This window comes from Eptesicus fuscus, chromosome 12 (genome assembly GCF_027574615.1).
Source record: "Eptesicus fuscus isolate TK198812 chromosome 12, DD_ASM_mEF_20220401, whole genome shotgun sequence".
Taxonomy (NCBI): domain Eukaryota; kingdom Metazoa; phylum Chordata; class Mammalia; order Chiroptera; family Vespertilionidae; genus Eptesicus; species Eptesicus fuscus.
The window spans coordinates 8,925,064-8,996,983 of NC_072484.1; the positions used below are offsets into that span (position 1 = coordinate 8,925,064).

At 47.6% G+C, this 71,920-nt stretch overlaps 1 protein-coding gene across 1 annotated transcript; it reads left to right on the forward strand.

Moving 5' to 3' along the window:
* Positions 1-14,451: 14,451 nt before the first annotated feature.
* LOC103285755 (zinc finger protein 64) lies at positions 14,452-45,038 on the forward strand. Its single transcript, XM_008141187.3, has 6 exons — positions 14,452-14,599; positions 17,754-17,993; positions 31,378-31,539; positions 32,770-32,832; positions 37,054-37,305; positions 43,292-45,038. The coding sequence occupies exons 1-6, from the start codon at positions 14,554-14,556 to the stop codon at positions 44,569-44,571; spliced, it is 2,043 nt and encodes a 680-aa protein (XP_008139409.2). The 5' UTR covers positions 14,452-14,553; the 3' UTR covers positions 44,572-45,038.
* The last annotated feature ends 26,882 nt before the right edge of the window (positions 45,039-71,920 follow it).

Below are 71,920 nucleotides of genomic sequence, written 5' to 3' on the forward strand. Positions count from 1 at the left end.
GAGTTCTTGGAAATTAAAAATATGAGAGCAGGAATATAAAACTAAGTAGAAAGCTTGAAAGATACTTTTGAAGAAATATCCCAGAAAGTAGAGCAAAAAGACCAAGACATGGAATTGGAGGGAATGATAATAGGAAAAGGAGAGGACCAGTTCCCATCCCAAACACCAGGAGTTCTCGGAAGAGAACAGAGAAAACAGGGGAAGAAAAAAATCATTCAAATGTCCCAGGACTCATATCAGAGGACATCAGTGATGAGATGACAGGAATCCTCTGAGCATCCTGTGCAATGGGTGAAAACAGACCCAAACAATAAATATTACCATTAAATTTTAGGTGGCCTGGCCGGTGTGGCTCAGTTGATTGAGGGTCATCCTGTGCACCAAAAAGTCACAGGTTCGATTCCCAGTCAGGGGCACATGCCCAGGTTTAAGGCTCAATCCCCAGTAGGGGGCGTGTAGGAGGCAGATGATAGATGTTTCTCACTCTCTCTCTCTCTCTTCTCTCTCTCTCTCATCTCTCTCTCTCTCATCAATATAAACATTTTTAAAAACATTTTAGGCTACTAAAGGACTAAAGGAAAGTAGCTAAAAGCTGTTGGAAAATCCCCCACAAAGTTTTCATGTAAAAGTACAACAACCAAAACGGCATTGGACTGGTATCATCAGTAACATCGGAACCTCGAGGACAATGGAATAACGCCTTCAGGTTTCCGAGGGACCGTTACAGTGGGTTCTGCACGCACGAGCTCAGTATTTGTGACTTACCTGCTCGCCAACATTTACTTTCAGCACTGAAACCGATGCTTGCGATGCTTCCCTGCTCGTTCGGGGACAGGAGCAGAGGGGCAGGAAACGTGAGCAACACGACACTCCCAGCCGAGGGCCACCAAGGCGGCCGCGCCCGTGTCAGCTCTCAGCTGCGAAGCAAGTGTCCGCCTCACTGTCTATTTAGTGCCGCATTCTCCGCATTTTTTTTCCTGATTTTTGTTAGTCGTTTCCAACTGTTTAATACGGTCCCCACGCCCAGCGCTGAAGTGCCTGCTGCCTAGTGCTCCTAAGAGCCAGAGGCCGGGCTGAGCTGACAGGGAGCACTGGTCTGTTAGGCATAAGTAACAGTGCGGGTGGCAGAGTTCAACGCTAACGTATGGACAATATGTGTTAAATAAGGCGTCTTTAAAGAGAAACACACACAAAATAAGGCGCTGCAGTGATGGCTGGTGAAAATGTCACGACAGCAGCTGGAAGGAACCCGGCCCTGGCTTTCCTGCCGCAGGGGCTCAGTGTTCCCTCATTCGGCAGTCATGTGACTACAGAACACAACGACCGGGCATAACAATAGTCAAGTATGATTTTACTTTTTTTATTGTTGGCACTATTACAGATGTCCCCCAAATCAACTATCATTTTAACTTAGAGTGTTTTTCTTTAATAATATAGTGAGGTTTTTCCTGTCAGTGTACAGTTCTGTGAATTTTAACTCATGTACAGATTCGGGTAACCATCATCACAGTCAGCGTACAGAACATTTCCATCGCCCCAATATCCCCTCGTGTTGCCCCTTCGTAGTCAAACCCTCCTCTCCCCCTTAATGCTGGTGACCACGGATCAGTCCTCCGTCACCACTGTACTGCCCTTTAAAGAATGTCACATAAATGGAATCATCAGACAGTATGCAACCTTTGGAGACTGGCTTCTCTCACTCAACATAATGTCTTAAATATTCATTCAAGTTTTTACATGTATCAGTAGTTCATTCCTTCCCACGGCTCAGTGTAATATTCTACCAAGCCTAGAATGTTAGACACAAACCATCAATAAAGTATGAGGATATACATGTTCTCTCTTACCATGTACCCCCTTGTCCTTTATCAGGGGACTAGAGAACACCTAAAGAAAGGCTCTAAACCAAGCAGGGGAAGGTAAAAGATTTGCAAAGACAGAGGTTCTGTCCGGAGGAGAAACATGAGAAATCCCAGGACGATGGTCACGACAACATCCCAAGACAATGGCTGCTGAGCTCCCCAATCCAGCTTGAAGGCTCTTCTTCAAAAGATGGAAACCACAGAGCGATCGTGTGTTTGGATGCATTGAGAAGAGATTCCGGCAACTGGTGGTGACTCATTCAGAGGAATGAGGACACAGGAAAGGAAGCAAACAGAAAAGGAGATTTTTGTAAACTCTCATGAAAACAAAGAGTTATGCAGATTAGGAAAAGTAACCAGAATATGCTGGGACTCAGCTGCAACGAGGATTTACACAATGTAAACACTGACTATCTAAACACAATTCCTCTGGGGCCCAGGGAACAGAGGTGAGAAGACATTGCCCTTGTAGAACCATTTAACCCTGGAAATTATGTGCCTGTATAATGTAGACACAAATTAAAACTAAATTTAAAACATTAACATGAAAAAAAATGTTTCTTTCTAAATCAGGGCCAAGAGAAAAAGGAGTGAGCCGTCCCTGAGAGTGCCATCCTTGAAGCCAGAGTCATACATTCCTTTCAGTGCCCACAGCATTGAGGGTGACGCTGGGAATGGAGTGGGGACAGGCTTCCTTCTTACATGCCTCTTTCTGTGGGGGGTGGGACATCTTTCTCAGAAGCTGCAGATCCCCTGTGTGTCGTACAGAACAGGGCTTGGTCACATGTTCTGATGTGTGTGTTTTCCCAACACCTCGCAATTCCCCAACACCAGCTGGGTGTCCCACTCTGCGCAGCTCTGACGCTGCCTGCAGATAGCAGCAGATCCCACAGGCCAAGGGCTCAGTCCTACAAGACCATCCTCCCCGCCCCAACTTCAGAAGCCCATAGCAGGCCCAGGGTGTCACCTGTGGTTCTGAGGATAGCCACTGACCAGAGGTTCCATTACCCCTCACTGGGTTTGATTAATTTGCTAGAGTGTCTCACAGAGCCCAGAGAAACATGTTACTTTCTAAATTACCAATCTTACCTTATAATAGACAAATATGCAAATTGACCGCACCTTCGCTACGCCCAAGCCACGCCCACCAACCAAGCCACGCCCATCAACCACGCCCACCAGGAAACCGTTACAGGGACGCTGGGGCCGGTGGCTTTCCGGGCGCCTGCTCCCATCGCAGGGACCCGGCTGGGGTGCGGTGCGGCCGAGCCCAAGGACCGGAAAGCCGCCCGGGGTTTTCCGGGCCTTGGGCGCCAGCCGGGTGCGAGCTCCGATCGGAGCAGGGACCCGGCTGGGGTGCGGTGCGGCCGAGCCCAAGGACCGGAAAGCCGCCCGGGGCTTTCCGGGCCTTGGGCGCCAGCCGGGTGCCTGCTGCGATCGGAGCAGGGACCCGGCTGGGGTGCGGTGCGGCCGAGCCCAAGGACCGGAAAGCCGCCCGGGGCTTTCCGGGCCTTGGGCGCCAGCCGGGTGCCTGCTGCGATCGGAGCAGGGACCCGGCTGGGGTGCGGTGCGGCCGAGCCCAAGGACCGGAAAGCCGCCCGGGGCTTTCCGGGCCTTGGGCGCCAGCCGGGTGCCTGCTGCGATCGGAGCAGGGACCCGGCTGGGGTGCGGTGCGGCCGAGCCCATGGACCGGAAAGCCGCCCGGGGCTTTCCGGGCCTTGGGCGCCAGCCGGGTGCGTGCTGCGATCGGAGCAGGGACCCGGCTGGGGTGCGGTGCGGCCGAGCCCTGGGGGTCTGCTCCTGCAATCGGGTCGCAGGGACGCTGGGTGCAGCTGAGCCCAAGGCCACCGCCCAGGGCCAAGCCCGGACCCTGAAAGAAGGTAGAGGGCAGTGGCCACAGCCAAGGCCTGGGTCCCCGGTGCCGGCAGAAAACTGGTGCAGGCAGCCAGGTGAATGAAGGTCTATTGCACGAATCTTCGTGCAAACGGGCTACTAGTCTATATATATAAAAAGCCAGTGGCCATAATGACCATAATGACTGGTCCCTATGACGCCCACTATGACCAGCGAACCGGCCAATCAGGGGGTGGGCCGGCCGGCCAACCTCTTGGCCCCTCCCCGCTGCCAGCCTGCGCCTGATTGGATTCTCCCACCCCGATCAAGATCTGGCCTCCAGCTAAACGCCCCTTCCCTTCCCCCCGCACTCCCCCCCCCCAGCTAGCCCCACCCCCAATCAGCCTGCCCCACCACGATAGGCCCGCAGCCCCTCCTCCCAGCTGCCCACCCCTGATCGCACCCCCACACCCCAATAGGGAGCAGGGCTGGCTAGCCAACCTCCTGCAGCCCCTCCTCCTGGCTGGCCATGCCCCCAATGGGCCCCCAACATGCTGATCAGCTGCAGCCCCTCCCCACCCCAGTAGGAGGTGGGGCTGGCCCGCCAACCTCCTGAAGCCCCTCCCCCCACCCAGCCCCACCCCAGATCGGCCTCCCCACTACATCAGGGACAGGGCTGGCCGGCCAACCACCCATGGCCCCTCCCCCAGGCCACTGGCCCCTGATCTGCACCCCCCACCTGATTCAGGAGTGGGGCCAGATGGCCCACGGCCCACAGCCCCTCCCTATGGCCGGCCCCACCCCCAATCCTTCCCCCATTCCCAATCAGGGGTGGGGCCAGCCAGCCAATCACCCACCATCTCCTCTTCCTAACAGGCCCAGCCCCAATCTGCCCCAATTGGGGCCAGGCTGGCCGGACCCCACCCATGCACAAATTCATAGATTGGGCCTCTAGTACTATATAATAAAAGGCTAATACGCAAATCAACCGAATGGCAGAACAATTGGTCACTATGATGTTCACTGACCACCAGGAGGCAGACACTCAATGCAGGAGCTGCCCCCTGGTGGTCAGTGCGCTCCCACAGGGGGAGCGCCGCTCAGCCAGAAGCTGGGCTCATGGCTGGCAAGTGCAGAGGCGGTAGTGGGAACCTGTTTCACCTCCGCGGCAGCACTAAGGATGTCCGACTGATGGCTTAGGCCCACTCCCTGCAGGGCCTAAGCCATCAGCCGGATATCCCCCAAGGGCTACTGGACTGTGAGAAGGTGCAGGCCAGGCTGAGGGACCCTCCGAGTGCACAATTTTCATGCACTGGGCCTCTAGTCTATACCTATACTCATAAGAGGATAATATGCTAATTAGACCAGATAGACCAGACATCATTCCGGATGTACTTCCTGACAAGCTGCCTGGGGTCCCAGGTGCCTGTGGCCAGCTGGAGGAGGGAAGCCTGGGTCCTGGGTGCAGGGGCCGAGGCAGAGGCAGTTAGGGGTGATTAGGCAGGCAGGCAAGTGGTTAGGGGCGATCAAGCAGGCAGGAAGGCCAGTGGTTAGGAACCAGCAGTCCTGGATTGCAAGAGGGATGTCCAACTGCTGGGATTGGGCCTACAACGGCAGTCGGACATTCTCCAAGGAGTCCCGTTTGCAAGAGGGTGCAGGCCGGGCTGAGGGACCCCTCTCCTCTCCCCCCCCCCATGCACAAATTTCATGCACCGGGCCTCTAGTTTATTATAATAGGGTACAACTCAGGAACAGCCAGAGGGCAGGGATGCTTAGGGCAAGGCCTGTGGGAAGGGCCACAGAGCTTCTTGTTCTCCACAAATCTCCACAGGATGAGCAACCCAGAAGCTCTCTGAAGCCCACCCTCCCCCAGGCTTTTGTGGAGGTTTGGTTCATTAAATCACTGGCCATTGATGATTGAACTCAATAGTCAGCCCTTCTTCCCTTCCAGGAGCAGAGGGGTGGGGGATGGGAGGGATGGGAGAGAAGGAAGTTAATGGGGTTGATTCCCCAGGCAACCAGCCCCCATCCCTAGCATCCCTAGATTCCCTAGGGCCGTGGTCGGCAAACTGCAGCTCAAGAGCCACATTCGGCTCTTTGGCCCCTTGAGTGTGGTTCTTCCACAAAATACCATGTCCTGGGTGAGTCTATTTTGAAGAAGTGGCATTAGAAGAAGTTTAAGTTTTAAAAATTTGGCTCTCAAAAGAAATTTCAATCGTTGTACTGTTGATATTTGGTTCTGTTGACTAATGAGTTTGCCGACCACTGCCCTAGGGTCTTTCCAAAAATTACTTCGTTAGTATAACAAAAGACACCTTTATGGCTCTCAACATTTAGAAAATTCCAAGGGGTTCTAGAAGATAGTTTCTAGGACTTTGAACCTTTGTATTTTGGGGAATACTAATTTCAGTGGAAAGTGTGACCCTAACTGCTTCCAGGACATTTTAAAAATATATTTTTATTGATTTCAGAGATGAAGGGGGAGAGAGAGAGAGAGAGAAACAAAAAAACATCAATGATGAGAGTTACTGTGTGGAGAGCAGCTACAGTGTTTGGACAGGTTCAAGCCTCAGCCTAATGAGAGGGCACAGTCCTCTCATGGCCACGTGCAAGTCCCAGCTTGGAGGGCAGAGCCCTCCCAGCACAATTATAGCCAACAGCTGGAGTTGTAAGCTTGAACCGATGGTCCGAACACGTGGCCCCACGTGCCTGAGTGATGTGGGCTTGATAGAGTTCAGGTGCATGTAACTGAGTAGGATCGAAACCCACAAGAATGTTGTAAACATCTTGACCACGCCCTTACTTTGCCTCGTGGCATCTGGCTATAAAATAAAGACACGGCTCGTAGTCCGTGGCTCTGTCTCTCTCCACGAGAGAGGGCAGCGTCCCACCGAGACCCAGCCTTCATTCTCTTGTCTGTCTTTTCTAACCCTTCACCGCCCCCTCTCAGGGTCACTGAACCTGGCTGAGCTGGCACGGCACATAAGGCGCCCAACATGGGGCTGAGTATGCCATGGCCGTGCCAGCCTGCCACACATGGAGCGGCTTCCTCCTGCTCACCCCACACTGGGGATCAAACCCATAACCCAGGCATGTGCCCTGGACCGGGAATCAAACCGTAACCTCCTGGAGCCACATTGGTTGAGCTCCAGAACATTTTAATGAAATGTCTGGATTATCAGTACAATCGTGACATGGCTGCCTTCTGTATTTTCTATGAACTTGGATGGGTAAAGAGCATTTGAAAGTTTTTGCAATTCAAAAATAACCTGACGCTATTATTATGGGGAGCTGGGTGAAGGGTACATGAGAACGCTCTGTAGTATTTTTGTAACTTTTGGTGACTCTTAAACTATCTCAGAATAAAAGGGTATAAAAATATATTCCAAAAAGGTTGAAAAAAATTTTTTTTTAATTTCCACCAGTAGCTTTGGATTCCCACAAGAAGGGAAGGGCCTCCTCCGTTTCCTCTTCTATAACATGAGAACTAGATCAGTGGCTTTCAAACCACCAGTGTCACTGAGGGTGTTTCAACAGCTCAGCCAATATCTGCTTTGATTTTTATCTTATTAAAGCCATCTGAAAATTCGCAGTATTAGTCCTGACTTTTAACACTCTGAGGACACCTGCAAGTTCACTTGTACTTTCAGATTAGCTCTTTGACTTTCCAACTTTGAAACAGTGTCTCCTTTCCCATTGATGCGCTATACTTAAACCTCTTTGGAGTCAGTAGCTATACAGATTGTGACTACATTGCATTGCTTTGCTGGAAATGGATGTGGAGAGTTTGCTTTTCTTTGCTTAAATTCAAGCCTTGCATCGGTTTAGAGAAATGCAAATTAGATCTACCACAGAGCATTTTTCACCCGTCAGCTTAGATCAGAAATGTGATAGCACCTGTGAGCGAGGCTGCAGGAAACAGGTGCTCTGACGAGCCAGCCGGGAGTTCTAAGTGGCACAACCCCCTGGAACACTTCAACATGTCCAATGCATGTACTCTTTGACCTAGTAATTCTATTTTAGGAAATCATTCTACAGCTACTCTCTCTCATGTACAGATATAGGTATAGATATTCGGTGCCGCTTTGTAGTAATAAAAGAACTGGAAACAAACTGAATGTCCATTAATAGGGGTTGTTGAAGTCAATTTCAGTATATGAACATACACAATGGAAAAGTGAACTCCTCCTAAAGCAATGATGCAAATCTAGACCCATGTATAAGCAATATTTCCCATGATACATTGTTATGCAAAAAAAGCAGAATGTAAAATGTTGTTTGCATTACAGTATAATTGGGGAGGGGGTTTGACAAGAAACTGGTAATAGTTGCTGCTTCCTGGAAAGGAAACTGGGGGGGTAGGGAAGGTCGAAGAGGGACCCACTTTTCGCCATGTACCCTTTTTTAGACGGTTTGAGTACTTTCATGTTCCTGCGCTAATTGCATAAGAGTGAAAAGAATCAGGCCTGTGTATGCTTGCCTGTGTGAAATTATCTCAAGTGAATATACTGTTAAAATACAGGTGTGCCACCCTCAGTCAGGTGCCAGGCAAGTCTCAAAGCCAGCTCTCATCAATTTATCAGTTGTGCAATCACCACTTAATGCCCACCAGGCGTGTCTCTATGCTGCGTGCCTAGACCACACGCCCTGCCACCATCCCGTCCCAGGGCAGCTGGGTGTGTCCTCAGCATGTTCCCCAGGAGACGCTAAGGCACTCTCCAGGTCAGAATCACCTGCAGCGTCCAGAAAAGCAGGGCGCACCTTAGAAGCTCCACAAACCTTCCTCCAGCTGTCAGTCAGGGCCCAACCAGGAAGAGAAGCAGCCCTGAGGATTTAGGTGCATTTAATGCAGGAAACGGATGCACAGGTGGTGAAAGAGCTGGAAAGCCACATGGGAACGGTTAGGCAGCCGAGAGACTAATAACAGCGGGAAGCTCTACCACTTCCACCCAGGGAGGAGGCTGGGAAGCAAGAGAGGAGGTGGGCTTTCCAGAGCCGAGGAACCAGAGCCACATGGCGGAAACTGAGGCCAAAGCGCACCCCTCTGGGACCCGGGCCATAGCGGGGTTGGTTGCAGCCACTGTCCCCAAAATAGGGAGGGAGGGCAAGAAATACTCTGGCTTCTCCCTCCCACCCATTAGCCAAGCCCAACAGGAAGCTAGAAGCCCCAGACTCCTGGACACACACACAGGGGCTGCCCTGTGGGGTGCTGAGCAGGGAGCAAGGAATGGGTCGGAGGGCAGAGGACTCACAGCCCTCCCACCAGCTTCGTTAAATTTACAGCTAAAACCTTGGGCCACCATTTTCTGAAGCACTTTGGAGAATTTTTGAATTTGTTGAAACAAGTGCTTTTGAGACTGCAAAGCCCTGAGTTAGCCCGCCTTTGTCTAGAAAAATAAGGAAGGCTTAAGAAAAAGGAACCCTCCTGCACTGCTGGTGGGAATGCAGACTGGTGCAGCCACTGTGGAGAACAGTATGGAGTTTCCTCAAAAAGTGAAAAATGGAACTCCCATTTGACCCAGTGATCCCACTTCTAGGAATATATCCCAAGAAACCAGAAACACCAATCAGAAAGGGTATATGCACCCCTATGTTCATAGCAGCACAATTTACCGTAGCTAAGATTTGGAAACAGCCTAAGTGCCCATCAGCAGGTGAGTGGGTTAAAAAACTGTGGTACATCTACGCAATGGAATACTATGCCGCTATTAAAGAGAAGAAACTTTTAACATTTGCAACATCATCGATGGAACTGGAGAGCATTATGCTAAGCGAAATAAGCCAGTCGGAGAAAGGTAAATATCACATGATCTCACTCATATGTGGGATATAATGATCAACATAATTTGATGAACAAGAATAGATCGATCTAGAGACAAATGGTATTGGGGGGCGGATTCGAGAGCAACCAAAGGACTTATATGCATGCATATTAGCATTAACAATGGACACAGACACTGGGGTGGTGGAGGCTTGCCCAGGCTGGATGGGGGAGGGGATCCATTGGGGGAAAAGGAGACATATGTAAAACTTTAGATGATAAAAAGTTAATAAAAAATAAAAGCATACAATAAAAATATTTGAATACCAGTTACCAATTTAAATGGGATCTATAATTTTTTCTAGATTCTGTCGTCATATCACACTCTCCGCATGTTCACTAAAAAGGAAAACATGCTTTTCTGTAAAAGTCAAAGTTTGCTTTAATAGTGACCTTCCAAAGGAACCTGATACCATCTATCTGTGCACCCACCCACCTGCCCATGCAGACATCTATCCGTCCATCCATATACACATGCATGCATCCATCCGTCCCTTTTTATATACCGGGCACGTCACAGTGCTGACGTATAACACAAGGAAATAGAAGTTCCTGTCCTGAGAAATTAGATTTTAGTGGACTATGCATGTTTGCTATAGAAAACTATATTTGTTAACATGTTTGCTGTGGAACAAATTTTAATCACCTGCAATTATGAACTATTTTGTTAAGAGAAGGATATCTCTGCTCACACAACGTATGACAGTTAATCCAGTGACTGGGATCTCATTACTCTTATGATTAATATTACCAGAAGAAAAACTGTATATTCTCTTAATAATTTAAGAAAGTGTCTGGAAATCTCCTCCCAGAAATTATTTAGGCGGGGAAATACTTCTAACAGGTTGATTTTTTGGAACACCAGGCCAATCTCTGCTCTTCTACCGTTTCTGCTACTTGTCCTCAAAGATGCTTCACTGAGCTAGTCCTTCCTGGCCTTTTGACTGGAGGAAATTATTTAACGTTTGTGACACTCAGTTTCTGCATCCTTAAAACAGGGGGAAGCGTCGCCTCTCTGCTGTTCAGGCATTAAATGACATCGCACATGTGATGCCGGTAATTCCTTGGTAGAGATTTTTAGTCAAAAGAAAAGTTTAAACTATAGGGAAGGATAACTCCCTTCTTCTATTAGAAACACATGGGAAATTTTGAATAAATTCAAATACATGGAGCACAAGGGCTATGACCTAGCAAACAGATATTCAGGCTTATGACAGAAGTGTAGGGAGGCCCTGGCTGGTATGGCTCAGTGGATAGAGTGTCTGCCTGAGGACTGAAGGGTCCGGAGTTCGATTCCAGTCAGGGGCACATGATCCCCAGTGGGGGGCGTGCAGGATGCAGCCAATCGGTGATTCTTTCTCATCATTGATGTTTCTCTCCTCTCTCTCTCTCTCTCTCTCTCTCTCTCTCTCTCTCTCTCTCTCTGCCTCTTCCTCTCTGAAATCAATAAAAGTATATTTAAAGAAGAAGTGTAGGCAGGAGGGGGCAAACAGGAGAGGCCAGACTCCACACAGCCACGTGTCACTACAGGATAATCCAGGCTCAGATTTGCCAGATCTTTACACTTAAAAAAAAACTTTCCAAATCCCGATTTTTTATGAGAAATCTATCATCTTTTAAGCATTGGCAACAGATTTAAATTTATTTTAGATTCTAGATTTTGAACATGGAGTAGGATTGCCCATATGTCTGAACCCTAGAAAGGTTGCCATTTCTAAATTGTATTTCATCTATTAAATGAGAAGAGGTGAAAAACTTGAGAACAGAATAAACCATGCACATTCTAGTCAAACAAAGGCTGTTAACTTTGTAAGAAATGTCATCCTCACTGAGCAAGTCAATCTGGAAGGAACCCGTACTGAAAGAGTGATCTGAAGGGGAGAGGAGGAAAAAGCCCTTCCCACTGGTGTTGGAACAACGGATCCTGCAGCTCTGCTCAGAATGGCTGGCGTGGACATGTGTTCACACGGACCGATAACAAAGCAACTGCAGATATGTTGCTTACATCTAAAAAACCACTAGCACCAACAGCACCCAAAATGAATCATGATGCAACCTTAGAATGAAATATTATGCAACCATGACAAGAGTGGGAACAGAGGTTTGCAAGTACCGAGTGCCCAGGTTCACCCAGGGAGCTTGTCACGGGTACCACACTTCACAGCAGACCCTCCGAAGCAGTCTCCACAAACGGGGTTGGTGAGTCTGCACATTAACTTCTACACAGGTCCTCCTAACGCACCAACCAAACTGTGAAAACGCTTCAGAATCAAAGCCAGTTATGAAACAGTATGCATCGTGTTGCGTTTGATTAGGGTTTGATTCAGCTGCATGTGAAAGAAATAACACCCCCACTCCAAACACACACACAAATAACAGTACCTGACACAAGATAAATATGCATTTCTCGTGAAGCTCAGAAGTAGGCAATCTAGTTGACATCTCTATAAAGAAGTTAGCGGCCCGGCCAGCATGGCTCAGTGGTTGAGCGTCGACCTATGAACCAGGAGGTCACAGTTTGATGGTACATGCCTGGGTTGTGGGCTCAATCCCCAGTGTGGGGCGTGCAGGAGGCAGCCTATCAATGAATCTCTCTCATCAATGGTGTTTCTATCTCTCTCTCCCTCTGCTTTCCTCTCTGAAATCAATAATATAAAAAATAAAAAAAGTTAGTGACCTGGAAATTTTGAATAAATTCTAATACACGGAGCACAAGGGTGATGACCTAGCAAACGGATATTCAGGCTTATGTAAAAAAGAAGAAAAAAAGAAAAAAAAGAAGAAGTTAGCGACCTGGACTACATCCAACTTACCTACCTAATGGTCATAATATATACCCCAAAAGGAGATTTAAAAACAGCATGTAAGTTTTAGTCATAATTTTATAAAATACATGAATACAACACACACACACACACACACACACTCACATATCTACATATATAAAAGCCTAATATCCTAAGTGTCTGACCATTTGACCAGTCACTATGATGCACACTGACCACCAGGGGGTAGACACTCCAACCAGTAGGTTGGCTTGCTGCTGGGGTCTGGCCAATGGGAACTGGGCTGGACATGCCCTGGAGCCCTCCCGCAGTCCCTCCACGGCCTCTAAAATATTTCTTCTAATTAATTTCCTTTCAATGTGCACGAATACATGCACTGGGCCTCTAGTATGTATATATGTATGTGTGTGTGTGTGTGTGTGTGTGTATATGTGTGTATATATATATATGTATATATATATATATATATATAAAAGCAATAAGAAACAAATATTGCCCTCAGCAGCACACCTTTTTTAGTCGTGTTCCCTAGGGACAGGTATAGGGAAGGTGGCCTGGTAAAGAGTCCCAAGGGGGCAGGTGCTTTCCATAAGAGACTGGAAAGGCCTCCCTGGGAAGGGACATTCCATTTGGCCCTGACTGGCGGAAAGAAGCTAGTCCTGCAAAGACCAGGGAAAAGCAGAGAGAGGGCCTCAGGGGTAGCTGGTGTTTGAGCAACAGCTGGGAGGCTGTGGTAGGGGCCTGGGCACAGCAGGAGAGGACTGGCCGGCAGGGAGCTGGACTGGTGAACAACAGCCAATCCACACCTAGCTCATCCCTGCCTCGGGGCTCTTGCTCTGCCGTCCTCCATCCCCACTCAAGTAGTACCTGCTCAGAGAGGCCTTCCTGGACCATTCCCACAGCCACTAGCACATCCTTGTTTTATGTCTTCTGAGACCTCATCACTGTCAAGCAAGAACCCTGCTGATTTGATGAGCAGTGCTAGCCACTCGCAAAACTCTCTTTTTGGATCACCCCTGCACCTCCGAGGTCTAGCACAGTGCCTGGCACACTGCAAATACTTATAAGCCAAGAGTCCCTAGAGGGACACCCCCTTAAAGGAAGCATAGAGGCAATTCCATTAGTTACAACCTTATTTACCCAGAGCCTGCTCTGAGCCAGGCTCTCGGCCAAGTTGCTGGGGACAGATGTATCAGGGAAGCAGAGATTCTAAAAAAGAAAAAAAAAAAATCCCACCTTCAAGGGGACTTATTGAATGTTAGGGGGAAGGGGAAATGTAACACACAAATAAATTATGATCTATCAGACAGATAGATATAGATACACAGACTCCAGATAGTATAAAGTTAGATATAATGAGTTCTAACAAGAAAGCTAAAGCAGAGGGAGGGAGACAAGGCGGCTGGGTGCGGGGAAGAGGGCCGCAGTATTAGACTGGACAAGCCAGGGATGGTCTCTCTAAGCAGGGACTTCCCCTGGGAACTGAGAAATGCTCGTTCCCGGGCCTCGCCCCAGACCTACTGAATCAGAAACTCTGGGGCGGGCCCAGCAGACTGCTCTGACAAGCCCTCCGGGTGACTGTGCCCGCCCGGAAGGTTCGCAGGCCTCCGGGGCGGGGGCCTTCAGAGTTTGGGCCCAGGTGTTAGTCTCTCTACGTGATCACGGTCCTCTTTACTTCACCAGTTTGGCAGGGCACCCACCAGCGCTCCGTTAGCCGCGCGCTGACGCTCAGCCGGGCTGGCTCCCAGGCCCCCAGCAGCGCCCACCCAGAACTGCAGCCCGAGGCGGCCGTCTCCGCCACCCAACCCCCCATCCCAGCGGTGCGGCTGCCGGCCACCTCGGGGACCAGGCGCCCAGGGTGGCAGGTGCAAAGGCGCCCCAGCAGGGGAAGCCAAACGCCTCGGCCCAGACCGCAGGGCTGCGGGAGTGGGCACAGCCCTCCCACCCGTGTCCGCCCTACCCTCCCGGACGCGGGTGCGCCGTCTAGGTCCCGAGGGACCCCGCGAGTCCGGGGCCGGCGGGTGCCGGGACTGGTGCGCAGCGCCCTGGAGCCGCTTTGCAGCGGGGCCGGGGCGCCGGGCCGAGCGCCCTCTAGGCAGCGGAAGTGGAGCTCGCTTTACATCCGTCCTCCCGCCGCCGGAGTTGGGAGAAGGAAGGCGGGGGGGGTGTGGAAAAATAAAGGAAAAGCCCTCTACCATGTAGACCAGTGGCCCCCCACCCCATCACCGGCCGGGACCCCCCGTCTGCGGCCATGAACGCGACCAGCGAGGGCGAGAGCTTCCCCGGCTCCGTGCAAAGTAAGTGCTTCCCGGGCGCAGTGCGCGCTCCGGGGCCCGGGCCCAGGCCCGTCCGCGCGCAGCGAGCAGGCCCGGGGCCCCGAAATCGGGGTGACGCCGTGTCTGCGTCCCGGAGACCGCGGCGGGCGCGCTGGGCGGGAGGCGCCGGGGTGGGTTTGGGGTGCGGGCACCCTACGCGGCGCCAGGCTGGGGGCGCTCTCCAGTTTCGCAGACCCCTTGGAAGGGGACGGCGGGGGAGGACATGCCGTTCAGACAATCGCCACCCCCTTGGGACATTTCCCGGGCCGCCCCCTCCCCCCCGGTGGAGTTTGGGAGATTTGGGGTAACCGCTGCGACGCTGGTGGGAAAACTTCTGCCTCGGTGGCCCCAGATCCTTGAAGTGTGGGGGTCGGAGGGTCTCACGAGGTCTGGCCGGCGGGGCTTGCCGCCTTACTGCAAGCCTTGTCCACATTAAAGGTGGAGATTTGAATGGGGAATGGAGCCGTTGTCGTCCCCGGAGTTTGGGGTTCATTTTTATTTTCCTCCTGAGACAAGCACTCCCTGGTTTCGCCCGAAGCTTTGTTTCCCCAAGTGAGGTCCAGGGACTGCGCGCACGCTAGCCACCTGGGAGCGCGGGCGCTTATTTTAAAAAACAGAAAGCTCTTGGGGCCCCACCCATCTGGTCGGGGCTGGGTTGCCGGAGGGATGATGGAGGGGGAGAGAGACCCGCCCTTTCCCTGGGAGATTCGGGAGCACGTCAAGTTTGAGAACGCCTGGCACAAGGGTTTGCAGACACCTGGCACATAGTAAGCGCTTAGCCCGTTAGCTGTTCCTGTTAACAGTTTGGGAGACTTTGGCTCCCAAACTTGGCTGGGTATGTAATTTGCATAATTTGTGAAAAGCACAGATTTTCCTAAACCCCAGCGCCCCTTCACCTCGCCTCCTTTAGGACTCCTCTCGGAAGTGGGACTCAGGTGTGTCCATGTTTAACTCCTAGCCCACCTCCCCCAGGTCATTCTGATGCTGAAACAGGTTTGGAGAACTTTGCAAAGAAAAATAAATTCTCTTTGTTGGTGGTGAGCACGAGCTGTGCCCAGAGTTTTTTATTTGGTCTCAGTTCATTCTCACTACAGAGGTAGGTATGTTTATCACTCCAGATTTTCAGAGGCAGATAGTGGGGTGCCTCAGTAATAACCTAACCCGGAGACAAGCTGGGGGCTGGGGACCCCTGCGCTGGCCTTTTACAAGCACCTTCTCATTGAAGCCTCTTAACCAGGCTGTGAAGCAGAAACTTCTCCCCACTTCATCCCGGGCATCAGCCCAGTTCCATCGGAATCGTCCGCGATGAGGTCCCTTCATCTCTTGGTCCCTTGTTTCCAGCTAGTCCCCCGAGCACCTCAGCAGCTGTGCCGGAGGTTTGGAAGGAAAGCCTTCCTCCCGCCCATCCATTGACTTCAAAGTACTTAAGTGCAAGATGGCTGATAAAGCATTGCCACGCCCAGCCTCAGAGCACGCTCCTCAGCCGGTCACCCACATTGCATTTCCCCAGAGATCTCTTGTCTTCGTGAGACTCGGGGAAAATTGAACATAATGTAACTGTCTTGGAATTTTTTCAGAAAATTGATATATGGATGCCAGCCATATATGCGCAAAGTATGTCTCATATAATTTAGGCATGGGAAAAGTTAGAAATAATATAAAGACCTAATAATTACTGAAATTTATGAAGCATGGGTAACATGAAATAATGTGAACGTATTATTACATAATTGTATTTACAAATACATTTAAAGATGTAGCACAATGCTTATGCGATCTTATGTGGGGGAAAGGTTAATTTTACAATACATTATGATCTTAAACAATTTTCAACTAAAAAACAATTTTTAATTGAAGATGAATAGAAGAAAATATTTTGTAATGTTCATGGTACACATGCTGCTTCTCTTCTATTATAAATTTTCTGTTATAAACATGAGTTTCCTTATAAGAAGACAAAGAAATGTTTTTTAAATAAAAATTAAGGATCTCATGTGAGAGACTTACTAACTAGTGGTGTTTCTTTATTCAATAAGCATTTACATAGCCCTTTCTAATATAGTGCCAGGTACTGCGGCGGGTACTTAGTAAATGTTAACACAGTATTACTACTTAGCATCATTACTCGGGAGACACAATGTCCCTGTCAGTTAGGAATGGATTTTGGCCATAAGTAACAAACACTAGCTTAATGAGAAGTCTGGAATTGGTTGATTCAGGAGGTCAGTGAAGTAAGGACCAGCCTCTGTAGGCATCTTAATATTTTCCTCATAGTTACAATATGGCTGCACAAGCCCCTGTTATCACACCTGCATTCAAGGCAAAACATCTGTTCCCTTTTTATCATGAAAGCCAGGCTTTCCCCAGAAACTCCTTTAGCAGTGTGCTGCAGGGCTTCCCAAGTATGTAGGGGACCATGATTATTTAGAGTGGTGGTTCTTACAATTGGGGGTTGGGTGGATAGGATTTGAAAATGTGGAGGGATTAGTTATATATATATATATATATATATATATCTTTATTGATTTCAGAGAGGAAGGGAGAGGGAAAGAGATAGAAACATCAATGATGAGAGAGAATCATCCATCAGCTGCCTCCTGCATGTCCCCTAATGGGGATCAAGCCCACACCCCAGGCATGTGCCCCCAACTGGAATCCAACCTGGGACCCTTCAGTCCGCAGGCCTCTATCCACTGATCCAAACCAGCTAGGACAAGGGATTAGTTTTCATGACTGGGAAGTACAACCATTCTTTTTTTTTTTTTTCTTGTTTATCTTTTTTTAATCCTTTTGGGGGGAAAAGAGGTACAACCATCCTTTAGCTGGGCTAGTAGGTGGCTGCTGATTTTTCGAAGTGCAGGGCAGACATGCACATCAAAGAACATTCTCGTGTAAAATGCCACGAATGCCCCTAAGGACAGAAATGTGTTATGAGCCATCACTTGGGTCTGGGTACGTTACTGCTAGGACAGAATCGGAAATCTGTTTGCAAGGAGGAAGAGGGAAGTAAAATGGACATTGAGCCGGCAGCGAGCCATGTCTGCCACCAGGCCCTGTTTTCCTACATGGATTTGGTTTGCATTGTAATTTCAAACTGTTTGGGATTAATCTGTTACTTTCCCTTTGTCTCATGGAGTTCCTGGGGGCACAACGGTGCTGGTCGAGCTGACCCCCGACATCCATATCTGTGGCATCTGCAAGCAGCAGTTTAACAACTTGGATGCCTTCGTAGCTCACAAGCAGAGTGGCTGCCAGCTGACCAGCACGACCGGGGCGGCCCCCAGCACTGTCCAGTTCGTATCCGAGGAAACGGTGCCAGCCACCCAGACGCAGACCACCACCAGAACCATCACCTCGGAGACCCAGACCATCACAGGTATGGCGGGGGGATGGGAGCCGGTCAAAGTGGGCCATGTCCCAGACGCCGCCATGGAACTTGTGAAAATATAGTTTCCCAGGGTCCACCTGCTAGGGTTGCTGGTTCATTATTTTTAACAAGCTCCACTGGGAAACCAGCCACCCAGCAGGGTTTGGGAACTGCTGGGTTAAAACATTAAGTGTTAGCAGTTATAAATGCTGTCACATGTTAAACAAAACGAAATTAAAAAAACAAGTTTCTAAAGCAAAAACCTAATACTAAAAGGAAGAATACTCGCAGGAAATGCACTGCAGTTAAAAAAAAAAAAGATAGTTATTTTGGGTGATGGGAATATGTATATGGTCTTTGCATTTGCATTATTTGTATTAAGGGATAAAAAAAAAAAAAGGGGTTTTTGTTTGTTTGTTTTTAACCCTGTAAGCAGGCATTGCTGCCTCCCTCCCATGGGCTACAACCAGGAACACAGAAAAGTTCATCCCAGTTCTGGGTGGTATTCGTTCACTCCACCAAAAATAAATTATAGATGGATCCCAAATTTAACTGTGTATAATGAAACCATGAAAGTCCTAGAGTAAATACTATACACACAGACGCACACACATGTGTACACACACACACACACACACACACACGTATACGTACACCTACACTTACTAGTACACCTATATAATCTGTCTTAAGGGGTCAGACAGAAAACTTTTAAAATATGAAGTAATCCATTTATGAGTTAGCACTGACATTGTGGGGTCCTGTGGGGAATTAGAGAATGTATTCCTTAGCTAAAGGCATTCACATTTTTAAATTAAAAAAAAAAAATACTGTGCCTACCAAAGAAGACAGGTCGTGGACACCCCCCCTCCCCCAAAGGAAAAGAAGCGTGTAAGTAGTTGCAGATTAACTTGCAATTTTTCCAAAGTATAAACAATGTATTGAAAAGTCTAAAGACAACTGGAGAAGATAATTGCAGCATATATGACTAAGGCCTAATGTTCATACTATCTAATAAAAGGGTAATAAGCAAATTAACCGTCACTCCGTCACAAAGATGGCGGCACCCATAGCCACAAGATGGCAGCGCCCAGTCCTCTCAGCCCTGCCAGAGTCCCCCCAGTCCCGGGGCGGGGGGGCAGCCGCTGAGAGCAGGCAGCGTGAGCGGCCTAGCAGAATGCTTGCTTCGTTGCCGCGGCGATGAGGCAAGTGTTCTGCACCCAGCGGCGGATAGGCCTCTGGGCCGCGAAGAGCCTCTGGGCAGCGGGCGCAGAGCAGCCAGGCCCCACAAAGAGCTACTGACGCACGGATTCGTGCGCAGGGCTACTAGTCATAGGTAAAGAGCTCCTAAAAACCAATGAGGTGGAGAAAAAGAACCAAGTGGGAAAGTCAGCAAAGGGCAAAGGGCATGGAAGGATGCCTGTTGCCTCAGCCGTGAGAGACATGCACGTCGACAAGGCTTAGGAGGAGGAGCTGCTCTCCTTTCTAGGGAGGTAAATTCACATAACCTGGGTGGTATTGTGATATCTTTTGATTTTTTTAAAAATATATTTTACTGATTTTTTTACAGAGAGGAAGGGAGAGGGATAGAGAGTTAGAAACATCGATGGGAGAGAAACATCGATCAGCTGCCTCCTGCACACCCCCTACTGGGGATGTGCCCACAACCAGGGTACATGCCCTTGACCGGAATCGAACCCGGGACCCTTCAGTCTGCAGGCTGATGCTCTCTCCACTGAGCCAAACCGGTTTCGGCTCTTTTGAATTTTTAATGTTAGATTTAAGGTCTTTCACATTTCAAAATGTACATAAAACACATTTACCCAGTAAGTCCACTCCCAGGTATTTACCCTGTAAAACTTTATAGCATATACTGTAAAGAGAGTGGAACTTTTATATGTCTACAACAAGAGGGAACTAGATAAATCAATATCAGAGATTCAGACACTGGAGTAAAACTTGGCCTTGAAAAGGGGAGCTGGATCTATATGCAGACATAGAAAAATCTCAAAGTGTAAAACTCATACAGATGCATACAGATATATCATTTTATTCAAGAGAAGCTTCTAGAACAGGAATGAGGCAGGGGATACCAGTGAAAGAACTGTAAACTGTGCACATCAGGGAATGGTGAGGACTGGGGGGAAGCGGAGAAAGTTGCTCTTTGGATGCAATCAGATACTTGAGTTTTCAGAGAAGCCAACCATATGTGAAATTTCCCAAACGTTACAACTTTGATGGCCAAACAAAATACAGCTGTGAGCCTGGCTGAGCCACAGGCTTTTTTTTAGCATAGTCTCATGTTTACCAAACAGTTCATCTGGAGCTGAGGCGTGGCGAACACCCACTTTCTCTTCATCAAATATATGTTGTTGTGATGTTTGAATTTTTTGGGAATAAGCAAAGTTCTGCAGTTGTTTCCCTAATGCACCCAAAATAATGTTTCTGCTGAGTTTTTAAAACATTGAAATATAATTAACCAATCACCTCACAAACCTGAATAATAATACCTCGAGGTCTTTTCTCCAGAGTTTATCTTAATTATTATTTTAGAGGAAGTCACCAAGAAAATTTGAAACCTAAAATACACCTTAGAGATGGGCCTGGTCCAACCTTCTCATTTTACAGCTAGACCAGTGCAGCTATGGATGTGGAGGAGACATGGCCAGGGTCCCACCACACATCAGGACAGTCCTGGGACTTGGGTATCGTGGCCCTTACCCCGGGCGCCTTCTCTCTGCAGACTCAGTTCCCTGTCCTCAGAGGCAGATGCCCGGTAACCTCACGCTATGCCGTGCTGCCGCAGTGTGAGGAGGCGTCGAGGCCCACACTTTATGGGTGGCCGTTAATTACATCCTCCGTGTTCTGAGCCTTTGCCTATGATGTTCCCTCTGCCTGAAATACCTTTCCCGTCTTTGCCTGGCTGACGCCAACTCCGCCTAAGAGTTTAAGGTTCATGACTGTCTGCACAGAGCATCTGGCTTATCCTGGAACACCCCCTCCCCTGTGAACTGCAGCCGCCGCGATGCACACCTTTCTGTTTTCCAGAGGAGCCAGGATTCCTCTGGCCTCAGAGCTGCCATGCGTGTTGTTCCTCTGCCTGGAACTGACTTAATTCTTAGGCGGACCTCAGCGCTGCACCTAGAGGCATTTCCTCCAACCCCCCTCCTTGACACCACACACACACACACACACACACACACTGTTCTCTCAGACCAGGTCAGGTCCCCATAACTCAATGATTATTTGGGCAAGAACCTTAAGGTCTGCCCCATCACTGAACTATAAGCACCATGACTGAGGTCAGGGCTGCACCCCTCATGTTCACCGCTGCATCCCCAGCGCCAAGAAGGTGCTGGGCAGGAGGGTGCTCATTCTGGGTTGAGGAAATGAACCACTGACTGCCCAACTGACATTCATCCGTGAAGCTGACCCCACACCCAATGGCTCCTCCTCTGTCCTCGTAGTTCTTGGCCCGATGACACCCGTCTCAGCATTTCCACTGCCCACCTTCCTTCACTCTTGCTGTGCCTCTGTTGTGCGTACCGTCCTGTAGGCTCAGGCCAGACCTGGAGTCCTCTTCGTGCCCAACTCATGGTGGCACCCACTGCACATGTCGAAGGGAGCGCCGAGCCCCAAGACAGACTGCTGGACTCGCATCCCAGTCTAACGCCCCACAGCCCTGGACCGGGCAAGCCCCTTCCGCGCTCTGATTAATATTCCTCATCTGGCCCTCCTTGGTGTGCTCAGTGGTTAGAGCGTCGGCCTACATACCGAAGGGTCTCGGGTTCGATTTCTGTTCAAAGGCACGTACCTCAGTTGCAGGCTGGATCCCTGGCCCGGTCGGGGCTTGTGCAGGAGGCAACCAATGGTTGTGTCTCTCACATTGATGTTTTTCTCCCCGACTTCTTCTCCCCCCACCTCCCTTCACGCTATCTAAAAGTGCTGGGAAAATACCCTCGGTGAGGATTAAAAAGAACAATTCCTCGTCTGTACAAAGAGATCATTATGGCACCTAACACTATTAGGGCATAGAGCTGGGTGCCTGATACCTGATACCACCGGGTATTGAGGACTCTGCGGTGATCACAGACAGGGCCTGGGGCAGAGGACTGGGACTCGGTAAGCAATCGCTTTTCTTAAGGAGGAGATGAGGGAACAGATGGTGAGATCTGCTGCTTTTCTGCCCGACTCGGCTGCTCTTTCCGATCCTTCCTGCGCCTGTGCCACAAATCAAGTGGAATCTTGCTGGTTTCCTTTCTTTCACGCAATTCAGTTTGGTTTTCTGGGCCCAGCTCCCCCCAAGCCGGGGCTTCAGTGTCCCACGCGTGATGGTGCCCAGACCTGCCTGTGGACCGGAGTCCCAGGGAGCTTGGTCAGGACCCCGGTGCCTGGGCTCCGCCTCCCGGCACCTGGTGCTTAAACCCCCCCCCCCCCTCCGCCGGGCGATTCCGGTCTGAGCCAGGCGGGAGAGCCCCTCACTGCCCCAGGCCACAGCCCGAACCCGGACACCACACCGGCAGGTTTCTCCAGATCCCCTCACCCGGACGTTGTCCAGGCTTATTTCTCGCTCTTTGGTCCTTGATTAAGCCGACCTCCTCCTCACCCAGCTCCTGGGTCTCTCTGTCCTACAGTAGTTGCATGGAAAGTAAAATGTATTCGCCGCCGCTAGTTTGGAAGCTTCCTGTTTCACTTTGGATTGAAGAACTTGCCTCCAGGAGCAGTAAAACTAGATGTTGATGCTGGTGGGGGGAAAAATAGCATCCCACGTGCATTTTCTAAGTTCTGGCTTAAAATTATGGGGCTTAGGCGGCAGTGGCCTAGGTTCGCGTCTTGGCTGCATAGGGCCGTAGGAGCCAAGGACTCTTGGTGTCCCGCTTTTCAAGTGGGGACAGGAATAAATAGAAAGTTCGGGGCCCTGAGCCAGACTGGGTGGAGCTCCTGCCGTGAGCACTTGCGGTCACCGTGGGCAGGTCACTTAGCCCCCGTGTCTCCGTTTCCCCAACTGTAACATGGCAGTGATGTGGTTGCAGTCACCTTGGCGGGTTCTAACCAGGCTGTAGGGCTCCTGCGTGGAAGACACTTAGCACTCAGTGTTAGCTCTTGTCCGGTGAATCAGGCTGTGAAAAGTATATGATACAGCACCCAGAAAATGCTGGCGCATGGCAGGTCCCCAGCCAATATTACTTGAATTGATCACTTGATCTAGAATGACCTTTTCATCTCTTTTGGTTCATTTTCACTCTTCAGGTTCCAGGTTAAAAGTCACCTCCTCCTAGAAGCTAGCCGTGATTTCCCCTCCCTCCACGCCTGAGATTAGGTTTCTCACTGCTTGCCACCTAGCACTTACCACAGTAGTAATGAACCAGGTATTTGGTGGCAAGCAGTCTTTCCTTGGCCGGAGAAGTGAAGTGAGGTGCTGCTGGCGGTCTGACAGTGTGGTGGATGCAGCAGACGGAGAGTGGGAGGGCCGTGGGCAGCCAGCTGAGAGAGGAAAGCGGCTGGACAGCCAGGAGCCATCGGCAGGGAGGTTTTGGTGTTGCTAGGAGCCGGGCTGGCTCTCACAGGCCATGCTGTTCTGTCGAACATACACAGGGTCACAGAGCATCAGCATGGTCAGGGCCACTCTGTGACCGTGGAGGAACCGGAAGAACAAAACGCCTTCATCATCGTTTGGAGCCACAAAATAGCAAACATCCCCCACACTGATCTGAGTGACGTCTGCTTCTCTAGCTGTTACAGCTTTAGCCTCCTCTGCTTCTCAGTAATATTTATTAAGATGTCAAATCACAGACTTTCCCCCACTTTTTCTTTTATTTTTAAATATGATTTATTGATTTTTTTTTTTATTTTTTTTTTAGAGAGAGAGAGAAGGGAGAGGGAGAGAGAGATGGAAACATCAATGATGAGAGAGAAACATCAATCGACTGCCTCCTGTGTACCCCCTACTGGGGATCGAGCCCACAACCCATGTGCCCTGACCAGGAATCGAGCCATGACCTCTTGGTTCATAGGTTGGCGCTTAAACACTGAACCACACTGGCCAGGCTCCCCCATTTTCTGGCAGCTTTTTTTTGCAGGCTTCCTTGAACCCTCCCCCAAAATTACCCAGCATGAGCCCCAAATCTGAGTCCTTTCTAGCACCCTGTCACTGAGACTCCCTGGCTCCCGTGGTCTGAGGGTTCCCTCCGTGCAGTGAGTAATAAACTTAGGCACCTGCAAGTGTGTCCCTGGTCTGTGGGAAGACCAAACTCACCTCGTTGATTCTGAAAGCCTTAATAAAGAATCTGAAGGCTTGTTTTGGCCTGTGAGCCATTAATTAAGTGATTTAATTTCTAGTTTACTAGACTGTCAGTCTCCCTGCAGGCAGGCCTGGCTCCTTAGAGGCACTCAATGAAGCAGTTACCGAGCGAGAACAGAGCCGGCAGCTCAGCTGTAAGGATGAAGTTCATTAACGTGCATGAAGCACAAGGCCCGGCGCCTGCCCCATCCCATCCCGGGGCCCAGTGACAGTAGCTCTGAGACTGTTGTGCGCCAGGCGCTGGAGCCGAGATATGGAGATGCCCCTCCTTGGAGACTTCCAGGCCGTGAGCAGGGGAGGAGGACCGAGGAGTGAGACATGCACGCCCAGCCCTGTGCGATGAGCACAGCCTTGTCAGGAAGTAAAAGGAGTAGTTAGTCCCCTGGGGAAAGCCGGGGAAAATATTGTGAGGCCAAACGTACAATAAGCCTTGAAAGAATCGCCTGCCTGAGGGAGGAAGATGGTGGAAAGGGGCCATTTCCTAATGGTGGTCTGCGGGTGGGGCAGCTCGAGGGAAGATCTGATAACCATGCCTAACGATGACACTGGGAGTAGTGGTGGGAGCCATGCTTCATCTCTGACCTTTTTTCTGAAGGAGCTGGGGAGCCATTGAAGGTTGTTGAGCACATGAGTGATGTAGTAAGACAAACTATGTAATGATTTGTCAAACAATGGAGCAATAATAATACTGACTAATTCTTTGTTGTTGTTTTCTAAATACGTTCTTATTGATTTCAGAGAGAGGAAGGGAGATAGAGAGAGAAAGAGAAACATCAATGATGAGAGAGAATCATTGATCGGCTGCCTCCTGCACACCCCCTACTGGGGATCGAGCCCACAACCCGGGCATGTGCCCTGATCAGGAATTGAACTGTGACCTCGTGGTCCAGGCATAGCTAATTCTTAGAGTTCTTATGAAGTAATCTGTCTGAAGTCCTTTTCACAATGGTAAATTAAATACTGAGAGTCATTATCCCATTTCAACAAAGATAAGGAACAAAGGGGTTAAATAACTTGTTTGGGGTGATAGAGCCAGAAATCGGCAGAACCGGTCTCAAAGCCACACCGTCCCTTAGTAAACTCCTCGTGGCAGCATCTCTCAAAAGAGCCACCTGGAGCTGAGTGAGGCAGGCAGACCCCCTAGGTCCCTCCCCAGGTTCCCATGGACCCAGGCAGGGTCCTGGGAATCGGAGCCAGCCAATGCTTTCCATTGCCCTGAACACCCAACTGCAAATGGGCCGGGCAGCAAGACATGGGTTATCTCTTTGGACAAGAACGGGCAGGGCTCACCCAGGGTCCGTCCTACACTACAAAGATGACAGGATCTTGGCGTCTTTTTGGTGTCCTGGTGGTGGGTGTTGTCCTGTGGCCTCAACCCTCACTCACCTCATGGTGAAATGATGGCTGCCATTGCTTTACGCCTCAAGCCTTCGCTCAGCCCTGTCCACAGATGGAGAGAGGGACAGCTGCTCTTTAGCAGGGAGGACGTGCTTGCCAGGAGCTCCAGACCCCATTGGCTAAGATGGGACACGGGCCCAGGCCCACTGCCGTGGAGGCGGCTGGGCCACCCAGGGACAGGGAGGAGGGCTCAGCAGTGGAATCCAAGCCATGGGCCCCTCTGGAGAGCCGCCCAACCGCAGTGTCTGTAGACTGGACCAGAGCGGCAGTCAGAGCTGATGGGAAGGAAGAATTACCTAGAAACCTTGTTAAAAATACAGCTATAGCCCGGCCAGCATAGCTCAGTGGCTGAGCGTCGACCTGTGAACCAGGAGGTCATGGTCACAGTTCGATTCCTGGTCATGGCACATGCCCGGGTTGTGGACTGGATCCCCAGTGAGGGGTGTGCAGGAGGCAGCCGATCAGTGATGCTCTCTCATCATTGATGTTTTATCTCTCCCTCTCCCTTTCTCTCTAAAATCCCAATAAAAATCTAGTTAAAAAAAATACAGCTATAAAGATACCCAGACTTTACCCCTGATATCTCCATCAGAATCTCTGGTACATGACCAACTTCGAGAACCACTGGACCAGGAAGAGGGGAGAAAGGAAGGAAATCTATTGGCATCGGTGTCTGGCACGTAGTAGGTGCTCAGGAGATCTGAATGAATCTGAACCCAGCACTCGGAGTGGGAAGGGGGTGTGGGAAGTGGGAAGGAAGCTCCATTCCGCTTGTGGTGGTGGTTTTTGTTCCTGTTCAGTGAATTCCCAGTCTAGCGCAGGCTCACTTTGTTTCAGGGCGGACGGTTTGTGTTTGCCTGTGACAGACCCCTGCTCTGGCTCTCGTGGTTGCAGCCCAAGAGGAGGCTTTTATTTAGAAGGAAATAGGGAGTCACCGAGGACCAAGGGCAAGGATGTGGCTGGAACTCAAAAGAGATCGATACTGCCCAGCGGTGTGGTTCAGTGGTTGAGCGTTGACCTATAACTAGGTCAGGGTTTGATTCCCAGTCAGGGTACATGCCCAGGTTGCGGGCTCGATCCCCAGTAGGGGGCGTGCAGGAAGCAGCCAATCAGTGATTCTCTCTCATCATTAATGTTTCTCTCTCTCCCTCTCCCTTTCTGAAATGAATAAAAATATGTATTTTTTTAAAAGTGGCTCTAGCCAATTTGGCTCAGTAGATAAAGTTTTGGCCTGCGGACTGAAGGGTCCGGGTTCGATTCCAGTCAGGGCATGTGCCCGGGGTTACGGGCTCGATCCCCAGTTGGGGCATGCAGGAGGCAGCAGATCAATGATTCTCTCTCATCATTGATGTCTCTATCTCTCTCCCTCTCCCTTTCTCTCTGAAATCAACAAAAATATATTTTTAAAAAATAATAAAATAAAAATTTAAAAAGCGATGGATACCAGGAAACAAATATATTCGGGATTTCACATGTTCACGGTTCAAAGTGTGGCCGAGGACCAGGCCCACTGCTCAGGAGCCTGTTAGAAACCCAGTCTCGGCCCACCCAGAGCTGCTGGCTCCGAATCTGCATTTTAAAGAGCTCTCAAGATGGTCTCTGTGCTTGTTACCCGGGGAGAAGCGCGCGTCTACGTGACCGCTCCCAATTTTTATGCCTTTTATTTTCTTCAGAAGGAAAGTCCACACCAAAACGCAGTCTTAGTCCCAATTCTTAATTCCTGGGCAAGCGGATCTGATTGGCCTCCCAGGTGTCTGCTAGGAGAGGAAGGGCTGAGCGTGCAGTCACTGCTCACATCCCCATTTTACTGGCAAAAGAACTGAAGAGCAGCGACATGGTTTGGTCAAGACCCCAGAGCTAGTGAGTGGTGGAGACAGAGGTTGGTCCCAGGTCAGCCTGGCGTTTACACACACAACACATACACACTCACACTCACCCCTGGGAGCGAGTGGCTACTCCAACATCAAACTGCACACAGACACCCAGAGCAGCCCCTCCGTGATCAAGGCCACCCGAAGCCTTTCCCTGTGGGACCTGCAGGTCCCATTGTTCATAGTGTCCCTGGCAAGAAGCCGAGTGTGGGGGAGGCCTGCGAGGGGCACCCTGATAAAGCCATCCAGGAGGCTCCAACAAGATGGGTAACTTGGCTGTTGAATTCAGACACCTGCAACAGAAGACGATTAATAGTTACACGCTTCTGTGTTCCGTATTGAAATGTCACCTCCTCACTGAGGCCTTCCGGGATTACCTTACTTAAAGTCTCATGCCCCCAGCACTTCCTGTCCCACTTCCCTGCTGTGTTTGTCTTCATAGCATTTAGCTATAGAGTATTTATATAAAATTTTTTTTGCCTGCACACTCACCACTAGAGTGCCAACTCCATGAAGGCAGGGGTTTTGCCTCCGGCTCACTGATGTGTTTCTATGCCCGGCGCACAGTAGGTGCTTCGTAAATTTTTGCTGACTAAATCAGTGAATAATGGCAATAGCGGTAACAGTTTCACAGGCTTGATCTCTAATCCTCACAACAGCCCGAGGGGATAGGAATGGGAATCGCCCCTATTTTTCAGGTGAGGAAACTGAGACTCAAGAAGATAAGACTTAGGAGCCCAAGCTCTGGAACAAACCCTTTCCCGTCCAGGAGACATCTGTTTGGGGTGACTCACATGTTATGTGTGAGTAGCCCTGCCTCTGAAGTGATCCTGCAGTTGGGTGCCTGGCCCTTTGCTTCCTGCCGTCTCCCCGGCACAACAAAGGCAGAATGGACAAATGGGGCTGCATCAAACTTCTGCGCATCAGAGGCAACAACAGATCGGAAAGGCAGCCTACGGAATGGGAGAAAATATTTGCAAGCTACACATCTGAGACCTGGTTAATGTCCACGTTACTCCCAAGAGCCCCCTCTGCTGTGACCTGCCATGAAGTCCTGGGATGCTGAGGCTCCCAGGAGAAGGGCCGGCGGGAGGTCAGGAGCCAAAGCCCCACCCATCTCCAGGAAGTCCCATCTCCAGGGAGTCTCACGCTCAGCTCAGGAGGACAGGGGCCCTGCATTCACCTCCCGGGAGGACTGAGAGGGACTCCCTGAGCTGGGCTGTGGGGGACCTGGCCACGCCACAACCCTGCCCCCACCCACCCACCACACACACCTGCCAGCCTTCTTTTTGCGCAGAAAGTTGTAGAGCCGAAAGTTGGGAGGTCATGAGCACATGACCAGCCATCTCGGTGAGCACTGCAAATCCTGTGTCCTGGGTGACCCGCTGCCCCGGGCAAACAGAGGCGGTTGGTCTCCCTGGGTCTCGGTCCAACTCCCCTTGAGAATCTAGTGCCACTGCCCAGTTCTGTTCACCTGTAGACTCGAGCATGGGCACTTCCTGGCTTCCGCTTCTCATTAACCTTTGCAAAAACCATATGAGGTGGGCACCGTGACTGTCTCTGCTCACAGGGGAGGAAACTGAGGCTCACACGCCTGGCCTGCGGTCTCCCAGAGCAAACAGCTGGACCTGGACACATCGGTCCAAAGCTACAGTGTAAGGTCCCCGACCGGGAGGTGCACCTCAGGGTTAAGGAGATTGCCGTCGGCCGGCAGGCTGTCACAACGAGACGCTCTCTGGACCCGTGAACAAACTCGCGCTTACGGAGCACATTTTGGTCACTTCGGCAGAGGCGTGTACCTTTTCAGGTACTACACACCTTGAGTTAAATTGCTGTTTAGAGCGTCTCCCAGATGCTGCGTGATGATTCAGGTTGAAGATGAGACGTAACTGTACCCAGAGGTACCTGGAAACAACCGTGGGGGCTCAGTCTGCCAGTGATGAAGCACGTGTTTGTGTTGGAGGAACAGCCCTTTTGTTCGTGAGGAGCAGCAACGAGAAAGGTGGGCTGCCTCCGCTAGACAAAGCTGGGCCCTTCCCGCTGAGATGCACGGCAAAGGGCCATCTGGGCCAGTGGTCCTCAGGCTCAGACTCACCTGGGCAGATGGTTAGAACGCAGAGCGCTGGGTCCACCCCAGAGTTTCTGATTCCGTAGGCTGGGGTCGGGGTGGGGGTAAGAATTTGCCTTTGTAGCAAGTTCCTAGGTAGATCAGTGCTTGCTGACTGGGATTCAGACAGAGCAAAGGGAGCTGGAGCCAAGAGCCGAAGCCCACGGAGTAGATGAGACAGGTCAGTAGAGGCAGGTGTGGTTGATGGACACATCTGATCTGAGAGACTTGGCATGAAGGCGGGACATACGCCTGTCAGAATGGTTTGGCCAACTTTGAGCAAAAGCCGCTTAACTTCCCTCTGCATGTTTCAGTGAGAACAAGGAAGCCATGGGTTTACTCAAACACCAGATGCTGACGGAACCAGGTATTCCTTGACCTGCATCAGAATCATGTTGTCATTCCTGCCACGGTGCCCAGGAGGTGGCGGGCCAAACAGCCCAGGAGGTCTGGAAGGACCCATTCAGTATGTGTGAAATTTCTAAGGAATATCCATACTCGATACAAAATGAGGAATATGACAGCGTTGCATCGTCAGGTGTTTAACTGGCAGCTTTTTAAAATCTGTTATACACAAAACAGCGGTACATCTTACAATCTATAATGTCTTACATTCAGAGAAGGAAGATGTTTGTTAAGAGAAAATACAGCACCTCACACCTGTGGCCGAGATGCTGTTGCTTCAGCCACAGCCCAGTAGGTAATGATGTGAGGTCTGTGTGGGTTTAAATAAAGAGGTTTGAGACTTCCTGTTGTATCTTGTATAATGATAAACATGTGCGGTCCCCTGTTTTTCCTTTTCCCCTCAGAACTTCAGTGAGAGTACGGGATTACTTTTTTTAGGAGTACTGTGTTAAAGAGTGTTTTTGGGAGAACTTGTAGTTTTACCCAGGATTTCTTCAATCAGTTTCTTTCCACTTGTTTGTTAGGAGTTTTGTGGTAAAACCCTGGGCGGAGTTGCTCAGTGGTTAGAGCGTCGGCCCGCACACCAAAGGGTCTCGGGTTTGATTCCAGGTCACATGTCTGGGTTGCAGGTTCAGTCCCCGGTCCCAGTTGGATTGTGTGCAGGAGGCAGCCAGTTGATGTGTCTCTCTCACATCGATGTCCTCCCCCCACCTTCTCTCCACTCCTACTCCCCCTTCCTCCCTTCCTTCCACTCTAAAAAATCAATGGAAAAAACACCCTCCGGTGAGGATTAACACACAAACAAAAAGAGAAAGGACCTACAGCATTTGCCTGAATTAACAGAACCCCCCCCCCCCCCCCCCCGGTGTAAATGATGGGGCCAGGTCTTGTTTGTTAAAGGAGCCTGGGTTCGAGTGGTTTCAGAACTCTGGCTCACCATCTGGTCTTCTTGCTGTTCCCTCGTGCTTACAGAATGGCTGCCACAGGTCCGGGCGTCACACCCTCACTCCAGCATGTCCAAAGACAGGAAGTGGTGGGGTAGCCAGGGCGACAGGAAGGAGCATTCCTCCGCTGTCTCTCTCCCCCCACTTGTTTGTTTGGCTTTAATCCGGGAGGAAATCCTTTACAGAACCCCCCGCATGTCTCCTCCTGTGCTTCGCTGGCTGGAACGGGGCCACGTGAACACGCCTAAGCAGCTAGGGAGGCCGGGAAGGCAACCTAACACGGTCATGCTCTAGAGAGGCAGGTGGGCAAAAGGAGTGGCTGCTGGGTATTCACGTTATGAAAATTAATAACCGCCCTGTCTTTCAGTTTCAGCGCCCGAATTTGTCTTTGAGCATGGCTACCAAACGTATCTGCCCACAGAGAGCAACGAAAACCAGACCACCACTGTCATCTCTCTGCCCGCCAAGTCACGTGCCAAAAAGCCCTCGGCGCCCCCTGCTCAGAAGAGGCTCAACTGTTGCTACCCAGGTAAAGGCAGCCTTGGGTCCTGCTTGTGGGAAGGATGGGACGTAGTGCAGGCTCCAGGGTCCCACATCGTGAACTCAACGTAGGTGTGCTCCAAACTCCCTGGCTTACAGGTCAGAGCCCCGTGTGTGCACCGTCCCGCACGCCCTACCCCCGCTATCCCAGGTCACCATGTGCCGAGGCCCTGGAGACTTGCACAGCCGTGGGACTTGGAAGTGGGACACGCGAGAGTTTCGGGTTCCTGTGAATTTTCCGTGTGGGGCGGCAGCTTAGGAAGACATCTAGAAAGATTGTTCTGTTCTTAGTTAAAAAACAAAACAAAAAAATACAAATTTTTATTTGGGAATAATTTCAGAATTACAGAAAAGTTACAAAAATTGTTCAAGCCCAGCTGGCGTGGCTCAGGGTTGAGTGTTGTTATGAGCCAGAAGGTCACAGTTCGATTCCCAGTCAGGGCACATACTTGATCCCCAGTGGAGGGCGTGCAGGAGGCAGCCCATCAATGCTTCTCTCTCATCACTGATGTTTCTATCTCTCCCTCTCCCTTCCTCCCTGAAATCAATAAAAATATATTAAAAAATAATAAAATTTTCAAAAATTTTTCTGTATTTTATCTAGATTTTCAAAATGTTACATATTACATGTAATTTGTCATTTTTCCTATATATTTTTCCCCTCACGCCCACCATTTTAGAGTAAGTTGCAGACACGCTGTCCCTTTGTCCCTCAATGCCTCGATATGTATTTCCTAGAAACAAGGAAGTTCCTAGAACCACAGTACAATCATCAAAGTCAGGAAATTCACCTTTATACACACTATTGTCAAGTTACTGACCTTATCGAGATTTTACCAATTGTCCCTGTGTCAAAAGAAAAACATCTTTCCCCTGGTCCCGGATCCAGTTCAGGATCACACATTGCATTTGGTTTTCATCCTGTGCTTTTCTTTCATGACCTTGACATGTTTGCAAAGTACAGGCCAGTTATTGGGTACGGTGTCCCGCCGTTGGGTTTGTCTGAGGTTTCCTCCCGATTAGATGTAGGCTCTGCAGTGTGGGCAGGAAGCGCAGGAGTGATGTCATGACCTTGGTTCATCACGTCGGGGGCACGGGACACCTGTGTGTCCTGTTTCTGGGGAGGGATTTAACTCTCATCACTTGGTTGAGGAAGTTTCTGCCGAGTTTCTCCACTATAAAGTGATTATGTCTTATCATTAATCTCTGCCTTTTTCAGGTTGCCAATTCAAGACTGCCTACGGCATGAAGGACATGGAGCGTCATTTAAAAATCCACACAGGTAAGTCACATTTCTTTGGCACCTGCGGCCTGAACATGGGCTCTATGCTAAGAGCTGGGGATCCAGACCAGTCAGACACAGGACATGACAGAGAACCTCAGTGCATTACACACACAAATAAATAAAAACAAGATGCTGTTCCTAAACATGATTTTGGCAGAAAATGCCTAAAGCAATAAATCCAGGACTGAAACAGGCCTGAGCGAACTTCACTAGTGGAAATGTGAACTGCTGCAGCCATTGGGAACATTAATTTGCCAGAATGAATTAAAATTTAAAAGCACCTATTTTTGTCATTTTTGAGGAGATGATCCTGTGAATGTGTCTCTGTGTGGGTGTTTGTGTGTGAGAGAGAGATGATTGGAAAAAAGAGGAATAAGGGGGAAGAATAGTAACATTTCTTTTATGTATCTTTACATCGTATCATTGGATGCAGTGAGTGTGTTATTTATGCAATTTGAAGGGGGGATTTCATAAATAAATACTTTTTATAAAAGGAGAGAAAATAATGTGTGGAAAAAGAAAAATGTGATTATTTCTAGTGATTTTAAATTTATTTAATATATTGTTTGTATATCTCCCCAATTATCTGCAAGGAAAAGGAATTGCATTTTTCACTATTTTTTAACAAAGTATGAGATACCCCTAATTCGATGATCCAGACGTGTATAAATGTAAAAACAAGTGTATAAGGTCGAGACACACTGAGAGCTGGCTTAGGTGTCACTCATCGCCTGAAGACCACATCTTGGCCTCAGCATTTGGAAGATGGGTGGTTCCTGATATTCCTTGGCCCTGGCCAATGATTGCCTTATTGCACTGGCGGCCCCCGTCGGGTCCAGTCAGCCTCACAGTGACATGTCACTTGAATTTATTCTAATGGTCAGAATGTTCAGTTTTAGGTTTCAAGCATTGGTAAGCATTCTCAATGTAACAAACAGTGAATTTCTCCATGTGGCTTTCACGTGCTGAAGTTCCATCAGTCACGTGTCACATATTCACCATTGCAAGGGTACAGTGCTGTAATTATTAATGAGGATTGGGGAGGCATTCTAGAAATGTAAGCAAGGCCCTGGCTGGCGTGGCTCAGTTGGTTGAGCGTTGTGCCATGCACTGAAAGGTAGCCGATTTGATTCCCAGTCAGAGCACATGCCTGGGTTGCAGGCTCGATCCCCGGTCAGGGGCGTGCAGGAGGCAGCTGATCAATGTATCTCTCTCACATTGATATTTTTCTCTCTTTCTCTCTCTATCCTCTCTTGCTAGAAAAATCAATTAAAAAAATCTTTTTAAAACGTATATGTATACATAAGTAAGGGCCACAATCTTCGGTCTGTGTCTGAGATCTTCAGAAAGCATCTTTTACATACAGTTAGCCAGGCTTGGTTTCGTAGGGTAGTTTCTACATAACTGCAGTATGTCCACCAACATCTTCAAGGTGGAGAGTTGACCAGAAGGCGTTCTTACTGTAGTTACTTTCAGAGGAGAGGACGTGGCCAGGAGCAAGAATGGCAGGGCTCACCCGACCGGCATGGCTCAGTGGTTGAGCGTCGACCTATGAACCAGGAGGTCACGGTTCTATTCCTGGTCAGGGCACATACCCGGGTTGTGGGCTCCATCCCAGTGTGGGTGTGCAGGAGGCAGTCGATCAATGATTCTCTCACATCATTGATCTCTCTCTCTTTCTCCCTCTCTCCCTCACTCCCTCCCTCCCTCCCTCCCTCTCCCTTCCTCCCTTCCTCTCTGACATCAGTAAAACTATATTTGACCAAAAAAAAAGAGTAGCAGGGCTCTGTACCAGCAGAGCCGGCCAGCATCTGCTCAGTGCTGCAGCCACACGGACAGGGACCCCAGGGGCCACTTAACAGGTGACAATAATGAGAAATTATTGTTCCTGGATATTTAAATTTGACTATTAGCATTTTAATAATAAATTTGTCATATTTCATACACTTTTAGGGGTGTTCTTGAATGCCAGATGTTTATTCTGGGATGGCAGTGATCAGTTTGGGCCGACATTGGTATGAGTACTTGATTATTTACCTTTGATATAAAGTAAAAGTGAAAACCCTAACTCGCATCCCATCTCCTTCTTATCTAGTGCCCATAAGTCACCAGTCTTAATCGTCCAGTAGGTCTCATTCTTAGATTTTTGGCATTCCTACACCAAGCCTAAGACACACACACAATTTACTTCTTCCATCTCTTATTAAGGTAATATTGTATATACGATAGCTTCTCAGCCTTTTGGCGAAGATCAAGCGTGATGTTGTATATATTATCACTGCAACTTGCTGTTTTCTGTTGACTATTGGACATCTTCCCACAGCAGTATGCACATACCTATTTTACTCTTTTCAGTTGGTTCAGTAATTCACGGTACATCTACACATGAAATGCTTCAGCCTTAAAACCATGTGGGTATTGCCTGGCCGGTGTGGCTCAGTGGTTGAGCGTCAACCTATTATGAAACAGGAGGTCACGGTTCGATTCCTGGTCAGGATACATGCACCAGTGGGCTCAGCCCCCAGTAGGGGGAATGCAGGAGGCAGCCAATCGATGATTCTCTCATTATTGATGTTTCTGTCTCTCTCTCCCTTCCTCTCTGAAATCAATAAAAATAAAAATCATGTAGGTGTTTTTTTTTTACATATATTTTATTGATTTTTTTTTTTTTTTACAGAGAGGAAGGGAAAGGAATAGAGAGTTAGAAACATCGATGAGAGAGAAACATCGATCAGCTGCCTCCTGCACGCCCCCCACTGGGGATGTGCCCGCAACCAAGGTACATACATGCCCTTGACCGGAATCAAACCTGGGACGCTTCAGTCCGCAGACCGACGCTCTATCCACTGAGCCAAACCGGTTAGGGCATCGTGTAGTTATTAATGATGTGAAAAGATGTAGTCAGTGGGGAGGCAGTGTTGCGTTTGGCTAAGAAAGCAAGACAGTCCTGGATTCTAATCCCAGTTGTTGAGAGAATTCAATAAAACCACTCAGAGGCACAGTGCCTTTCAGAAAGGAAGTGTTTTTAATTGATGTCAGCCAAGAGGTCTTTTTGTACCAAAAAAAGTACAGGTACACACAGATACAAAAGAGATTGGAACAATTAGGTTAAAAAAACGTATGGGTGACCAGTTGACATGTGTCTAGCGAGTCCAGATGAAGCAGGTATAGCAAAGAAACCCGACACCAGCTCGGACAAGGCAGGGCTTTGTGTCTCTGTCACATGCCTGGCCAGAGGTGAGCAGGTGGTCCGGGCAGGTAGGCGGGGGTCTACGCTCCTTCTGTGCCATCACAGTACATTATGTTACGTTCCCCACCGTCTGCAGGTGCGCTGGCCTAACCTGCCCACACCTGCCAGTTCACCCCGTGTCCTGGTTACCGCTGACACGAAGGAGGGGAGAGAGAAAAGGTAGAAAGCACAGTTTCTTTTTCCAAAGGGGGCACATTTTCCTTCTCTGCCATTTCACTGACGAGGACGTGGTCGCAGAATCACCCCTCGCCGCACATGAGGCCGAGAGACGTGGTCCGCAGCTGGTCAGCCACGAGCCCCTACAACCTAAGGGGCCTGAGGGTTAGGGCATGTCTGTGGTGACAAGGGAAATGGAGAGAATGGATACGAGGGACGGTGGACACTTTATTTTACTGAGCTGTAATTCAAAAATTTAAGTTGCATTCTATTCTATTTTTTTATATATATGTATTTATTGATTTTTAGAGAGGGATAGAGAGACAGAAACATAGGTGAGAGAGGAACATCATCGATCGGCTGCCTCTTGCCATGACCCTTACTGGGGATTGAGCCTGCAACCCGGAATCAACCGGTGACCTCCTGGTTCCCGGGTCCATGCTCAACCACTGAGCCACACTGGCCGGGTTGCATTCTATTCTTAACCTTTTGCACTCGGATGTCGAGTGTGACTCGACACGGTTAGCATTAGAATAAAGGAATCGAGAAAAAAGCAAGCGAGTGCAAAGGGTTAATAAGTAAGAAATTCATATTCAACATAGGAAAAAATTAGAAAATACCAGTAATAGCAGATTCATCTTCAAAATAGAGGCACCCCGCCCTCCTCCAAGGTGTTAGCTCTTTGCCAGCCTCCCATCCCGCTCGGGGGGGTTTCTAAATAGACTTCGGTGATCACGTATCACCTCTTCCCAAGGCGGCGGGAGACGAGCCTCCCTCTTTACTGTTTCCTGATGGCCTCTGTGTGTTTGAAGGAGACAAACCCCACAAGTGTGAGGTCTGTGGCAAGTGCTTCAGCCGGAAGGACAAGCTGAAGACGCACATGCGGTGCCACACGGGCGTGAAGCCCTACAAGTGCAAGACGTGCGACTACGCCGCCGCCGACAGCAGCAGCCTCAACAAGCACCTGCGGATCCACTCGGACGAGCGGCCCTTCAAGTGCCAGGTCTGCCCCTACGCCAGCCGCAACTCCAGCCAGCTCACCGTGCACCTCCGCTCCCACACCGGTAAGTCCCCGCGCCCGCTCTGTGCCCTCGGCGGGCTCTTGCTTCCGTCACGGGCACAACATGCGTACGTGAACCGGGGACGTGGGACGATCCCGTGGTATGCAGTTTTGCTTTTCATCTGCCCAGAAGCGCCTTCCTCGGTAAAATAGGGGACACCTCCCATTTATAACCCTCTCTGTATATAGCTTTATGTAACTTTATAGTTTACTCACTAGTATTTAATTGAGGGGATATGCTAAACGAAATAGAGATACAAGTGGTGCATTTTTAATGCATTTCTGCGTAATGGTGGTTTAGTCATTTCCCTCCGTCTTAAAGTGTACTCTGATTACTTCAGCGTGGGACAGCCTGATGGAACATCTCAGCGGAGTAGGTAACTTAAAAGATTGTGTGTGATTTCCTTTTGGCAAGTGTATCCGTTAGCGATTGACACAGTGATGCTGTGTAACAACCAGCGTGAAACCCCAGTGGCATCTCATACTAAGGATTCATTGCTCACATACTTCATGTCAGCACGGGCATGGCTAGACAGCTCTGTTGATGTTGGCTGGGCTCAGTCACATGTGTGGGGAAGGCTGGCTGTCCATTGCCCTTGGCCGGGGACCTGTGAGCTGTGGGCTACCTGGCGGTCCATCGCGTTGGCTGGGGCAGGTAGGCGGGGGTTGAAGCTCTGCTCCCCATACATCTCCTCCTTCCGGGACCAGGCTTGTCCTTCTCATGACAGTGGCAGTAATACAAGCAAGCACGTCTCAGTGTGTAACCCCATCTCAAACCTGTGCTTGTATCCCATTGGCTAAAGAAAATTCTCTTTTGGGCCTGGTGTCAAGGGTTGGGGCCGAGCTCACCTGCAGGAGGAGGTCACCACACGGTTACATGGCAGAGGCCAGAGAGATGCAGGGAGGGATAGAGAATGGAGGCCGCCCCACCGTCATTCACATCTTTCTGACGTGCAAATGCACTCCCACCCTCCCAAGTCCAGGATCTCGCGATCTCCGTCAGGTGTGGATACGTGTCCTCTTGAGTAGAGACCCTTGCGGTAAAAAGACAAGTGCGTCCCCCACTCCCGGGGCACAGAGCCAGGACAGCTGCAGTCAGTCGCCTTGCCGTGGGAGCGGGTAAGGACTGAGGCACGCGGCAGTCACCGGTCCACACATTTCTGAAGTCCCTCCCACCGGTGTCCCCGGTCCCGCACTCTGTGGACAGGGAGTGGTTCGTGATGAGTTTTGGCTCAGCTCCCTGGTTTCTAGATTGTTCCGTGGCACATCCTTTCCTTCACCTTCCTTGGCTGCTTCTGAAAAGGGGTGAACACGCGCTGTTGGGAGACTTTCTCAGCCTGCGTCTCGGCTGCCGAAAGCGGGGCACCTCTTTCGGGTGTTAGTCCAGGTTTGGGGGGCGGCTTCGCTGGCAGAGCTGTGACACGTTGGAGCTTCCGGTGTGTCTGTGCCAGCGGCCACACCACAGTCCCTCCCGAGGCTTGCCGTCCTCTGAACCCAGCGCGGGCACTTTGGACATATAACCTCCTGGGGGTCGGACCCTTGAGACCTGTAGGACTCTGTGTCCAGCGGAGAGAATCTACGTGGCCCCAGCTTCACTCTTGTAGAGATTTTAACAGAGAACCTACATTCACATCCTTCTTTTCTCATTCAGTCTTTTCTCCCCCACTCCTCACCTTCCCCCCGTCCCCCTCGCCGTCTCAAGATCAACTCCCTGGATAGGATCTTGGTCCACAGTTTGTTTTCTTTGAAAACCTTCTGCTGGCTGGAGATGAGAATCTTTTTGTGGTTTTTGTAAAATATATTTTTATTAATTTGAGAGAGAGGAGAGAGAGAGAAACATCAACGATGAGAGAGAATCATTGATCGGCTGCCTCCTGCACACCCTTCCCTGGGGATCCAGCCCACAGCCTGGGCCTGTTTCCTCACCAGGAATTGAACTGTGACCTTCTGGTTCATAGGTCGGTGCTCAGCCACTGGCCAGGCAAGATGAGCATCTTTATTCAACCCAGCGCATCTTTGATTTTCTATATTCTCTCTCTCAGGTCCATTTAGAAAATGGCCAGGGGTTTTTTTTGTGTGTGTTTGTCTCTTTCTTGTGATAGCTCATCATGTGCAGCTTGTGAGAACTTTCGGTGTTTTGCCTAGAATTAACCTCTTCGATCAAGTCCACAATGCAGTAGGTGTGTAGTCTACCTTTTAAGTCCCTGCAGGTGACAGTTTTACCGAATGTTTGCCATCCCGTAGTGTACCGGCAGCCTCCTCCTGCCAACCAGCCCGAAAGCCAGTGCTACATAACTTAGTTCTCTGTTGTGGCAATGCTCCCCTTCTCCATCCTGGTATCTGTATCCGTTATCTAGTATCACAATAATGCCGTGTAACAGCCCGACACCTCAGTGGATACAACGTGCCTTTTCTGTTCCCACGTTGGGGATCAGCTGGTGTCCTCTGGGCAGCTCTGCTGATCTTGGCCGGGCTCACTTCCAAGTGTGAGACTCAGCTGGCCGCGGCCTGGCTGTGCACTGGCCCTTGCTGCTCCACGCACCTGTCCTCCTCCTCCTCCTCCTCCTGGGACCAGTGGGCCAGGCCAGGCTTGACCTTCTCACGGCGATGGATGACAGACGTGCAGGCGAGCAAATTCCAAAGCACAAGCCCATTTCAAGCCATTACTATGTCAGGTCTACGCAGCGTATCATCAGCTGAATCTGATGACATGATGGGTCCTGTTGTCTGAGGTCATGGCAGGTCATCCTGCCCTGGTCTGGAGAGCATGCATGATGACATATGTGATAGAGGCCATGGCTACAGGGAGAAATGGGAGGTGGAAGTTTTGGGGACATTTTTGTGGCCTAATGCACGTTAAGACATTGACATAATTAATGCCCAACCGATCTTCAGAAATCTCCCCAACCTAAGTTAGAGGAGCTGAAGGATTCGTTTATGGAAACGGTTCAGAATCATTTTGATTTACATGGATAAACTTACCATTTACTGTAGCATCTTTAACTTGGTCCAGAAAAGTGTATTATCTAAAAATTGGAATGTGTTCCATGTATGCAGTGTCTCCATGGAGTACTCACTTCCCCTTTTTCAGTCTGCGGCACTTACAACATTTTACAAATTGTAAAATTAATAGGATTTTTGTCTTACCCTTTCTTCGCTTTGATCAACTACGTTGTCAGTCATCTTAGGAGCAACTTAAACTCAAGAAAGATCTGTCCACTTAAATGTGTCTGTCATTTATTCGTTCAACAACACCATTAAGTCCCCACTGCCGGACACTGAGGATGAGGTGGTGGGCACTCCTCATTTAAGAAATAAATGTATGGTTAAAGGGGAATAAAGAAGAAGACGGCAAAGGGATTTAAACCTTTGACTTTCATGTCAAAAGTGTCGTTAAGCTCTGTGAGAGTTGGTTATCTGCCTTTTCTGGGTTTCACCTCTTCTGATGCTTTTTAAAAAAAAGGCAAAAGATTGTCCTTGATTTCAGCAGGGATGTAACGGGAAAACCTAGTAAAACATTCTGGAGCAGAGAGTCTTCCTCTGAGTCCACAGACATGGCCACCCACGGAGCCATGGATAGAATTTAGGAAGTCCATGAAGTTGGATGGGGAAAGATTTTACATCCTCATTTTCACTCACCCGCGCTGAAATGTGATGTGTCCTTCAGTTACAGCACTGGGCAACCAGTCTGATCACAGTGCACGGAACTCGTTGCCAGTAGAAACCACAGGTCCTTCCATACCAGGGGTTGCAGGACGATCAGAATTTCCTTAATGCTCTTCTCTATTTAGAAAGGGTTGTAGTCACTGGACCTGCGGTTGGATCTTACTATTTAATACATTGGTAAGCACATACATTGCCATATCACAGATTTTTTTCTTTTAATTTTTAATAACTACTTCAATGTAATCGGTCCCTTTTGTATTCCTATTCATTTTTAGTTTACTTTGAATATTTAAGCATTATTCTGAGAAAGGGCCCATGGGTTTCACTGAACTGGGAAAAAGGGGTTGATGGCATGAAAAGGGGGTCAGCAAACTTTTTCTGAAAAGGGCCAGATAGTAAATATTTTAAGCTTTGTGGGCCACACAGTCTCTGTCACAGTCGCTCACTTCTGCCTTGAAAGTGACCACAAACAACACACAAACAAATGAGTGTGGCTGCATACCAATAAAACTTTATTTACAAACACAGGCTGTGAGCCGGATTTGGCCATAGCTTACCATTCTAGAATTTAGTGTGCATGATCTTGGTGGTATTTAGTTACACATAAAGCATTTTTTAGGTTTGGGCTTCCCAATTTTCTTGAAGCTTGCTATTTCCCCTCCCTGTCATCTTTTTTTAAATTTATTTATTTATTTATTTATTTATTGTTTTAAATATATTTTTATTGATTTCAGAAAGGAAGGGAGCAAGATAGAAACATCAGTGATGAGAGAGAATCATTGATAGGCTGCCTCCTGCACGCCCCCTGCTGGGGATCGAGCCTGCAACCCGGGCATGTGCCCTTGACTGGAATCAAACCTGGAACCCTCCAGTCTGCAGGCCGACGCTCTACCCACTGAGCCAAAACAGCCAGGGCTATTTTTTTTTTTTAAATTTTTTTTATTGATTTCAGAGAGGGAGAGGGAGAGAGATAGAAACATCAGTGATGAGAGAGAATCATTGATCAGCTGCCCCCTGCATACCCCCCACTGGGGATTGAGCCCACAATCCCGGGCATGTGCCCTTGACCAGAATCGAACCCAGGACCCTTCAGTCCACAGGCTGAGGCTCTATCCACTGAGCCAAACTGGCTAGGGCGCTCCCTGCCATCTTTAATTGCATGCGTTAAGCAGCTCATGGTGATGTGTTAGGCCTTACACCTAAAAGCAGGAACACAGGCTTCGTCCATTGAAGCCTGTGGCCCAAGACAGCGAACATTGGCCGCAGGTACCGATGGTTAATCACCTGGCATCTAAACATGCCAGCCTTGGAGTCCAGGCCTGCGCCATGCTCCCAGGTGACTGTGACAAGTTCTGTAGTCTCTCTAGGCCTCGGGCTCCTCATGTGAACAATGGTGTGAATGATGATAACATTGCTAATACACCCACCTCCTGGGACTGTCGAGCACCCGATGAGACCATTCTTGTGGAGTGTTCAGCAGCGTGCCTGCTGTCCTGGAAGCAACCCCGAAGAATGTTAGCTGCGGTTGTTTTGCCTAATTATACGATAACTGACATGGGCGGGGCCGCCACGGTGCCTTAGATACCCTGGACCTGGCACTCACTGGCCCAATCACTTTGGAGTATCACGCCGTTCAGATGTTGGCAGTCTCGCTTTCCCTGCTCATCTTTCAGCGAATACGAATGTAAAAACAAAAAGTAGAAAGTCAAGCGGCTGGATTTTAATAACTTCACCAGCAAAGAACGCCGTTGGCGATGTGGGATAAAGTTTGCGCAATAAACACGTCTTTAGTAATGAGACTCTGCCTGAAGTGTAAGCTGGCCATTTGAATCCCCGTAAAAAAGAATATTCTGATGAGTGAGCACGGAGGTGACGGGTTCGAAATGTGTGCTTCAGTCTGTTACAACATGTAACTCAGTCACGACCGGTGGATCACGCAACACGGTGCGACCCCGAGCCAGAGTGGTCACAGTAACCCTGGGAGCGGTAGCTCGGTTGTTTTAAAGACGGTGCTGAGGAGATTCACACGCCTTGTTTTACTTGGGACAATTAACGAGCTCTTTCCAACCTCCGCTTTGCTCCTGGGTTTTGAGACGGTGGTGGTGCACCAAGCATGTGGTGGTGGCTTAGGTTTGGGGAAAGAAGAGAAGCCCCCCACCCCCCCCCCACCCCCCTTTTTTTTTTTCTCCCAGGGGCTGCTAGAGCTGCAGTTAGAAGGCCTCCACCGCCGCCCTGGTCTAGGCGGTTTTCTGGTGTTTGCTTCGGGGGGATCCGCTGTGGTTGTTGCCTGCCTGTTCTCATCGAAACTCACCTTGTGTTGACAGGGGACGCCCCCTTCCAGTGCTGGCTCTGTAGCGCCAAGTTCAAAATCAGCTCGGACTTGAAAAGGCACATGCGCGTGCACTCGGGGGAGAAGCCCTTCAAGTGCGAGTTCTGCAATGTCCGCTGCACCATGAAGGGAAACCTCAAGTCCCACATCCGCATCAAGCACAGCGGGAATAACTTCAAGTGTCCGCACTGCGACTTCCTGGGGGACAGCAAAGCCACCCTCCGGAAGCACAGCCGGCTGCACCAGGCGGAGCACCCCGAGAAGTGCGCCGAGTGCAGCTACTCCTGCTCCAGCAAGGCGGCGCTGCGCGTGCACGAGCGCATCCACTGCACCGACCGCCCCTTCAAGTGCGGTTACTGCAGCTTCGACACCAAGCAGCCCAGCAACCTGAGCAAGCACATGAAGAAGTTCCACGCGGACAAGGTCAAGAGCGAGGCCTCGGAGAGGAAGGACGCGGGCCGCCAGAGCAGCCGGCAGGTGGCCAAGCTGGACGCCAAGAAGACTTTCCACTGTGACATCTGCGAAGCCTCCTTCATGCGCGAGGACTCGCTGCGCAGCCACAAGAGGCAGCACAGTGAGTACAACGAGAACAAGAACTCGGATGTGACCGTCCTGCAGTTTCAGATCGACCCCAGCAAGCAGCCGGCCGCGCCCCTCGCGGTGGGGCACCTCCAGGTCCCCCTCCAGCCCAGCCCAGTGCCCCCGTTCAGTGAGGGGAGAGTCAAAATCATTGTGGGGCATCAGGTGCCCCAGGCAAACACCATCGTCCAGGCCGCGGCCGCCGCCGTGAACATCGTGCCGTCGGCCTTGGTGGCCCAGAACGCAGAGGAGCTGCCCGCGAACAGCCGGCTGCAGATCCTGCGCCAGGTCAATCTCATCGCCCCTCCCCAGCCCGCGGGGTGCCCCAGCGAGGTGGGTGCCATGACCCAGCCCACTGTCCTGCTGACCACGCATGACCAGACGGACGGAGCCACCCTGCACCAGACTCTCATCCCCACGGCCCCAGGCGGCCCCCAGGAAGGCGCTGGCAACCAGACTTTTATCACCAGCTCCGGCATCACCTGCACCGACTTTGAAGGCCTTAACGCCCTGATTCAGGAGGGCACGGCCGAGGTGACTGTGGTGAGCGATGGGGGCCAGAACATCGCCGTGGCCACCACGGCCCCACCTATATTCTCCTCTTCCCAGCAAGACTTACCTAAGCAGACTTACTCTATCATTCAAGGAGGGGCCCACCCAGCTCTGCTCTGCCCAGCGGATTCCATACCAGATTAAAAAACAAAAGAGGGAAGGGGGAGCTTAAAAAAAATAGGGGGAAAAATGTGACAAGTCATACATAGAATTCTGCAAGAGGTATGCCCTTTATGTTTTTAAACGTTATTGTGAAAACACCCCCCCATGATAAATTGTAATTTTATACTGCCCATTATAATTTTTAATGCTGTGATAACTTTGAGACCTCCTCTTGAATCGCAGTGTTGTAACTGTTGTAGAATCTTCAATGTTACCGGGATAATTATGATTAGAGCTTGGAATTAAATGCATTGAGTAGTGAGTACATGTGTCTCCAACTTCGTTTCCCAACTCTAATAAAGGTTTTCTCCATCTCATTAAACTTGTGGAGTAGATGGTACTTCCCAGCCTCTCACATGCCATTCTGAAACACCCCCAGAATACATGGCTACAAATCTATGGTATGAAGGGCCATTTTCTACATAATGTTACATGGGTATTTGACACCCCCCTCCAGAAAAAAAAGTTTAGTTCTAATAACATAAAAAGGGAATGGTTTTCTAATAAATTGATACACGATTAAAATATACTGAATGTTAATGATTTTGTAGTCACAGTATGATTTGGGGTTGAGGGGATGTGAATGAGCTTATCATTAAAGAGAACTTGAACAAGCAAAGGTGTGTAGCCCTCGCTTATAAGTATTATAGAAACATCTTACCTCAACAGTCAAATTATCTGTGGTACCTAAAGTGATTCGAGTGGAAATGCTGTTTGACCAGTAGGTGGCGCCAGAGAGCAAGCTAGGATTATACGACATACATGAACTAGGGTCCTAATATCTCTGATTTCCAGCCTCTAGCCTGATCTTCAGCTCATGACAGGCTCTTAGAAAGTACTGAATGAACGAAGCATGCTCTCACAGAATGTCAGCAAGGATTGTGAGTTAGGTTATTCTTGTGAGAGAAGTATATTTAAAATATAAGAACACTTACTTTTTTTAATCAGAGTTTTTACACACTTTTACTTCCCTAATACACACACTTATTAAAGTTCTCGTGCACATCAGCTTACTTTTACATAAAAGATATAAAGCAAAGTAAAGAAATAACAAAATTATAAAGCTGGATCCCATGAGGGTTGTCCGTTGGAAATAGATACAGAGTTTGAGCTGGGCTTGTCTTTCTTTGCTCCTTGCTTGAACACAATGCTGATAATTCACTGTGCTTTCCTTTTTTTTTTTCCATTGTGTTTTCTTGCCAGAATTTCTGACTTTTCCTATCAGCAATGGTAATAATGATTCATTAACTATTGTTTGATAAGAAATCGAAAAAAACATGCAGCGTCCAATGTCAGTATTTTAATAATGTCATTGCTTTAGAATTATTGCTTGTAGCTCTTTAGGAAGCTCAGCTATTGGATTTTAGCAGGGAAACTTCCATTTCATGAACCTGCTTTTTTACTTCTTTCTTTTTACCCAGAGTACCCCTTTTTTCCCGCTTTTAAAGATTTTTTCCCCCTGATTATAAAAGTAATGTGTATTCAAGATAGAAAGTGTGGGTCTGGCCTGTGTGGCTCAGTTGGTAGAGCACCATCCCATGTACCAAGTTTCGGGCTCAATCCCCAGTAGGGGGCATGCAGGAGGCAGCTGATGGATGTTTCTCTCTCTCCCTTCCTCTCTAAAAATCAATAAAATAAACATATTTTTTAAAAATATAGAAAGTATCAGAAACATTATCTAGAAAAAATTAGTCACTAATCTTACTATCCTGATCTTTTTTCCCTGCTTATGTCTCTTTGTTTTCTACTCCAGTTACAGAGTTGATATTGAATTGATCATACTATTTCCTTTCTATGTACTATTTTATTTGTAATTGATTTTTTTTTCCTTAGAGAAAGGGAGAGGGAGAGAGAAACATCGATGTGATAGCAAGACATGGATTGGCTGCCTCCTGCATGCCCCCTTACCCAACAACATGCTTAGAGAGAGGAAGGAAAAGAGAGAGAAACGCCGATGTGAGAAACATTGATAGGTTGTCCTCCGAATGTGCACTGACTGGGTATCGAACTGGCAACCTTTCGCTGCACCAGCCAACACCCAACCAACTAAGCCACTCTAGCCAGGCCCTAACTTTACTTTTTAAGCAAAAGTGAGGCTATGACCAAATCATGCTTTACTCAACCATCTTCTTCGTGAATATTTAGGTTGTTTTTTTTTTGTTTTGTTTGCCATTACAACATCCACAGTAAACATCCTACATAATTCCTCATATCCAGTTGTACTTTTGGAGTTTCAGTGCATTTCTATAGTCTGTACTTGTGTAGATTTCAAAATGGTAGTCTCAGCTGGTGTGCACCCAATTATCACCAACCCTGGGTGTTTTCCGGCTTTTGAAGTCTTGTTAATCTGATGGGAGAAATGAGTTGTCTAGTCCTTGTGCGTTTCCCCAGCTGGTGTTTTGATCTGTATTTGTTTCTACATAGACTATTTGATCATTTGCATTTTTCTCTTATGACCTTTAAACCACTGCATACTCATTCTTTTTCTTGGGTTGTTGGGAACTCGAGGATTTGAACCCATGTCCATCACATATTGCTGAGTTTTCTCCCCTCCTGTCCTTTTTCTTTTGACTTTCCTTATGGTGTTGTTCCCATATAAAAATGACTGTCCTTTTATGCAGTTGGATTCTTATGCTTAATTTGTGGTTCCTGTCTCTCCTATGAAGCCCTCCCTCCCGAGGCCTTTCTGTAATATTGTTATTGTTTGGCTTAGTTAGCACTTTGCTGCTGCCAGGATTCATCTCTATACACATTTGATGTAGGAGTTAGGTCGCCTACGTATACCAAGCCCGTTTGTTAAACAAGGTATTATTTCCCTTGGGACGGAAATCTTAATTTCACCTTTAGATGAAGTACCCAAATATACTTGGATCTATTTCTGGAATCTCTGTTTTGTCCCATTGATCTTCATATCTTCTCTGCTTTGCCAACATCACATAATTTGATTATGTTTACATTAAAGTAAACCTTAATAGCTTTCGGACTTACAAAGACTGTAGATAATCTTTTCCAAAACTTTCTTAGCATTTCTTAGGTATTCATACTTGTAGATTAACTGTCACTTGTCCAGTACCTCCCCCCATTTAGAAAAAGAATACTCATTGAGGATTTTTATTAGAATTGCATCAATGTGATATATGAACTTAGGAAAAGAATAACTTGATTAAAATGTTAAATCTTCCACCCAAAAACTTTTATTCAAATGCTGTTGTAAACATTAGTCAATGAAATTACATAATTTTCTTCATATACAGCCTAGTTTTATTATATAAGCCTGTATTTTCATATTCTGAATTTTACTATAATTGTAATTAGATTTTTTCCAATTTTAAATAATTATTACTTAGCCCCTCGCCCTAGCCCCAGCCCCAGCCCTAGCCCTAACCCTAGCCCTAGCTCCCGTATCCCCAACCCCAACCCAGTAACTGTTAACCAGGTGAACTGATTACAAGTAATCTTGTAACTGGTAACCTGGTAACCAGTAGCCAGTTAACTGGTGACCAGTGATCGTTTAACTGGTAACCTGGTGACCGGTAACCAGTCAACTGGTAACTGGTCACCAGGTTACTGGTTGCCAGTTAACCAATCACTGGTTATCAGGTTACCAGTTACTGGTTACCAGGTTACTGGTTACCTGTTACAAGGTTATCAAGTTACTGGTTACCAGTTACAAGATTACTTGTAATCAGTTCACCTGGTTAATGGTTACTGGTTAATTGGTTACTGGTTACCAGTTACCTGGCTATTGGTTAATTGGTTACTGGTTACCAGCTAACCAGGTTACCAGTAACAAGGTTACCAAGTTACCAGTTACAAGATTACAATTAACTGGTAACCATTAACCAGGTGAACTGATTACAAGTAATCTTGTAACTGGTAACCTGGTAACCAGTGATTGGTTAACTGGTAACCAGGTGACCGGTTGACTTGTTAACTGGTAACCAGTAGCTGGTTAGCTGGTAACTGGTAACTGATTAACCAGTAACCAATTCACCAGTAACCATGTAACTGGTTAGCTGTTAACCAGTAACCTGGTAACCCATAACCTCGTAACCCATAACATCCGTCAGTAACCTGGTAACTCGCAGTCAGTGAAACGGCAACCTAGTATCAGTGTATATCACCACCTGCTAACATGGCTGGTGCCCTGTTTGCCGCTAACCCTGTAACTGGCAACCTATTGACAGAAATACCTGGTTAACAGCCAGCAGGTAAACGCAAGCTGGGCAACCTTATCACTTTGAAAGCAATAACTGGCAACCAAGTAAAGGGGAAAGTAATGAGAATTGAAGTGGTAGCGGTGGTAACAGGCAACCTGTAACCCCTTAAAAAACTAGCTAGTAAGTTGCACTCCAGTAAAATAACCAGCAATGTGGTAACCTGCAGTCACCTAAGCACTGTTGTGGCATGTACAAATCTGACAGGCAGCAAACAGATACCTGGCATGCAGCAACCAGCAACACAGCAACTTGCAAGCAGTAGCTGGCAACCTAAGGAGATGAAACCAGCAACTGAAACCTAGTTAACAGGGTTTCCAGAATCCAGCTAGTTATTTGTAAGCACCTGCCAATTAACAAGCAACCTGAAAGCAGTAATTGTCACACAGCAAAACTACCTGCTGGTACACCCAGCCAACGCAGCTTGCAACCCTAGGCAGTGGTACGGGGAGCATATAGGTCAGACAACCGCCCTCACCCAGGTAGCCTGTACTCCACCTCCCTCCCTCCCTCCCTAACTCCCTCCCTCCAACCCTTCCTTCCTTCCTTCCTTCCTTCCTTCCTTCCTTCCTTCCTCCCTCCCTCCCTAACTCCCTCCCTCCCTCCCTTCCTTCCTTCCTTCCTTCCTTCCTTCCTTCCTTCCTTCCTTCCTTCCTTCCTTCCTTCCTTCCTTCCTTCCCTCACTCTTTCCTTTCTTCTCTGAGGTAAAGACAGGTAACATCAATCGGGATGAAAATGCTAGCAGGAAATGTCACTGCAAGAAAAAGCACAGCAAACAATACCTGGAAACAGGACCCCTGGTCCTGGGTAACCACAGTAACCAGCATGCAGCAAAGGAAACACGTGGGAAGCTGAACGAACCAGACAACAGCACTGCCACCACGCATCTTTCAAAGGAAATCACTGCAAAGCAGTTACAGGAAGGAAATAGCGACACTTACAAATCACAAGAAATACTGAATAATGGGGGGGGGGGGGGAGAGAGGGAGAGAGGAGAGAGAGAGAGAGAGGGAGAGAGACTCAACTACGTGGTTACATGGAATGTTATTCGTGTAAGGAAAGGGAACTCCAAGTAATTGGGTACCGCAAGGCAGGGGAAAAAGACGACCTAATCAGCATAACACAGCCACAAACACGTGATGCACAGGTTTATGGCATGCATCACGGGTCTGCCCAGATATTCTGACTGCAGACATCGTTGCCTGGGAAACACTGCCATGATAGAAACGACCATTCTGAACTGAGGGAAACGGACAGGGAAATAAATAACATGTCAAGGACGGCCTTAGAAGGTCACAGTTCAATTCCCAGTCAGGGTACATGCCGGGGTTGGGGGCTCAATTCCCAGTAGGGAGTGTGCAGGAGGCAGCTGATCAATGATTCTCATCATTGATCTCTCTCCCTTCCTCTCTGAAATAAATAAAAATTACTTTTTTAAAACTCAACTAAAATAATTATTTGTTGCAAGCATAAAGAATAGCTATTTTTGGTATAATTGAACATATTGAGCTAGCTTAACAAAAAAAAATTGTTTTTTAATCTTTATTATTGAAAGTATTACATATATCCTCTTCTTACTCCCATTGGCCCCTTATAGCTTGCCCCCACCCCCTACCCCAGGTTTTCACCCCCTATTGTCTGTGTCCATGAGTTATGAATGTATGCATACAAGTTCTTTTTGGTTGCTCTCTTCCCACCCAGCCACCCACTCCCACCTTCCCTCTGAGATTCCACAGTCTCTTCCATGCTTCTATATCTCTGAATCTGTATTGTTCATCAGTTTATTTTGTTCATCAGTTTATTTTGTTCATATGAGTGAGATCATGTGATACTTATCTTTCTCTGACTGGCTTATTTCACTTAGCATACTACTCTCCAGGTCCCTCCATGCTGTCTCAAAGGGTAAAAGATTCTTCTTTTTTACTGCTGCATAGTATTCCATGGTGTAAATGTGCCACAGCTTTTATATCCACTCATCTACTGATGGGCACTTGGGCTGTTTGCAGATCTTAGCTATTGTACATTGTGCTGCTATGAACATAGGGGTGCATACATTCTTTCTGATTGGTGTTTCCGGTTTCTTAGGATATATTCCTAGCAGTGGGATCACTGGGTCAAATTTACTTAATTTTTGGAGGAAACCCCATACTATTTTCCACAGTGGCTGCACCAGTCTGCATTCCCACCAGCAGTGCACGAGGGTTCCCTTTTCTCCACATCCTCGCCAGCACTTGTCATTAGTTGATTTGTTGATGGGAGCCATTCTGATGGTGTGAAGTGATATGATACCTCATTGTCATTTTAATTTGCATCTCTCTGATGATCAGTGACTTTGGAGCATTTTTTTCATGTCTCTTGGCCATTGGTATGTCTGCTTTGGAAAAGTGCCTATTTAGGTCCTTTGCCCATTTTTAAATTGGATTGTCATCCATTTATTAATTTGAATGAATTCCTTATATATTTTGGATATTAACCCTTTATCAGATGTATCATTGCCAAATATGTTCTCCCATACAGTGGGCTCCCTTTTCATTTTGTTAATGGTTTCTTTTGCTGTGCAGAAGCTTTTTATTTTGATGTAGTCCCTATTTGTTTCTCTTTTTCTCTCTCTATTTTTCTTCACTCTACAGCAGTCCTTTTAGCATTTCTTGCAATGCTGGTTTGGTGGTGAAAAACTCTTTTACTTTTTTTTGTCTGGAAGCTCTTTACTTCACCATCTATTTTGAATGATGGCCTTACTGCACATAGTAATCCTAGTTTCAGATCCTTGCTTTTCATTACCTTGAATACTTCATGCCATTCCCTTCTGGCCTGTAGAGTTTCTGCTGAGAAATCAGGTGTCAGCCTTATGGGAACTCCTTTGTAGGTAACAGTTTCCTTTTGCTGCTTTTAAGATTCTCGCTTTGTCTTTAATTTTAGGCATTTTCATGATGATGTGTCTGGAGATGGACCTCTTTGAGTTCTTCTTGCCTGGGACTCTCTGTGCCTTCTGAAATTGTGTGATTTTTTTTTTTTTCCTTCACCAGGTTAAAGAAGTTTTCTGCCATTATTTCTTCAAACACATTCTCTATCCTTTGCTCACTTTCTTCCCCTTGTGGCACACCTATTATGCAAGTATTGTTATGTTTCATGTTGTCCCACAGCTCTCTTAAGCTGTCCTCCTTTTATTTATTGTTTTTTTTTTCTTTTGGTTCTCTGATTGTTTTTTTCTACCCTGTCTTCTAATTCACTGATCCATTCCTCAGCCTCCCCCAATCTGGTATTCCTTCCACTGTATTCTTTATTAGTGCTGTGTTATTCTTCATAGTTATATGTTTTCTCAGGCTGTTGAACATCTTTGCCATCATTATTTTGAACTCTGTATCTGATAAATTTCTTATCTCCATTTCATTTAGCTCTTCTTATGGAGAAGTCTCTTCTTTCATTTGGGGCTTGTTTTTTTGTTTCCCCATTTTGGCTGCCTGTTTGTGTTTGTGTCTGTGTATTAGGTAGATCTGCCGTGAGTCCCCATCTCACAAAAATTATTATTAATTGACGGTATTTATTAGAAACTCTTGGTCTCCGATAAATATTATATATGATGGTTATGATATAGTCATTTTATCTCCACATTGTTTTATCCCTTTCTTACAGTATATATACTAATTTTGTTTTCTTGTCCTATTGCATTAGCCAGAACCTCCAAACAATGTTGCTACAGCTGGCATCCTTGTTGCATCTCTAATTTTAATTTGAATGGTTTTAGAATTTTCAAATCTATATAATAAAGAGCCAGGGTCATAACAACCATTACGACCAAAGGCTTGACCAGACCGGAAGTCAGTGCTGGGTTGCTGTGGTGACCCAGCAACTGACTGGGGCCTCTGCCGGTGCCCCGACCCAGCACTGACTGCCTAGGGGGCTGCAGATCAGGATCAGGCCCAGAGAGAGGCCTGCAGAGAGAGAGGCAGAGTCTGATCTGTAGCCTCTGTGGCAGCCATTGGTCAGAACTTGCCTCTCTTTCTCTCCCGGCCTGGCCAACAGCCACACCTCCATTTCTCTCCAGGCCTCCACCGGGGCTGCTGATCAGCCCCACCTTTCTGATCAGGCCCAGTTGATAGGCCCAAAGACGCTGACTGACATAGAAATGGACCAATCAGAACCAAATCTGGGTGAATCTAAGGAGCCAATGGCTGTCTAGGAGGCGGAGCTTTTGACGCTGACTGGCATAGAAACTGACCAATCAGAACCAAATCTGGGTCAACTGTGAGGAGCCAATGGCTGCCTAGGAGGCGGAGCTTTTGACGCTGACTGGCATAGAAACTGACCAATCAGAACCAAATTGGCTGGTAGAGGAGGGCAGTTGGGGGTGACCAGGCAGGCAGAGGCAGTTAGGGGTGATCAGGCCAGCAGGGGAGAGCAGTTAAGGGTGAGATAAGGCCAGAGGGGAGGGCAGTTGGGGGCGAGATCAGACCGTCAGAGGAGGGAAGTTAGGGGCAATCAGGCAGGCAGAGGCAGTTAGGGGTGATCAGGCCAGCAGGGGAGAGCAGTTAGAGGCAAGATCAGGCCGGCAGGGGAGGGCTGTTGGGGGCAAGATCAGGCTGGCAGGGGAGGGCAGTTGGGGGCAACAGTTAGGGGCAAGATCAGGACAGCAGGAGAGGGCAGTTGGGGGGTGAGATCAGGCCAGCAAGGGAGGGCAGTTAGGGGTAATCAGGCAAGCAGAGGCAGTTAGGGACAATCAGGCAGACAGCCAGAGAGGTTAGGGGTGATCAGGCAGGCAGGCAGAGAGGTTAGGGGTGATCAGGCAGGCAGGCAGAGGGGTTAGGAACAGTCAGGCAGGCAGGCAGGTGAGTGGTTAGGAGCCAGCAGTCCCAGATTATGAGAGGGATGTCCAATTGGAGTGGGTGTAGGCTGGGCTGAGGAAACCCTCCCCTCTGTGCATGAATTTCGTGCACCGGGCCTCTAGTTTAATATAAAATGCACAGTTCCTTTGGGTGTTGGTTTTTACATACTTAGGTTGTTTTCTTCTACTCTAATTTTTTTTTAATATATATATTTTTTTATTTCAGAGAGGAAGGGAGAGGAGAGATAAATAGAAACATCAATGATGAGAGAGAATCATTGATTGGCTGCCTCCTGCACGCCCCTACTGGGGATTGAGCCTGTAATCTGGGCATGTGCCCTTGGCTGGAATCAAACCTGGGACCCTTCCATCCGCAGGCAGACGCTCTATCCACTGAGCCAAACCTGCTAGAGCTACTCTAATTTTTACTTAGAGTTTTCATTGGGGTGAGTTGCTTACTATATCAAATATCTTTTCAGTATCTTTTGATATAAATATTTGGATTTTGCACTTAAATATGAGGATATAGTAAATCAGTGCAGGACATAGCCTGGTGCTGAATCACCTAGCTTTCCTGAAATAAGCCTTCTTGGTCGTGTTGGATTCATCTTCTAATGCAATGGTCAGCAAACCGCGGCTCGCAAGCCACATGCGGCTCTTTGGCCCCTTGAGTGTGGCTCTTCCACAAAATACCACATGCGGGCGTGCACGTACAGTGCAATTGAAACTTCGTGGCCCATGCGCAGAAGTCGGTTTTCGGCTCTCAAAAGAAATTTCAATCGTTATACTGTTGATATTTGGCTCTGTTGACTAATAAGTTTGCCGACCACTGTTCTAATGCATTGCTGGATCTCATTTACTGAAATTTTCCTTGACTACTTTACAACTACATGTGTAAGCACAGTTGATGTCTAGTTTTCTTTTTTGTGCTTGGAGTTTTGCTGGTTTCTTTGTTTTAGGTTATTCTACTCTGAAAATAAATTGGGACTTTTTCCTTCTTATTCCTATTTTTAATGTCAGTAACCAGCAAATATTTAATTATCTCAGTAATTAATCTGTTTATCATCTGGGCTGATGCCTTTTATCATTATACATCCTTAATAATCTTTCCAATTTTTTCTGTAATTTTCAGTCTGGATCAATTTAGGTAACTTATAGTTTTCAAAAGAAAAAAATTTTTTCATTTTGCTCTAAGTTTTCAAATCTGTGGCCCTTCCATTTAACATTCTCCTAAAATTATTTTTAAATCTTTGACATTTGTTTAGCAGCTTTCTTATTTCTGTTGTTTTTGTTTTGTGTTTTCATTCTTCGCCTTAGTTTGCCAAGAGTTTATTTTGTCATTTGTTTTAAGTAAAAGTAAAGCTTTTGCTTTTATTTCTTTTCTCTACTCCTCCATTTTATTCATTTTAGCTTTTAGCTTTTTATGCATTCTTTCTGTGCTTTTCTTTCCATTTATTTTGTTATTCTAATTTCCCTAAGTTCACTTATTCTTAGCCTTTAGTAATGAAAGCATTTAAAGCTATATATTTTCCATTTGACTTCACCCATGTTAAAAGATAATTTTTAAGAAACTTAAAATGACTGTCATACAAATATAAAATGAACATATTAGGGATTTTAATTAATTAGTTAGTTAACTAATTAATTGGGGACTCAGTAAAATGGTACAACAGGTTCAAAGGAGAATTAATTCAACAAATGCATACTTATAACAGCCATCAGTGAAACAAACTAGCTGTGTGAGCCGGGGCCAGCTGCTTACTCCTGCTGGTTCTCAGCCTCATCAGCCCTAAATGGGAGGGCAGTTAGGGGTGATCAGGCAAGCAGAGGCAGTTAGGGACAATCAGGCAGACAGCCAGAGAGGTTAGGGGTGATCAGGCAGGCAGGCAGAGAGGTTAGGGGTGATCAGGCAGGCAGGCAGAGGGGTTAGGAACAGTCAGGCAGGCAGGCAGGTGAGTGGTTAGGAGCCAGCAGTCCCAGATTATGAGAGGGATGTCCAATTGGAGTGGGTGTAGGACAAAAATAAATTTACAGACAGATGCAACTGGTCGGTATCTCCAGGGCAACAGTCTGTTTGCATTTATGTAGATGATTTACTTGCATTATTATATTTTTCTATAACCCACAAGGTTATAAAATACCTCAGAAACAATGAAAGGCACTAACTCCTATAGAATTAGACAATCCAGAGCTGGAAACTAATAGGACACTCAGAAATCTCTTTTGCTTATTTTGAAGTCTTTCAAAAATTTTCATGGCACCCATATTTGTATAGATTTTTCTCCAAAACATCCTTTCATAAATGTCTAGATCTTTTGTTATTTTAGTTTCAGGGATGGTTGGTTGGTTGGGTTGGTGGGTCAGGGGGAACAAACCTGAGCGTTCTGTCAAGGTATGTTTTTTTATTTTTCAAGTAGTTCCACTTTGTGAAACCATGCTTTTGGTTTCTGATAATAATGGGTTTTGGTCGGAGAATGTGACTTGTAAAAGTACTTCTTGTAATTTTAGTTTTTTATTTTAAAAATATGTTTTTATTGATTTTTAGAGAGAGGGGAAGTGAGAGGGAGAGAGAAATAGAAACACCGATGCATCAACATTGATCAGCTGCCTCCTGCATGCCCCCTGCTAGGGATCAAGTTGGAAACCTGGGCATATGCCCTGAGCAGGAATAGAACCCAGAACCTCTTGATATCTTGATACATGGGTTGACGCTCAACCGTTGACCCACATCGGCTAGACAATTTTAGATTTCTTTATGGCCATGTACATGAGTGATTTTTGTAAAAGTTTGGTGGAGATCTGTGAATGAAGCATGTTGACTTGTTATTCAGTTCTTGTAATCTTCCCATAGATTATGTCTATTTGATAAACTTTGAAAGTATTTTTAAACCTCTCACTGTGATTGTATTTTTGCAACCAGTTCCAGCTTCTGATTGCAGAACCTTTTCATCACCCCCAAAAGAAACCCTGTACCCACTAGCAGTCACTGTCCTTTCCCTGCCTCTCCCCAGCCTCTGGCAACCACCCATCTACTTCCTGTCGCTGTTGCTTTGCCTGTTTTTATAATTTCACATAATTATAATCATACCAATGGGATCTTCTGTGTCTGGCTTCTTTCACTTAGCATAATGTTTTCAAGGTTCACCCATGTAGCTTGTATCAGTATTGCATTCCTTTTTTATGGCCAAATAATATTCCATTTATGACTATACTACAATTCGTTTATCCCTTCATCAACTGATAGAAATTTGGGTTTTTCCAACTCTTTGCCATAGTTTTTAAAATATCATTTTACTCAGGCTTTTAGAATCATTTGTGAATTTTTATCTGGGTGTCCACTACCTATTGAGCAGTTGCTCTGTGTCAGTCACATTAACTCATGGACCATCCCCCCCAGTCCTTCCCGGGAGCTGTTATTACCATCACCAGTTAGGGCTGATGAGGCTGAGGACCAGCAGGAGTAAGCAGCTGGCCCCGGCTCACACAGCTGGTTTGTTTCTTTGACTTGAATCACAGAGTCAAAATGAGGGGTAGGAGTTACACAGTTGAATGCAGAAAACAGAAATGGGGGTGAGCAGCTTAAGGCGGGCTGGAACATAGGAAGGTCTGGAGGAAGAGAGGTCATTTGTAACAAGCATTTTTCTAGACGGGGAAGCAAAATATGTGGGGTTTTTTAAGGTTGGTGCTTCTTGGCAAGTGTTAGCTCTTAGGAAGGTTGTTTGTTTCTGGAGAACAAAATCCTGTATTTATATTAAGATGATCATACAGCTTGTCATCCAAACTGGGACACGTTTGAGAGTGAAGTGGCATTATTGATCATTATGCTGGGTGAGCAGGTGTAAATCAGCTTCTAATTTACCGTTATCACTGATAAAAAGCCAAGCCAGAAGCTGTAAAATAATGACAGTGCTTCACCCTAGTGGTGCAAAGCAGCAAAGATTAGGATTCCACAGCCCATGGGTCAGTTTTCCAGAAAAATATGTCACATGCCATAAAGCTGATCAAAATTTGGGTTTTCTACGTAATGTGTATATAAACATTTATATTACTATAAATATATCTACCAATCCGTTTGTGTTTAGCCAGGTGATTGTATTCCTGTTTTTAATGTTAGTAAGTGTGGTAAATGAGATCATTGTTTCCAGTTGGCATTCCCTTCCTGGTTCGGAATTATATTCATCCACCCTTGCCCGCTGGCATCGTGGTGAGTGGAGGGTGCTTCCCTGCCCCATTGGTTCGGGGCCAGGCCGTTGTCTCACTCTGGCCCTTTGGCTGACGAAATACCAGGGGGGCTGGTTGGAAGAGGGGCTTTAAATGTGCCAGTACCATTTGGCTCATCCTCTCGCTCTCACGTGACCTGTCGTGAGAAGAACATGCCTGTGTAGTTGATGGCCCGATGAGACACAAGCAGACATGTGGGCCTGTGAACGCCACTGGCAGCCCAGAGCCAAACCCAGCACAGCCCCCATGACCTCACAGACCCGTGAAAGGAAAATCAGCATTTCTTATGGAAAGCCACTGAGAGGTTGCAGTGGCAAAAACTAATACGAGAGACTACTGGTACAATCCTCAACTTAGGATGACCTACTGAATGGCCATAGCCAATGCTCAGTATTTCTGTGAATGAATGACATGATGTCTTCCCTACAATTCAGCAGGTCTCTTCTTCCCATCTTGTCTTGCCCCCTTTTCCTCTTTTCCTTCTTCTCCTCTCCCCTCCCGCCCCCCTTAATTTCTGGTCAGTTCCCTTTCGTTGGAAAGGGAGAGGAGAACCTGCCCATGGGACTCCCCACCCAATCTACCGAAGACCCGTTGGTCTCCACGTGGACGTCTCTGTGGAGCGGCAGCCTGTCCCTACTGGCTCTGAGACCAGGCCCCTCCCAGGAGAAGCTGCAGGAAAGGATCAAACTCCTGGAGATGCCTCCATTTTTATGAGATGTTATACCTTCCTAGAGAGGATATTGTTCACTTTGAGCCAACTCTAAGCTACCATGCGTCTTCAGAAAGATAAGCCGAGTTCATATTAGTTTGAAAGATTAATATGTTGAAGGTTCAGCAAGCATTTGATTTTGGGGGTATTAAAAGTTCTTGCAAGTCAGCGGTCATCTTTACAGAGTGGCTCTCAACCTAATCCATGTAGACAGCACAGACACACCCAAATTGCCTTTAAACAGGTGGGTAAGTACCATCATCCAAATACCCTTGGGGGTCCAGTCCACCCCCACTTTCAGCCATATGCATCAAATGGGGCTGACATACTCTTCACATAAGGGGAGGCAGGTCCTACACTTGGCCAATCATGGTACCCAGTGACCTTGGTCAAAGTTATTGATCTAAGGTCCAGCAATGTTTTTCCTAAAGTGACAGAAATGGTTGCTGGTTTCAACAGGAACATTTGATAGTAAATATTTTAGATGTAGAGGGCCATCCAGTCTTTGTTACAGGTACTTAACTTTTTAGTTTTAGCATAAAAGCAGCCATAGACAATACATGTGAGTGAATGAGGCTGTGTTCCAATAAAACTTTATTTATGGAAACAAGCCGTGGGCCAGATTTAGTCCACAGGCCATAGTTTGCCAACTCCTGGTCTTAAAGGATGGGCATATGAATCAAGGTAAGCCACTGAGGCCTAACCAGGGCTGAGTCATAGGACTTTTTTTTGAGTGATCAGGAAAAAGGCACTTTCTTTATCTTGGATCTATGAGAATATAAGGCTGGTCCTGCCTGAACTTCCAAGTAGAGATTGTATTATTTATCTACTGCTGTGTAACAAATTATCCCAAACCTTAGTGGCTTAAACATATGTATTATTTCAGAATTTCGATGGGTCGGGAATGCAAGCATAGCTTAGCTGGATCCTCTGTCTCAAGTTCTCTCCCAAGGGTGTAATCACATTGTTGGCCAGGGCTGGGGTCTCATCTGAAGGCTGGACCGGGGGATACATCTGCTTCCAAGCTCACTGACATGGTTGTTGGCAGGATTCGGTTCCTTGTGGGCCACTGGGCTGAAAGACTCATTTCCTCACTGGCTATTGGCCAGAGGCTGTAATTAGTTTTGTGCCACTTGGGCCTCCCCCTAGCATAGCTCACCACATGGCAGCTGGCTTCCATAAAAGTGAGCAACCAAGAGAGAACAGGACAGGGTGAGCAAGGAGAAGCCAGTGTCTCCTTTGTAATTTCATCTCAAAAGTGACATTCCATCTCTTTTGTCAGAGTCTGTTCATTAGAAATGGGTCTCTGGGTCTAGCCCAACCTGTAGGGGAGGTGACTAGCCAAGAGCAAGAATATTAGGGGGGTTAGGGCTCAGTAGGAGCCATGTCAGAAGCTGTCTTCCCCTTTAAGGAACTCCCTGGAGGAAATCAGCACACAGCAAAGTTGTGCTCAGAAGAGCAGAGCAAGACTGAGCTGGCATAACCGAGTTTGAGACCCCGGATCAAGCCAGAGCTAAAATAAAAATGCACTCTCACCGTTCAGTTATTTAAGACAAAGTATTGTTTTTTCTTAAGGCGGTATTAGTTGAGTGTTTTGTGGCTTTCAAGCATATCAACTCAACTAAAAGATGCTCCATTACAGAAATTTAGTCCAAAGCCACCTGGGTATGTATAGTAGTTGAGAGAAAAGGTCGTTTTTCATTGACTGTTCCCTGTGCCAAGTAATGCCCTAAGCATGTTACAACTACCTCAGCAGCCCTTGTGACAGCTCTAAACAGCGGCTAATGCAGTAAGGCTCTTCTCACAAATGAGAAAGCCCCGGCCCTGAATGTTCACCCATTTGGTCCACGCCGTAGAACTGTGACTTGACCAGCTCCGTCTTATGTCAGAGTTTGTATCTTTCTGAGCGTTCATGAGGCTGCATTACTTTTCAGTGAGTGCCTCTCTGGTAAAAGCATCATGCATTTTACTTCTTTGTAGAAACTTTACAAACCCAGCACCTCAAGTTAAATACATTTACCGTATTGATTGATTGACCAATGTTTGATTGATTTAGCAATCCATAAGCTCCTTAGGAGGAGGGTGAACTTGATTAGATCCAACAGGGGTCATTTTTCGTACAAGGTTGAAAAGAAGGTTAGATGAGTGTTTATGCCTACTTCTCGGGTGATGAAACTGAGGCCCCAAAGTCCTGGGTCCACATTGCTCACTGCCAGACAAGCAATGCCAGGATTCACCATCACCCTTAATTCCCCCATTCTATTTGCAGCCTTGGACTTGTGCCCCTGACAGAACAGAGAGAGAGGAAATGGGGGACTCACACTTTTGCAATATGGCAAGCGGTGGTTTGGGATGAAAGCAGAAATACCGTAAGCAAAGCAGTAATGGGTGCTCTGGCAAATGCATTTTTGTGAGGTCTTCCATGAATAGTTCATATATTTATAGTGTCCAAACAGCAAAACAGTATAAGATGGTATACACTGAGATGTCTCTTTCCCATCCTGTGTTCCTTTCCCGGTCCTTAAGGGGAACTGCTTTTAAAATAATTTTTTTAAAATAATTTCTATTTCTCAATTATAGTTGATATACATCATATTAGTTTCAGTTGTACAACCCAGGGATTAGATATTATATAACTTACTAAGTGATCATCCCAATAAATCTAGTCCTCATCTGGCACCATACACAGCTATTATACTATTACTAGAGGCCCAGTGCACAAAATTCGTGCACGGTGGGGGAGGGGGGGAATGTCCCTCAGCCCAGCCTGCACCCTCTCCAATCTGGGACCCCTCCAGGCATGTCCGACTGCCCTCTCACAATCCAGGACTGCTGGCTCCCAACTGTTCGCCTGCCTGCCTTCCTGATTGCCCCTAACCGCTTCTGCCTGCCAGCCTGATCACCCCCTAACCACTCCCCTGCCAGCCTGATTGATGCCTAACTGCTCCCGTGCCAGCCTGTTTGCCCCTAACTGACCTCCCCTGCAGGCCTGGTCACCCCTAACTGCCCTCCTCTGCAGGCCTGGTCCCCCCCCCCCAACTGCTCTCCCCTGCAGGCCTGGGACCCCCCAACTGCCTTTCTCTGCAGGGTCACCCCCAACTTCCCTCCTCTGCCGGTCTGGTCACCCCTAACTGCCATCCCCTGCAGGCTTGATCACCCCCAATTGCCCTCCCTTGCAGGCCTGGTCCCTCCCAACTGCCCTCCCCTGCTGGCCTGATCTCCCACAACTGCCCTCCCTTGCAGGCCTGGTCCCTCCCAACTGCCCTCCCCTGCTGTCCATCTTGTGGTGGCCATCTTGTGTCCACATGAGGGCAGCCATCTTTGACCACATGGGGGCAGCCATCTTGTGTGTTGGAGTGATGGTCAATTTGCATAATACTCTTTTATTAGATAGGATAGAGGCTGGTGCATTGGTGGGGCCAGCTGGTATGCCCTGAAGGGTGTCCCGGATCAGGGTGGGGGTTCCCTTGGGGCATGAGGTGGCCTGGGCAAGGGGCCTGTGGTGGTTTGCAGGCCGGCCATGCCCCCCAGCAACCCAAGTGGAGGCCCTGGTATCTGGGATTTATTTATCTTCTATAATTCTATAATTGAAACTTTGTAGCCTTGAGCAGAGCCAAGCCTCCTGCTTGCTCCGTGGCTGCTGCCATTTTTGTTGGGATTTATTTATCTTCTATAATTGAAACTTTGTAGCCTTGAGTGGAGCCAAGCCTCCTGCTTGCTCCGTGGCCACTGCCATTTTTGTTGGGATTTATTTATCTTCTATAATTGAAACTTTGTAGCCTTAGCGGAGGCCTGGGCTGGCCAGGGTGTGTGGAAAGCTTGGCTTCCTCCATTGCCGGTGAAACCCAAGCCTCCTGCTCTCTCAGTGGCCGCAGCCATCTTGTTTGGGTTAATTTGCATAATCACTCCTGATTGGCTGGTGGGCATGGCTTCTGGTTGTAGCGGAGTGGTGGTTAATTTGCATATTACTCTTTTATTAGATAGGATTGACTATCCTCTCTACGCTGCACTTCACATCGCCATGACTATTCTGTAACAACCAATTTGTATTTATTAATCCCTTCACCTTTTTACCCATTTCCCCAACCCACTATCCCATCTGGCAATTGTCAAAATGTACTCTGTATCTAAGTCTGTTTTCTTTTTTTAAAATTTATTTTATTTTTTATTATGAGTCTGTTTCTGGTGTGCTTGTTCAGGTAACTTTTATTTATTTATTTATTTATTTACTTACTTACTGGAGTTTCCCCAGCAGCAGTAGGGAGGAGAGATTAGAGTGTGTTAGCAACACTCTCACCACTGTGGGCAGCTGGTGCTTACTCCTGCTGGAAGCCCCTGGACGAGAGGGAGGAACTGGTGCCTCACAGTTATCCACCTGCAGGGCGAGAGCTGAGGTATTGCCCAACAATCCCAGCGTTCATTGGTGGAGGGCTGCTCCTGAGCTGGTGGAGGAAATGAAGGGCCCAAGTCATTCAGGTTGTTGTACAGTTAGGCAGAGGGGATGCTGGCAACCAGAGAAAACCCTCAGGAAAAGACGTGCAGGTGCTGGCAGTTGAAAGTCAGTCCAGCGTGCACCAAAGTGACATGGACGAGGGGCTATGGGTGAGGCAGCAACAGCATTTGCTACACTGTATAGCCTTCCATCATTTCTTTATGCCAATGCATAAGCAATATGAATATACTCTTCCATTTACCCTTTCCTCTTGCAAAAAAAAAAAAAAAGAATACTATATACACAGTTCTATACCTTGCTTTTTTCAATAATATGTTCAGAAGTTCTTATCATATCTATACGTATATATAAAAGGCTAATATGCAAAGTGTCCCCTCAGGAATTCGACTGGGAGTTCGATTGCTCGCTATGATGTGTGCTGACCATCAGGGGCGGTGCAGAACAAAGGAAGGCCCCGGCCAGCAGCCAGAGAAGTAAGGCCTCAGCTGGCAGCGGGAAGGAAGGCCCCTGCCAGCAGCCAGAAGGTCCCAATTGGCCCTGATCGCTGGCCAGGCCTAGGGACCCTACCCATGCACAAATTTCGTGCCCCAAACCTCTAGTTAGTACAGGTGGAACTTTTTTATTTATTTTTTTTTTATTTTTTTACAGCTTCAGAGTATTCCATTGTGTGGCTCTACCATGGTTTATTTAACAAATGACTTATAGACAAACAGTTGGTTATTTCTAGGCATTTGCCATTTCAAAGAGTGCTACAGTGAATAATCTTGTAGATGGGTCATTTGGTGTGTATGCCTGTATATCTGTAGGATAAAGTCCCAGAAGTCCTCTGAGTTTAAGTCAGACACACAACCACCCTATTAGAATCCACATCCTCAGACTCCCTTGCAGCTACATGTGACTAAATTCTGGCCAATGGGACAAAACCAGGAATAACACATACTCTTGGTCACCTCTGTAAAAGGCAGCTGCTTGCCTTCCTCTTCCTCTTTGCTCCTTCCCATGGGCTGGGTCGCTGGTCTGGATCTTTGCCTCGAGGAGATAAAAAAGCAACAAGCTAGGAGTTGGGCCCCTAGATGATCTTGTGGAGCATCATCCAGCAGAAATAAACCTTCTGTTTTACTTAAGTCATTTTTATTTGGTCTCTGTTGAAGAACCCAAAGCAATAGCCTAACTAAAGATGGGATCACAGGAGGGCCTATTTTATAGTATGGCTGAACTAAGTGTTCCAAACACAACCCTCCTGTCTTTTTCTCTGATGTATCCCCAGCATGCCTGGCACATGTCAGTATTCAATAGAATCAGTAAATTTACAGTTATCATTATCCTATATAATAAAGCGGTAATATGCAAATTGACCATCACACCCTCGCACAAGAGGGTCGCCCCCATGTGGTCACAAGATGGCCGCCACAAGATAGCCGGCAGGGGAGGGCAGTTGTGGGCAATCAGGCCAGCAAAGGAGGGCAGTTAGGGGCGACCAGGCCAGCAGGGGAGGGCAGTTGGGGGGGACCAGGCCAGTAAGGGAGGGCAGTTGGGGGGGACTAGGCCAGTAGGGGAGGGCAGTTTGGGGTGACCAGGCCAGCAGGGGAGGGAAGTTAGGGGTGACCAGGCCAGCAGGGGAGAGCAGTTGGGGGCAACCGGGCCTGCAGGGGAGGGCAGTTGGGGTTACTCGGGCCAACAGGGGAGGGCAGTTAGGGGTGACCAGGCCAGCAGGGGAGGGCAGTTAGGGGTGACCTGGCCAGCAAGGAAGGGCAGTTGGGGGCAATCGGGCCGGCAGGGGAGCAGTTAGGCGTCGATCTGGCTGGCAGGAGAGTGGTTAGGGGGTGACCAGGCTAGCAGGCAGAAGCGATTAGGGGCAATCAGGCAGGCAGGCAGGCAGGCAGGCGAGCGGTTGGGAGCCAGTAGTCCTGGATTGTGAGAGGAATGTCCTAAACCAGCAGTCAGACATCCCCCGAGGGGTCCCAGATTGGAGAAGGTGCAGGCTGGGCTGAGGGACATCCCCCCTCCAGTGCACAAATTTCGTGCACCGGGCCTCTAGTCTTATCTAATAATAGACAAATATGCAAATTGACCATACCTCCGACACACCCACAAGCCACGCCCACCATCCAATCAGAGCGAGTATGCAAATTAACCCAAACCAAGATGGCTACAGCCACAGAGAGCAAGGTTTCCTAGGTAACAGAGGAAGCCAAGCTTTCTGCCAGCCATTGAAGGCCTAAGCCTCCACTCAAGCTACAAAGTTTCAATAATAGAAGGTAAACAAATTCAAACAAATGGCGGCAGAATGGAGCTTGAGAGAGCAGGCCAGGGTTGCCGCCGGCAACAGGGGAAGGAAAGCTTTCCACACACCCTGGCCAGGCCCACCAGCTTAAGGCAACAAAGTTTCAATTATAACCCCAACAGAAATGGCTGCCAGCCTTGGAGGGAGCCCCAGGCTTGGCTCCGCTCCAGGCTACAAAGTTTCAATTGTAGAAGGAAAATAAATTCCAGATACCAGGGCCTCCGCTTGCGTTGCCAGGGGGCATGGCCAGCCTGCAAACCACCACAGGCCTCTCGCTCAGGCCGCCCCATGCCCCAAGGGCATCCAACCCTGATCCGGGACACCCTTCAGGGCAAACCAGCCGGCCCCCACCCCTGTACCAGGCCTCTATCCTATCTAATAAAAGAGTACTATGCAGATTGATCATCACTGCAACACACAATATAGCTGCCCCCATGTGGTCAAAGATCCTGGCCCCCATGTGGACACAGGATGGCCACCACAAGATGGCCAGCAGGAGAGGGCAGTTGGGAGGCACCTGGCCTGCAAGGGAGGGCAGTTGAGAGGGACCAAGCCTGCAAGGGAGGACAGTTGGAGGTGATCAACCCTGAAGGAGAGGGCAGTTAGGGGTAACCAGGCCGACAGAGGAGGGAAGTTGGGGGCAAACAGGCTGGCAGCAGAGTGGTTAGGGGGTGATCAGGCTGGCAGGCAGAAGCAGTTAGGGGCAATCAGGAAGGCAGGCAGGCAAGCAGTTGGGAGCCAGCAGTCCTGGATTGTGAGAGGGATGTCCGACTGCCCGTTTAGGCCCGATCCCAGGGCCTAAATGGGCAGTCGGACATCCCCTGAGGGTTCCCAGATTCGAGAGGGTACAGGCTGGGCTGAGGGACAACCCCCCTCCGTGCACGAATTTCATGCACCGGGCCTCTAGTTATATTATAAAATAGTTTTAAAAGTTATTATAGTGTAAGGATAGTAGGTAGATGACTGCCAATAATAATAACCAATATCCTTGATTATTTACTGTTTGTCACTCCCTTTTACATATAGTCCGCTTTAATATTCATAAAAACTATTTGATAGACAGAAGAGCCAATTCTGTAGAGACAGAAAGCAAATCAATAGTTTTCTAGGGCTGGGGAAAATGGAGAGTGATAATAGGTAGTGTCTTTTAGGGTGATAAAAATATTCTAAAACTGTGATGGTTGCACAGCTCTGAACAACTAAAAGTAATTATGTTGTACAGTGAAAGTGTGAATTGTATGGTGTGTGATCATATCTCATTACATTTGTTTGTTTGTTTGTTTGTTTTTTTTAAAAAGAAAAACCATTTTAGGTAGGTAGGATTATTATCCTCATTTTACAGATGAGAAAACTGAGGCTCAAGGAGGTTAAAAGCGGGTTCAAAATTACACATCTGTGAAGAACTGGGGCTCAGTGAGATAATACACATAAAACATCTTCTAAAATAGTACTTAGCTCATGGAGAACATTTGTGAATGTTCACTTTTTTCATTGTCATTACTACCACCACCACCATTATTAACCTTCATTGCTTCTCGGATAAGGAGAGGTAAAGTAACCTCCCAAACCAGCCTAGGATTGGCCTCTGGATGTGTCTGAGGTTTAATAGGGAAAGAGAGGAACAGAGAAATAGAAATGGTTTAATCATATCCTGCTTGCCTCTACCTTCCACCTACCTCCTTCACCTTATCTCCAGCATTCCACCCACCTACAGCGAGACTGCGTTTGCTAAGGCGCGCCATCACTTTACCTCCTGGTCTCAGCACAAACTATTCCCTCTGCCTGGAAGCCCCCTCACCTCACTTTTTTGCCTGCCCAAGACCTACACATCTGGGGTTATGAATCTGCCTCTTGCAGGAAGCTTTGCCTGACCACTGTGTGAACCTTTATCGCACTGTCTTGTTCACTTATTTTTCCTCATGATTATTATGTGACTCCTTTGAAGGTTTGCTATTGCATTCCTAGATGTTAGCATGATGCCTCACACCCAGATAGAACCCAATTAATGTTTGTTAAACAAAAGAATGGCTCTGGAACAAACCCTCATAGAGGATGTCAGAGTCAGGGAAACTGTGGCATGAGACATGGAAAACGATGATAGGTCTGGGTGATCTCAATGTTGCTTGAAAGGGATCGAAACCTCATTCTTCTCAGGAGTAGGTGAAACAACTCACCGCCTCAGGCTGCCACCCCTGCCCCAGGTCTAGAATCTGCAAATTCCTATGCTAAGACTACATTCCTTTACAGTTCGGGAGCTTACAAACCTGGAGGAGCCGGCAGGTGAATTGGAGGCTGTTTAATTTCTCTGTGAATAAAGGCCCTGATCCTCTTTGTTGCCCACACAGTAGCTGCTTCCAGGGTGTCATTTCTTCATTTCAGATTCAGGAGAGGGACTGGGGGTAGGAGCAGAAAGGAAAGAGAAGGAGGAAGCGAAGATTTGTATCTGGTTAGTCACATTTTCAACTAAGACTGTGCCCTAGAGGCTTTTAAACTCGTACTGTTTTTTCTTCATTTTAAATGATATATGCGGGTGGGAATGTAAGTTGATAGAGCCACATTGGAAAATACTTAGGCATCTCCTAGGGAAGTTGAACGGGAGCATATGGTGGGATCCAGCTATCCCCCCCCCCCCCCCCACACACACACACACACTGTGCTTCCAGTGACCATGCAGGAGAATCACCAAGGGAGCTTGTTAAAATGCAGATTCTGACCCCGGTGTGTCTCAGGCTATAACGTGGGCTCAGGTCACCTGGGAACCCTGTGAAGAAGCAGCTTTTAATGGTAAAGAGAAGCTTCCCTACGTGAGTCAGGGAACCTGAGCGAGGATGTTTACAGCTACGTTACTCATAATGACCAGGTTGGAAACCGCCCATTGGCAGTGACAGTGCAGACCAAATGTGGTCTATGCATGCAATGGAGGTCACGCGAGAGTGAGAATGAATGAGCTACAGCTGCCTGCAGCAACCTGTTCAATCTCACCGACTGAAAGAAGTGGAGGAAAGTTACTCGTACAGTTCAAACGGTGGCCAGACTCAGCAACGCGTTATGTGGGTGGCAAAACTACTTTTAAATCATACGCAAAATTAGAAATAGTGGAACAAGGTGGCAGAAGGAAGGAGAAGCTCAGGGATGGGAACATGTGAAGGGTTTCCTTGGTACAAAGAATGTTCTAGATCTAACATTGGTGGTTACATGAGTGTTAGTTTTATTCCTTAAATTGCACATTAATGTTTTATACGCTCTTGTATGTGTGCCAAATTTTATTATTTTTTTCAAAATTTTAAAACTTGAAAGTTTGCAGAAAGGTATGTATCTATGTAGCAAGATGTCAGTCACTCAGACAATCACATCACTAATATTGCTGCCCTGTCCTCAGGGATAACTCCTTGGTCTCCTCCGCATTCGTGTGTGTGTGTGTGTGTGTGTGTGTGTGTGTGTGTGTGTGTGTGTACAGGGTATGGCAAAAGTAGGTTTACAGTTGTTCATATAGAAAATAATACAATAACTAATATAAAAATAAACTCTGTTTTGCCTGACTGGTTTGGCTCAGTAGATAGAGCATCAGTCTGCAGACTGAGGGGTCCCGGGTTCAATTCCGGTCAAGGGCATGTACCTTGGTTGCGGACACATCCCCAGTGGGGGATGTGCAGGAGTCAGCTAATTGATGTTTCTCTCTCATCGATGTTTCTAACTCTCTATTCCTCTCCCTTCCTCTCTGTAAAAAATCAATAAAATATATATATTTTTAAAAAGAATAAACTCTGTTTTGCATACTCACAACTGTAAACCTAATTTTGCCAAACCCTATATATATTAAATTTTATAGAGAGATGCTGTTAGATCTTTATGTATTTACATACATATATCTACATACACACAGCAGCATAATTTGTGTTATTTGAACATTTGAAGACTTATATATCTTGAAGAATATTCCCTATCAAAGCACACAGAAATATATTATTCTTTTTTATGGTCATAGAGAATTTATTCCATTTATGGAGCAATCACAATTTAATTATTTATTACTTTTTAACTATAGTCTATGAATACATTCATTTTTTAAAGGAAGTATTACTGTATTATGAATCCACAGAAAATTTAGGTTCCTCAATCCTTCTGCCCTCCCCCTCAAAGCTGCTCCCCTGCCCCCACCCTGCTTAACACATAGCCAGTGTGTTGCCTTCCAATACCTTTTTATCCTGGATTTTCTTGTTGCAGTATTGGAAGTATATGTCGGTTTGAATGTGTGTATATCTGAGGGAACTTGTTTTAATTTTTTCAGTGCAGTAGATCTGGGACTTGAGCCAGGCTTGTATACAGAAATCTGGCTGGTTACTTGTATTTGCTGCCTGGTATTCTACGGTGTGGCTAACCCTCACTTTAATCAAACCACTGCCCTATGACTGGGCATTTAGTTTGTGTCTCAATTTTTTGGAGCTGTGGCAACGATGTCACAACAAACATCCTCGGACACACTCCTCTGTGCGCATGCGAAGATGTTTCTCTGGAGAAGACTAGATGGAAAGGAGAATTAATTGCTAGATCATTGGCGGGGCACATTTAACATTTTATTGCCAAATTGCCCTCCAAAGTGACTACAAACATTCACGCTCCTGCTAGCAATGCATTAGGAAACCAATTACCCTGCACTCCTGCTAGCAGTAGATGCTATCAGCCTTCTCAATATTTATTGATCTGGTAGGTAGGAAAAAAAAAAAAAAGAGGAATTCCTGGCTACTTAATATTCACTCCTTGTAATTAGTGAGGCTAAACCCCCCTTGCACGATTGCTACCCAAAATCCACATTAAACAAGATCTCCAGGTCGTTCTTCTTCCAATTCAGGTCTGAGCAGCACAGAAATCAGAATCCGATTCTTAACAAGGTCCCCAGGTGATCTGTGCCCGTTACTCTCTGAGACACCGGAGTCAGAATCTGCATTTTAACAAGGTCCCCAGGTGATCTGTGCCCGTTACTCTCCGAGACACACCCGAGTCAGAATCTGCATTTTAGCAAGGTCCTGGCTGATTCTCATGATGCATGGTACGTGTGAGAGTGCAGGGTGGGGCAGGAAGAGCGGGATCACAGCATATGCTCACCTTTACTAATATGGGTTTAGTCTTTTTATCCAGGCAGGATATAGAACAGTATTTCAGTTTATTTTAACTTGCATGTCTTTAATCACAAGTGACCTTAGACATTTTTTAGTTTTTTTTTACAAGCCAGGTTTTCCTTTCTGGGAACCAGCTAGTCAGTGAATCTCGTTGCTTTGCTTGGAACACACCAAAGCTGGTCTCCTTGGAGCCTTTGCTGTTGTGTCCTCTCCCAGGATGCCATCTCCCTGGTTCTCCCCATGGCCTTAGCTCTAACGGCCCTTCTAGCCCAACTCAGATTCCCCACCACCTCCACCCAGTGATTCTCCGTCACCATCCCACTTCATCTTGATCGTAGCACCCATTGTTATCCGAAATGACCTTATGCATGACCACATTCATTCATTCATTCATTCATTCTTCATTCCTTCCTTCTCTGACTGCCTGCTGGTCTTGTTGGTCTTGCATATCACTCTGTATCCAACACCTGCAACAGACCAGGAAGTCATGTGGGTCAAAACATTGTTAGCAGATGAACAAATAAATTAACTCCTGGCCGATGAAGAAATAAGGTTAGCTTCTGTCTAGATGTCCACCCCATTCAGGAATCACTTGTACCTGGATCGTTCAGTCCTGTATCCATAGTGGAGAACTGTAGTGGTGATGACAGAAGTCAAATGAGGTGGCTTAGGGGACCACGAGCCAGGCGAGGTGAGCGCACCCCCAGGAGGCCTAGGACGGTCAGGGAGATCATGGTAATTTATTTTTAATCTATTTCTCTTGAAAAATAAGGCAATTACTTGAGCAATGTTAAGTGGGTAGTATTAAATTCCTCACTTATATATTGGAACTGGTATGCAAAGCATGGGAAACACTTCAGAAGGGCTGAGTAATGTCAACATGGGCTTGTTTGCGTCCAATTAATTTCCATGTAAAATAGTATCTGTGCCTAGTCAATTGGAAGCACCAGTTCTAGATAAGTGTTAGCTATTATTACAGGTAACTGTAAGCTTACTCTATGGTTGTAAATAATAACGAACACATAGAGAGTACTGCCTCTGTACTGTACATGGCTCTGTGTTCTGTACACACATGAATCTGTCCTCACAACCACCCGTTATCGCATTGCCATGTTATTGATGAGAAAGTGGGGCACGGAGTAGCTTTCTCAAGGCCACACAGCGACAGAGCCAGTATTCTCCTCTGGCGGCTCCGCGGTGCCCTTACCATTCCATGCCACTGCCTCCGGGTCTTCACGGTGCTCTGCAAAGAGGTGTGGGTGACCAGGAGAACCTTTGTCTAGTTCAGAGGTGCCCCATCCTCTCTTGGCAAAATGCTTAGAGTTGTCAGAATTACAGATAGTCTCCATTTTTCTTTTATGAAGTGACAAGTGTTGAAAATTTATTAACTTTCTCCATGAAGAAAGGAGACTACTTAACCATTTAAAAAAAATTCAGGGTAAAGGTGATATATAAAGAATGAGAAAGTTAACTAGTTTGCAAGAGGAACATCCTATGGAGGAAGTATT

Coding starts and splice junctions, on each gene's coding strand:
- LOC103285755 (XM_008141187.3), top strand. CDS start 14,554: ATGAACGCGACCAGCGAGGGCGAGAGCTTCCCCGGCTCCGTGCAAA. Junction 31,540..32,769: donor GCTCAACTGTTGCTACCCAG/GTAAAGGCAGCC, acceptor TGCCTTTTTCAG/GTTGCCAATTCAAGACTGCC. Junction 37,306..43,291: donor GCACCTCCGCTCCCACACCG/GTAAGTCCCCGC, acceptor TTGTGTTGACAG/GGGACGCCCCCTTCCAGTGC.